The sequence below is a fragment of the Botryllus schlosseri genome, chromosome 1 (genome assembly GCF_051294905.1).
Source record: "Botryllus schlosseri isolate E-star chromosome 1, Bs_hap1, whole genome shotgun sequence".
Classification (NCBI taxonomy): Eukaryota; Metazoa; Chordata; class Ascidiacea; order Stolidobranchia; family Styelidae; genus Botryllus; species Botryllus schlosseri.
The window spans coordinates 20,255,203-20,326,511 of record NC_137236.1 but is presented as its reverse complement, the minus strand read 5'-3'; the positions used below and the strand labels follow the sequence as shown (position 1 = coordinate 20,326,511).

General features: G+C 40.1%; 2 protein-coding genes across 2 annotated transcripts; both read left to right on the top strand.

Moving 5' to 3' along the window:
• The first annotated feature begins 7,453 nt into the window (after positions 1 to 7,453).
• On the top strand, positions 7,454 to 9,425 carry LOC145444741 (uncharacterized). Its single transcript, XM_080322754.1, has 6 exons — positions 7,454 to 7,680; positions 7,739 to 7,936; positions 7,992 to 8,081; positions 8,137 to 8,382; positions 8,449 to 8,551; positions 8,614 to 9,425. The coding sequence occupies exons 1-6, from the start codon at positions 7,489 to 7,491 to the stop codon at positions 8,853 to 8,855; spliced, it is 1,071 nt and encodes a 356-aa protein (XP_080178880.1). The 5' UTR covers positions 7,454 to 7,488; the 3' UTR covers positions 8,856 to 9,425.
• An 8,189-nt stretch (positions 9,426 to 17,614) lies between these two features.
• Positions 17,615 to 28,378, top strand: LOC145444732 (uncharacterized). Its single transcript, XM_080322745.1, has 3 exons — positions 17,615 to 17,849; positions 21,956 to 22,079; positions 24,477 to 28,378. The coding sequence occupies exons 1-3, from the start codon at positions 17,737 to 17,739 to the stop codon at positions 24,555 to 24,557; spliced, it is 318 nt and encodes a 105-aa protein (XP_080178871.1). The 5' UTR covers positions 17,615 to 17,736; the 3' UTR covers positions 24,558 to 28,378.
• The last annotated feature ends 42,931 nt before the right edge of the window (positions 28,379 to 71,309 follow it).

The window sequence follows — 71,309 nt, the reverse complement described above, 5'->3', positions numbered from 1 at the left end:
GCTTACAGGCGAAAATCGTACAAAAAACAATTTCGATTTAAAATATATTAATAATACTGTATTCCAACTGATTATTTCAAATTTACAATACGTGGTTGACGTAAAATTGGTTGAATTAATGCCATGTTATTTGAGTATCTAGGTAAATGCTTATATACATGGCTGGAGTTTATTTATGTACATGATATCCGTGAAAGTCTGTAACTATGACAAATCTATTACCCCTAAATATAGTGCTGTAGCTGCATTTTGATTTAAAATAGTCTTTTGCGTGTAAAAATAACAAGCAGATTGAATTTCTAAACTTTATAGTATGACTTAGCCGATTTTATATCTAGTCATTACCGCGAAAATGGGAGATTTTGGTCAAAATAGCCCCATGGGTTATCTCCACAACAAGAGCCAACTTGAAAAAACTAAGGTCATATTCGGAATCAAAGCCCTTCAGAACCCACAAAACCACTGTTACTTTGTCTGCCTAAAAATATGTGTTGACCAGTGTTATTTTTAAAGCGAAACCAACAATCATAGACAGTAAATGTGTGAATTAACTCCATATTCATCCGTGACACGACTTTCCTAGGATTTCTTGCAGGACGCGCGAGGGTAGCCGTATACTTCAATTGTTCTACTGACAGTGACGCGCTTTTCAATCAGTTTCTCGAGGCCAGAAAAAACTTCAGCGGCGGACACCATTGTTGAACGATATCAATTGGTAACTTTGCACACAATTTTCAAATTATTCGGCGGTAACATAGCGTTGCTCTGCAACCGTACATTTTAACGCCGTTGCGAGCAAGCTACGTAACAATTGGAACTTCGAATGACTATATTGTAGGGTTACCATACGTCCTCTTTTAAGAGGATTTGTCCTCTTTTTTGACTTTTTTGAAAGTGTCCTCGGAGGACGCCCTTTTGTCCTCTTTTTTGAGATTTTGTCCTCTTTTTTGAAAATTCAGGTCAGATTTAGAGCAAATTGCGAGTGATATGCCGTAAATTAGCACATAAGTGACGTTCCGACGGGTATTTCGGAGTGAAAAATGGTGATTTTAGCTCTGGGCGGAAAGATGACCTTTTTTTTTTTTTAGTCAACCGATCACAAAGTGGGAAAAATTCACCGGTTTTTGAGAATTCCTCTCCGGTTTTGCAAGTCTCAAATTTCTGAAAATGTGTCCTCTTTTCAGATTTCCAAAATAAGCCTACTATACTGGCAAGTTAAATTTGTAATTAGGGATCTAATTTTCAAGCGATTCCATTTCCCGCCGATGATCAGAAAGACAATGTGGATTTGAGAACTGCATTGTCATAAAGGTGTCGCCAAATTCGTTTATCTCTCTGATTACTCAACGCATCGTGTCAGTCAAGGCGTGCGATGTTGCGTACAGCGAATTATGACATTGTATGGTTGCGTGCGCCATAGCAACTTTGATTATGCAACTAAACAAATTTTGTATCGAGGCCGACGGATTAAAGTTGTATGATGAATACTTCAATAAGATTTAGTTGTTTTCACCATTATAGAAAAACTGGACTAATGAATAGTATATTCAATAGTACATTGAAGTGCTGTACCTCCGAAAAGCTCTTCATATATTGAACTGGTAAATGAGCAATTATCAACCTGCAATATTCGACGTAAACTTTAAGATTTTGAAATGGGAGGTTCCGAGCCGCTAAACCCCCTGGATAGGCTACTTTTTGACTCTACAAATACTTGTTTCAGCTACCGCAAGCCTTATGCTTTCGATGGCTATGAAAATTCACAAAATAAACTCAGCAAGCTGATAAATAAGATGCGAATTAGGTGACAAATTAGGAATTTACCAAAGAAACACATCATCCAAAGAGCCTTAGATGGCTCGCGAGCCATAGGTTCCCGACCCCTTGTATAGTACGATATTGAAGATGGGTTTGGAGATTTGGGTTCTGGTATTCACACTTCTCAGACCGGGAGGCTGCTGATAGTTTTGTCGAGACTGCAGCAATGGTAATTTTATAACATGTACTAGCCTATGTCTGAAAGGATTTTTGATAGTGCAAATTGTTGATATTGCTCGACTGCCGTATCATGTCTTTTGAAGCTTGCTAGTATTTATAACTAAATGCTGTGAAGACATGGGGTGGAAATAGGTGTATAACGATTACAATATTTTCACCATAGCCCAATGTTTGAGTAAGGTCATCAGCATTTGCTGGTGCCTTATTTGGCTTACAAACATTTTCCACTGGCTTAAAATATCCAACAATGGTGTCCGATTCGCGACCCTGGATGTGAATAATTATGCGGCCGTTAAGACGTAATTTATTAAGCATGTAAAGGAGGCCATGCTCATGCCATCAGGTTCAAATTTACAAGAAAGGTTACGGAAACCTCCGTGGAAATTCTTGATAAATCTCGCTTGTCATTTTAAACGCAGTTTGCTGGTCTTTTCCTGACATCATGACATTCATGACTAATGTGATGATGCCGGTAGGTGACGATTCGATAGTTATTAGGTAGAAACAATTTGTTTCATCGACGATAGGCGTTTATGTTACGTAGAAGTCGCTGTGTTGGACTGCGCCGCGATGGATTGACGCATTTAAAAGAAAAATGTTTGACGCTAAGTCGGTTATGAGACGACAAGAAATGTCTTGCATGCGAAGCCCCCAGTAGTCACCATAACATCGATATTGATGTAGCTTATCACTATTTTGGATGCGTTAAGTTCTCGCCTAATGGCCGGCGGCCTTATCTATCAAAAATAAGCGTTTACCAGATTTACACCCTACTTAAGGACGCTATACACGATTTCCGTTTGTGGTGTACGTTCAGTTTAATTGACTCATGGGTTCAGATCAGTGACGCGTGGTCAGGAGAGGCAAGTGAGGAAGTGCCTCACCTGACGCCAGAATGTGTAAACGAAATGGTTGACACCTTCAATAATTATAACACCATTATCATTTGCATTTTCCAACGATGTTCATGAATGACTAATTTTGAAACATTTTAGGATATAAAATCACTGAATTTACATGGTTAGGGTTGAAAAGTACAGCGCGAAAGGAGAGGTGAGGCACAGGTCGGAAGCAGACTGGCCAAGCCTCATCCGTGATAGCGAAATTCATCATAAACAGCTCATAATTTACAATCACTGGTATTAATCGAATGCTATAATCGCACTGGTTCCGAAAATCCAAATATAACGTCTGAACACCAAACAACCCGAAAATCATTAAGGTACGCGACATTCTTACGTATAATGGCAGTGGAGAGGAACAATGACCAGGGGAACCATAGATGGATTGGTCTCACCTACTGTTAGCTACCAATCCGACAATCCCCACGTAGTAATAAAATACTCTATCGACTTAGCAAACCGACGGTGCAGTATGGATCGTGTAGTGGCAATGTCAGTGCTTCACCAACCTTGAATCTCACCTCACGTCACTGCTTAAAATTATTCGGAAAAAATCTATGACCTTGTGAAGCTTGCGCACGGGTCTTTAGCTGGAACAGTTTTTATGTACCTGGGTTGGATAATGGTTTTATATTACACGTTTACTGTCGCTATATTTAACGCAAAATTACACCACACTATTAACCTATCCTCGGTTGCTTTTTATTGTATTGCCTCTCAAAGTATTCGAGACATTCTGAGGACCGGGCAAATATTTATTTTACCACACTAAGTCGACGACCTGTAACAAAACAAACGCAGCTCATCCCTAGGGTGATATCTTTCGTGGATTTTATCGCCTTGTCCGGTATTTGTTGGAAATGAAGGGAAGTGAAGTGTTCAAAGTTGAACCTAAATAATATTTCGAACCAGATTTGCAACGAAGCGATTTCTGCTTGTCAGATGCGCGCATGTCACATGGTTGGTCTGAATTGCCTATTTGCATCCGCTCTTTCAACTCACGGCGTGATATCATGTGATTTTGAAATGGTGACATATACGCATTACCGCGATTTTACTTGAACTAGCTCTTCAAAATCTCCTGTACACTCTAAATTCGAGACAACGCTAGCGCAGTATTTTCCGTTGGTGGCAACGGCTAATCATGTCAACAACGCCGCGATCGAGAGAAATTTGATGTCTTTTCTTTTTTCGCGTTCACCTTATCCCAATACTGACAACGTCATCTCCCGTCGAACACCGCCACGTGGTTCTTTTGCGATACGACATCATGACAGGAAGAGCGTGCGCCGATTTGAGAGGTTTCTTAGCCATTAACGGCATCGCATCTCACCATATCGACAAATTGGAAGGTAAAAGTTAAGGCATTTGTCGTTTTCGTTTGTATGTTACCTCATGATATGCTACAACATTAGCGCAATAAGGGCTTGGTTAGCCTGATGTAATGACTTTCGGAAGTTTTGATGAAATTTACAAGATGCTGGTCATTTGCCAGGCATTGCATCCTTTGCTTGCTTAATTATGAAGTACTGAAGACTGAAACGATGTGGTCTAGGTGGTTGATGTCATATTTAGACATCGAGAGGTTTTAAGCATGACCTTACCCGATTCGTGTTCCCCCTGAACATGCGGTGTAGACGTAGTGTTGATTGGCAAACAACTGAACCTTAGAAAAGTGTATATATCTGCAAAGCCTGTGTAGTATACGTGATAATTGAGTCGCCAGTGATCATTTTATTCTCATCCTCCGATGACTATCCTTGATAGAAGAGTTTAATTCCACTAGTAAATTCTCTGTTATTACGTTGTCTGGTCCATTGCAAACATCGATACATGATTGCTTGATCAGCAAGAATCAGTGTTCCCCATGGATATGTTTTGTGCAAATTGTTAGTGAGCAGAATATAAATTATTGATCCTCATTATTGTTTCTTCACATTACCGTTGTAGGCTACATCATGATGTATAGTTGGCAGTGATGATGTGTTCGTGTGCTTTGATATTTCTCCTGATTGACGTGTGAAACATCTCTATACACTCATTTCATTTTTATGCATCTGGGGTGGGGTTGAATGTTAATACCAATTGTAATCATTAATATAAATTTTACAGATATATGCTATTAATGCAGAAATAATACTGTACCGATCTCAAGTTCCTCATATAATGTCACGTCTACAATACTGTCGGCTGTGCTCATTTTTTGGTAGTCCAGATGAGCTTGGAAAACACTTGCTGAAGCGCCACAACGATCATCCAAGTTTGATCTTGAATTGCACGGTTTGTCGGAAAAGATTTGAAAATCATAATCGGTTCAAAAATCACTGTAGGACACATCATAACGGACAGGCTGAAATTGATTTGAATGACCTCGTCGATGGAGTAACTGCATTAGATTCTTCATCAGAAGGTATGGAATGTGATCTTCCATTACCGCTGATTGAAAGTCCTGTCGTCACTTTCCCCATGACTCTGGTATTACCTCAAGCTGCACTTTTGCTGAGATTGAACACTATTCATAAACTTTCCGATGCTGGGGTGGCAGATATTTTAACTTCCAATGGATCTATGCTGGATGCTGCATTAGCAAATTACCAAAATTTTTTACCAAGCAATTCGATTGGAGGTGCATCACTTCTGGATCCTATAAATATATTCTCTTGCTTGGAAACCAAAGAATCCCGGCAAACGTTTTACCAAGAGCATTTCAATCTCGTCAATCCGGAAACGGTGGTGCTAGGTTCTCGAACGATAAATAAAAGATATGGCAGGAATTACCGTATTGTGAAAAAACCTGCCACTGGATACTTTGTGCCTTTTCTGAAGCAGTTGTTAGCCGTACTAAGTGGCACAGAAATTGTTCAAATGTCCCCATATGTTGCGCATCACAAGTTTGATGTAATGAAAGATGTGTGGCAAGGTAAATTTATCAAAACTCACGAGGGCATTGTTCGTTATCCAGACTGTCTTTTGTTTGCACTATATTGTGATGAATTTGAAATAGTTAATCCGATTGGAGCGCACAGAAAAAAACACAAAATAACTGCATATTATTGGTCGTTGTTGAATATCCCAAACCATTGCCGTAGCAAACTAGAAAGCATGCAACTACTGTGCCTCGCAAAGTCTGTTGACCTGAAAGCATTTTCTGGCCACAATGCTATTTTGCAAGATTTTGTAAATGCCATAAAATTGTTGTCTGAAGGAGTAATTCTGACTATAAATGGCTCCAAGCAGTTGATTCATGGTTTTTTGTTGTTTTGTATTGCGGATACACCTGCTGCACAGCAGTTGGCTGGATTCAAAGAAGGTGTTGGTGGGGCCGATAAACCTTGTCGGACTTGTGATGTGCACAAGCAAGAAATGGCTGAATACAATGCTCATGAGAACTGTCCTATTCGCTCGAAAGAGCAACATAATGAGCGACTAGAAGCCCTGCGGCGCTGTCCCAGAAATGCTGAACGATCCGAACTCTCTCAACAATTAGGCATAAACAATAGAACTTTCCTGAGTGACATTCCTTATTTTGATGTCACCAAGGGAGTACTGCTGGATCCAATGCATCTACTCCTAGAAGGCATTGTGAAAATGGAGCTCAAGGCATTTTTATTGCATCATATAGACGTTGGGTCATTATCATTATCTCACTTGAATCATCAATTACAGAATTTTGAGTACAGCGATAACTTTATGAAAGATAAGCCACAGATTATTGAACGAAAGCATTTGCAGCCAAGCTCAAATCTGCCCCAGACTGCTGCAAGTATGTTCGTACTATTGCATACCCTACCATTCATTATTGGTCCGTCTATGACTGATGAGAATTTATACTGGATGAATTTAGTTCGACTGCTTAAAATTGTGCAGGTGTCATTTTCTTTTGTCAGTTCACCCAATGTGGCGTATGACCTAACTTGCTTGATAGCTATCCACAATGAAGAATTTAAGCGATTGTATGCAACTTTGTCATTTACTCCCAAAATGCATTTTCTTGTACACATGTCATGGCAATTGTTGGCGTTTGGTCCCCTTGGTTTTCATAATTGTATGAGATATGAGGCTAAGAATGGATTTTTTAAACAAAAAAGGTGGTTTAATTTCAAAAATCTTCCCCTGAGTCTCAGTTTTCATCACCAGAAGTGGATGTGTACGAAAATGATTGATAATAACGGTGTGAGAAAAATCAACTTTTTGAAGGACGAAACTGTTTTTGCTGACAAAACCACTGCACCAGTTGCAGATTATCCGGAAATAACAGAGTTTGAGAATTGTCAATTGGACACGTGTGTTGTTACTGCTACACGAGTTTTGCACAAAAACATCGCATACAACGTAGGTGATATCCTAGTTGACAGCTTTCAAGATGATGGTTTTCCAGATTTTATATGCATTGATGAACTGTTATACATGAATAATCGTCTTTTTTGCAACTACCATAAATTAGTAATTTGTTATTTCGAGTCTGCTATGAATTCATTTGCTGTTGAAGATGGCAGTAGTCACGGATTGTGCTGTATTTCTGATCATGATTTTCCGTGGCCTCAAATCAGTCAAAATATTAACACGCAGCGGTTTGTGATGACTAGGAATGTTGGGCATGTTTGGTGTTTGTAGTTGTTGGGTTTCAGTCTATCGCCATATTCAGTTCTGTTTGCGACTTGACGTCAATTATTTTTCAGATAATGATATAGACTCGGATGTTTTCACCGAAGTCGTCGACAAAGATCTGTGGCAGTTATTCAATATAGGTACTACACGTCGTCTACTGAAATTACAAGAGGTAGAAGCAATTCATTTGCTGCTGAATGTGTGTATGCAAGTTGATTTTGATATTTCAGTTATGGAAAAGGATGTTGACCGGGGCTTCAGAAAATCCGTGTGATGCTTCTGTCTCATCACCCGAGCCGTATACCACCATCCCTCCGAAGGAATCTGTCGACGTTGATGCACAATCACTGGCAGAAGCGTCGGATACCACTTGGCCCATAGCAGAGCCATTCGTTGAGGGTGTAGCATCTGGCGCAGCTGTGAAACGGGTATGAATTTATTTGGTCATATTTTGCAACTACCCATAGCAACTGTATACTTCAGAAGTCCTTATCAACCAGCAAAGACGAGGAAGAAACGATGACCAATCTGTCCGTGCCAGATACACTGCCTGATACAAGTGTGGACGAAGGGGTAATATGTCCAAATAAATGTAGTTGACACAATCCTGTTTATAGTAATATCGCAGGCGTCATCTAGCGGCAATCACTCTGAACAAATTCATGGGATGCCTTTACCCGAATTCAGTGACACAGTGCGACGGGCGCTCGAGGCACGAGCTGCATATGAAGTCATACATCTAGTTGTACAAGAGTGTGCCTATCACATCCTCAGAAGTGGTGACATGACTGGAAAGTCGGCGTATTCGAAATTTGGAAAAGCACTTATCGAAAAGTATCCATGTCTAGGATCAACTTTGCAACATCCACCTTGGGTAAAGTCAAATCTTCGTTGTTATTTCCTATATTTATTTTCAATCATATTTTCATTTGCTTTCTAGCGTAATTTTAACAAGAAGTTGTCCCAGAAACTGAGAACACTTAGACTTCTGAAAAATCGCACTGCTCCTCGGGGCAAAAGCAATACTTCGCTTGTGACTTCAGGTATGGTTTACAAGGTACAAGTTTCAATGTTTTTGGTGAATTCTTCAAATTTGCGATTTTAGGTGGATCCACTCTAAATGCTGAAGAAGCTTCTCTCCAGCTTCGAAGTGAATTTTTGAATGTCAATCGCGATTGGAAAAAAGTTGTCTCTCTTTTCAACCACCTCTATGGACATCGACGTTCCAAGATAATTCAAAAAGACATTACCCTGTCGGAAATACTTGATCTGTTCCCTTCCTTGACTGATATCAAACTGGTGAGTGTGGTTATTATATCATGGAACCATAATATAATCACTTTATAGTTCTTATAACACACACTGTTGCTTGACTCGAGTCATCTCTTGACATGAGTCAACTTTTTGACGTGGCTTGACTTGTAGTAAGTCAATGAGCAAAATGACTTGACTCAGCGCTTCATAAAATGTGTATTGACTCGTGACTTTGAGCAAACTTTCCGAGTCAATTTCAAGTCATCAAGTAAACTCTTGCGTATATTTTATTGGCAATTGCACGTGTGTACGAGCAATACAACGCCTTCTTGCATATATATTAGAAAAATCAGACAACTGGGACTGTTCAGTTCGCAAGTCTGCTATAGAGATAATGCTAACATGCACAAATAAAAGTCTGCTGGTTTTTCTCTGCGATTGCAAACTCATTCATTGATTTTAGTCTTTGATGTGAGCGTAACGCATTTGTTGCGTAATAGATCGTGGCAGCCATAGCCACGGCCTACCATATCTGCTTACATATTTGATAGTAATATGTTAAACTGCAACATCAATCCCACTATAGTTATTCATATCTGCACGACTACTCCTGATTTCGATCCGTCGAGTAAGACGTCATGGCGACAAGGTTTTGTCCATAACTCACTGTAAATATACCATGGAAAGTTCAACGTGGGCATTTGGTGTGAAGATAGTTCATTATAACTATGCACTGAAATGCAGCCGTGGGCTACATAGGAGATCGAAACGCGGTCGTGAATAGCAAAAAAGGCTGGCCGCTCCTCGTCTAATGTTATCAACCATTTCTATCAGTGTTTGTTATGAATTTGCTTTTCTTCTCAGATCAGGGAAGAATTCAAGAAGATAATTGCACCAACCACCATTGAAGACATGAAAAGCAGTTATCAAAATATGATAAATATATTGGATGTAATATTTCAGGTAAATTTGGGCTTGCAAATTTAGTGTGCTCCACAATTAGTAAGAATTATTTCACCATTTCATTTCATCAGTCCACTGAAGGTGACAAGGATGAGCTCACCAAACTGCTGAAACTACAGTCAGAGCTTACCGATGCAAGAATTAACCGTCGACAAAAAAGCGGTTTAACTGCTTTACTAGTCCAACAGGTACATAATAATACATAATTGCCACTTTCATTGATATGTGATGCTAATATTATTAGGCAGGAAAGACTAACCTAACTGATGTATATTATGGATGTCCTTACCTGATGACTTCAGATTTTTATGGAAGCGGTAACAAAAATTCGTATGTAAGGACTTGAATATATGTCTGTTTCAGGCTCACGACATAGAGACCAGGAGTCAGAAGCATGATCCTCCACATCTAGTTGTCGCAAGACATCAGGATGGGTCCATTCAAGGCTGGATCTTAGCTGTTGGGGAATCCGTCCCTTGTGGTAACGATGGCGCAACGGTGTTCGATATTTTAATCGATATGATGGCATGTTATTATGCCTGGGATGTTTCGTACCCAAAGGAATTTCAATTCCTGGCATTTATTCAGAGAGTAGTTGTTGGCGACAAAAACACCCAATATGTGTCTGAAAAACTGAATAATTTCTTCAGAAAATTCGAACACATGCTGTAGAGTCATAATAAGCCCCTTTCTTTGACCTAAGGTTATTTTTGTGCAAGTTGTTAAACAGTAGTTCATCCTTTGCTTCTATTTCGTTGCTATACATAAATCCATTAGCTTTGTCGACAGTGGACATACATGTGAATTGATAGTGCAGTACACATATTGGTTGAATTTAGTGTCTGTGAAAAATTGAATAATGCCTTCAACAATTTTGAGCACATAGGTGAAGGGCCTGATAGGCTAAGTAATTTGACTAGGTTATTGCTGTGCAAGTTGTGGAACAGTAGTTCATACTCTATAGTTTTATCTTACGACACTATCTTGTTTTTATTTGCAATATTTCGTTTATATTCATCACTCCATTGAATCCGTGGGCATGAACATGTGGCTGGATAGTGTGTGACTCTTTCAGTATATGGGTTGGATTTAGTGTTACTGAATAATTCTTGAAAATTTTTGAGCATATACTGTGAAGGCGTGATAGGCCCGCTAATTTGACTTGAATATGACTGTACCAGTTGTTCAACAGTAGTTCATACTCTACCTTAGTATTGGCACACTGACTGTCTTGTTTTCCTTGACAATATTTTGTTATTATACTCCATTCCATTAGATCCTTGGACATGAGCATGCGACTTTGAAGCGTGACACTTCAGCATATGTGTTGAATTTTGCAGTACACTGAGGCTATATTTACGGGTTCATTTCAGAAGTGTTTTTATGTTATAAAGTCTTATGCTCAAGTTATCCAAACTAAGTATGTCGCATGCTCATATTGTTCTTGAAGCACATAATTTAACACTGTGCTGGTGATTCTTTATTTTTACTAGCAGCAGTCTCATTTCATTGTGCAGTGTATTGCTTTTACATTTCAATGATGGTTTCGTTTTATCACTTATGATGTCATATTGACATTGAATATAATAATGATGTCATTGTGAACTAGAATGATTTTATGCGGCTTTACAAGCGACAGGGTGTGGGCCGAGTACGCCAGATTATTTAGTAAGAAAAAGCTGCAGACAGATAGCATTCGTGTCGGCCTGATCATTTAGTAGTCTTTCTTACGTGGGCGATATCGTGGAGAACGCCTATATCAGACAACACAGCGTTTGACAACGGCTATATGAGACAACACAGTATCTGGCAACGCCAAGCAACAACACGAACACCTTTTCAGATGTTATTTTTTTTTACACGCAACGCGTTCTCTTTGATGTTGTCAAGAACGGAAAAAAATTTAGAGTGTATTGATTTACTGATTCTGTGAGTATGCATCTTGAAAAACAGGATTTGTGATATCTTCGATTAAACTGGTATCAATGTCCAAGTGTAATTGATATGTAGCTTGATTGATATCGCCGAGAGTTTTAGTATGCTGTGCTAATAATTTGAGGTTTAATAATATCATAAAATCAAAGAAATCAATGGCATCTCATACAGCGTTTCAGTCACTGTGTGGAAACACGTGATACGTGAAACGTTGATGTTATCATCGTCATGTAGTATACTTTCAGTATAGGCAATACAACTATATATGCACAATATTCAAAGTCCAGTGTTCATACTCAGTACAAGGGCTCTCACTCTCAAAAGCCGTACCGGGCCTTTTCGATTACGACACGCTGTGCGCTGCTGGATACGATACCTATAATTTGAAACATTTTGTGGAAAATAGCCCAACTCGAGCTAGGGGGTCGCCAACTCAAAACGGGTCGCGGGCCAATTTTCAAATTTTGTCGCGACCGCGGGCCGCATAAATTCAATATCGATGTGAACTAGGCATCAACCACGTTTTAAAACTTACGTCAGTACAACGCCGTGCTACCTAACATAGGCGATATGGGCATAATGACCACAGAAGAAGTAGTATTTTATTAAAGGAATATAAATACAACAAAAAATCATTATCTTCAATTTCATTTTATTATTTATACCCTGAGCTGTGCACGATACCTAGAAACGCTTTTCAGCGACTAGGGAATAGATATTAGGGATAGCGAGATATGTTACTTGCTGAAATACCATCTCCTCGTAAAGCTTGATCTTGTGGGGAACCACTAAGACAGTGGTTCTCAAAATTTCTTAGACGCACCCCCCTTTATGATACTAAATAACGCTGCCCCCCTTATCGTTATATCACAAAATGCAGCCAGAATGCTTGCAATCACAGCGGATAGTTTGATGTCGTGGAAGGTTATGACTGTTGATGAGACAATTCTATAATATGAGTTCCGAAACACAAAATTAGAATTCGACGTAAATCGCGCCAAGCGCGAAAAAATTTTCAGTTGGCCGCAGCTCCGCTACCCCTTCAGATGCTATCACGCCCCCACAAGAAGAGGCGCGCCCCTCAGTTTGAGAACCACTACTCTAAGACGTTTTCTAAGCGTCTCGGTTTTGGCAGTGTTTGGGCCATTACACGTCAAGGCAATATGCCCAGCCTATTCATATCAGCTGATTATTCTCCCTCGACGGAATGCTGTTGCCATCACCAGCGCCGTTTTAGCTAATGACCAATAGTGATGTTGGTCACAGGAGAATAGCTTATTTTGAAACAACAGCATCAATATTTCGAAACTGTAGTCAATTTCAGCATTTCAAATTGGTTTTCTTAGCTTTTTTCCGAAATCTCAAATCAAGTGGCGGGCCGCAAATCATGACCACGCGGGCCGCATACGGTCCGTGGGCCGCGTGTTGGTGACCCCTGAGCTAGAGTGACTGGACTGGAGTGTTTTAACGGTGAAATGCCGATATAAAAGTTGACGCAATTCATTTTACATGCAACCACATCATTCATGGAAACATATTGCAAACACGAAGAATTCTATTATCGCTCACATTAAGTTCGGCAGCCTACCACACCCAGTAATTAAATCCAACATGAATGCATTCCGAACAAAGCGATCCATGTTATTTGACGTTCATGTGATGCTGTTGCTCACAACACTAAACAGTATCATTCTTCGTGATACATTGAAAAATATTTTTTACGATATGGTTTTGTAGCTTTCAAGTACACCTATCTTTAGTTTATCATTTTGTCGAAAAAGCTTCAAAACATCTTCCATGTACAAAGGGCTCTCACTCGCAAAAGTACTACTGTGTCTCTTCGATTAGGTTACGACACGCTGTGCCCTGCTGAATACAATACCTAGTTCGAAAAATGTTGTGGAAAATAACCCCCAAAAGCTAGCGTGGCGGGAGTGTTTTTACTGGAAAATGCAAAAGTACGCGCACATCATTTTCCATTAATTATACCAAAACACTGCATTCATGGAAACACGTTGCAAGCATCGCCGGTATTTCGGAATCGCGATGCAGAAATTTTCGAGATTTGACAGATTTTGTCGACTGTTAATTTGCAATGAGGGGGCTCGGAGACTGGTTTCCGGCTCACGGGGCGTTATTTGAGAATCATTGTTTTAGCCTGGCATGGCAATTGTTATTTCTTACTTAGTCGGCCACAAGTAAAAAAGTATGGGGTTTCATGCTTCATACACTGGCTGTGGATGATTACGCTGCTTATAAAGGCGGTCTTCGTACATCATGCCTTCTAAACTTTTTTCTACGGAATGGAAACTGGATAGTCTGGTTCTTCTATTTGACGATGTAGGCTTGAACATGTAGTACCTAGTTTTATGTTCCATAGGTGCTAAAACGTACAGGCTTTGAAACAGTGTAATACTTTCAGACTTCAAAACTTGAACCTTACATATGGAAGAAAACTTATCTTCTTCCATCGAAATTTATTTCAAAAAATGACGTTGGACATGCCTGCGTTCTCGAATGTGAGGCCGGATAACGTCTGAATAAACAAATAGATGCGCTATATGATATAATCAACGTAAATGCGCCGAAATTGATATCAGTTCATTCTCTGCTGGTTGCACTCGGTATAGCGTGGGCAAGGAGGGCTCTGGTAGGGTTACCATATTTTGGAAATCTGAAAAGAGGACATGCACTTTTTCAAAATTTTCAAACTTGTACTACCGGAGGAAAATCCAGTTCCCCCTTCGTGGTCGGTTGACTAGAAAAAGGTAAACTTTCCAGCTCAAACCCCGAATTACAGTTTTTCTTTCACATTATCCGATGGTTGACTAAAACATAGGTTAGCTTTCCGGCTCAGCACCCGAAATAGCTGCTGGAGCGTTTACTTCACCGCTGATTTGCTGTATCTCAGTCGAATTTTGCCCTATATCTAACGAAAATTCTCAAAAAGAGGACAAAATCTCAAGAAAGAGGATATTTGGGCTTCATCCGAGGACTCTTTCAAATAAGTCAGAAATTAGGACAAATCATCTAAGAGAGGACGTATGGTGACCTATAGGCTATAGTTGTCACAATTCACAATGTCCCGGCTGTTATTCCAGAAGTAACGCAGGATACCCAATGACAGTGGGTGTTTAGTAACGAAAAATTTCTAATATGTCAAATAAGTTGAAGTAGCTTCGGCATCACTTCGTTTCCCGTTACGATTGAAAAAACAAAAACAAAAAATAGCCATCAAAGTAATCGTTGAATCAATTTTCAAAGATTGTAACTTATTCGTAGCGTCATCAGTCATTTTCCATTAGTCGTGTAAATAGTGACTACCAACTGACTGCCAAAAACTTGTGAAATTTTGACCAAATATATATCAGAGATCTGTCATGATTGATGAAACGTTGTTGCGATGTGTAGAGTCAACACTGTACACTATAGACCACAGGGCACATCTTCTGCTCTTGAAATATCACGTGCTAGAAAAAAATTGTGCTGAATTCTAGTCCATCCAGCAGTCGGTGTCAGACTATACTTACTACTCTCGTGGCATTAATAGATTCACATCGCTGGTGCATCAATCAGAACTGCAGAGACCAGTAAATCAGGCAAATCTGTCACATTTGAAGCATCTGTAACACGCAATGCCAATAAGCAACTACATCTGTAAGGCCAAAATTTACCTGATTTTGTCGCTCAATTTCAACTGGCCGTCATTGGAATCAACCCAACAGAAACAACATCTCAGTCGCAGAAATCAATGCTGACATCGCCTACTTGATGGAATTCAACCAATACACCCGTTAGCAACTAGGACTAATTCTATATTCTGCAAAGTCACCAACTCATATATCATTGAGAATTGATCAGTTACTACCGAAATTTACCCCGCACCCGCCTCATTCAAGTTGTCATCATCATGCTGCATAGGCACCGTGGGCTCTGGAAATTGACTATATCGTTGTTATTGAATCCTCTGTGACCACTTTATGCATACGATAAACATATTCCGAGTGAATTTTGTACGTAGCAAACTCTTGACTGCAGCAGCCAATAGAGCACGACTGCACATGAAGTATATAGCGATCGGTACAGTGGAAACCATTGCAATAAGATAATACCTTCCGTCTACAAAAGACATGATACATTGCAGACCTTAGCAAGATTATCAAAGTGAAGTTATCAAACAAAATTCAATCACACATAATCAAGGGTACTTACTAAACGTGATATGTGGCAATCATGACAGCGGAAGTATCGCCTTATTACAAAAACAACAGCGTAACCCGACTTGGACACTGCCATATGATAGTACAATGCTGGAACTAAAGCCGCAAGAATTTTCTTAGACGTCGGTCGGCTCAATCATCTCCAAACTTACGTTTAGGATTTGGCGAAAATGTAGACCTACCTGAATAAACTACGCGTACAGCACTCCGATTTAGGATGCCGGTATTTCTATCCTAGACAAGTGCTCCATTTTGAAACACATTCATGAGCCGAAGCCAGCCTCGAAGCATATTCGAACTACTTTCAGTGAATTCCATCGTCACGTTCCGGTGGAAATTAGTCTACTTTCAAGAGAAATCATGCGATTATTACCTGATCAATGTCTTTCGAAAAATTGCGGGTAAAGCTCTCCGATTAAAGACGCCGATATTTCTATCCTATTCATGTGCTCCACTTTAGAAACGTTCAAGAGTCGAAGCTAGCCCCGAAAAAAATTCGAACTAAATTTCATCGAATTCTGTTGTCCTGGCCAGGTCGAAATTATGGTCTACTTTCAGAAGAAATCATGCGGGAAGTCATGAGTCGATCCGGACTGCTGCGTCTTTCATTCTCCTCACACAACATATGAACAATTTACAAGCACCAACCTATATGACAATCTGTTATGTGATTGCATTTGGCATTACGAGCTCCACAATATTGTATCAAGCCAAAACAAGCTCGTAAATAATAATGATTTATTTTACAGTGTATGGATACCTAATATTTGTATAGTCTTCAAATATCAGAAGGCTTGGATCTTTTATAAGTTGTAGAACTAGGGTCCAAATTCATTTCGATTATCTGAAGTACCCTTTGAACAAAGAGTAGGTTGTGTTGATCATGATCAAAGACAGAACTTTGTGGTGAAAAAAGTTATATCGTAGGATGAGAAACGTGGAAAACTGTTGAAGGGAATCATTTGCAATGAGATCCCCTGCCGGCGTATCACACATATAAAGCAATCTTGTTTCGTCAGCACCCATCCAATTATACAAAGAGAATATTAAATGGAGACCGAGGGGATTCGAGCTAATTCATCATCTCATTTTTTGAGATTTCATCAAAATGGTCTGATGCTACTGGAGGTAATCATAGGTACTGCAGAAAAGAGTATATAGTATGCAGAATTTTAGCGAAAAATGTACATATTTTGTGTGTGTGATACTTTGAAATCAGGAAATCATGGAAGTCATCCCGCAGTCGCATTAGCTGATACTTCTCAACTAGTAGTTCATAATTTTACGTTTCATTTTTACTACATCAGAGCAAAGCAGTCAGTTATTAGTCATTACTAGGACAAGTTTTTGCAGCCTTTGCAACTATGTTTTTTGCAGCTTCCGGCAGCTTCCTAAATGCCCGTAAGATATGTGGAATGCTGTTTTAGGCTGTTTGAAGAAATCTTATAGTGCAATTTTTCGCAACTTTTGTCCATTTTTTGTCATGCAACATTTTGCAGCTTTTTCGATTTTTATTGAAAGTATTTTTGATTTTGGTGAAATACACGGCCAAATTCGACTGAAATACCGTAAATCAGCACTGAAATAACGCTCTTACGGGTATTTCGGGAGGTGAACCGGAAAGTTGACCGTTTTTTTTTAGTGGAACTGGGAAGTTGACCTTTTTTTAAGTCAACCGAAAAAAATGTGGTCTTTTAGTGCAACTTCGGAGTAAAAATAAATGCAAGTTTTTACTGCAACTTTTGTCAAAAATAAATGCAACTTTTCACGGATTTAACTGCAGCAAAAACTTGCCCTAGTCATTACTAAATTATTTCCATGGTGATATTCACTGTAATCGCTATTCAGATTTAAATATGAGCAAAGTCACTATATTCATAATTCTAATCGGCGTGTTGTTGTGGAGCAACATCTGGGACGCCAGTGCGTCTAAAAAGAAAGACGTCGCACGTAGGAAGAAATCATATCGGTATGTATAACATAGGCCTATGCTGAGGAGTATGCATGAGAATATTCGATTCCGATTCAAAATAACTATACAGAGCATCGAAATAGCTCTTCTTAGCACGTTTTCATTTCGACTATTTATGTAAACGGGCGGCCAAAAGTTTGTTCTCGGAGCAGTTTACAGTGCAGAAGTGAACTTCAAATTTTTCTGTGCTCTCATAGTTTGCTTTTTTATCACTATTCACGCTGGCTATTTATTAGTTACTTACAGTATCTCTTTAGCGTTATTTGCGGGATTCTTAACGCCATCCAACTTCCTAGCTCTAATTGCTTTGAAATCCTTTAGTTCATCTACTATGGAGGATATCAAAAAATAATTTCAAGGGGTATTCGAGCAACTTCATCCTTCTGGCACTGAGAAAACTTTTTGCAACAGCGATTTTAACGTTAATGTCAAAAGCGTGCATCGTGTGTTACGGCTGAAACAACCATGATTTTACATTGCCGTGTAATGTTCAGCGCGGCGAGATAGCGTGGTGGTATGATCCACAGCTGCAACACCCAATGGGTTGTGGGCCCGAGTCCGACCGAGGTCGACTCCAGAATTCCTATCGAAGCGTTGGAGGCTTATCTAGGCTCCGCCCCGCTCCGTGATCCGCGTAAGCGCTGTCTTATAAAAGCTTAGAAGTGGCATTGCTACAAGTCGATAAATACGGAATCAAAGATAAAGAATATCGGGCTGGTGTAAAATTACCAATGTAGTCGAAACATCATCAACATCAAACAAAACAAACATAAAAAAAGTGTAACATTATACTCGCCCCATTTACATTCAAAGTATACCTATCCACTATAGTGAATTTTTGTTTCTCATCTGCTGCAGCGTTAAAAGTTAACCGACTGTATATCTTGGATTGGTTCCAGCGAAAGCATTGTCCTCTTCATAATATGACATATAATAATTTATTAGCGCTATGGCGATCTTCAGTATTTTTCTTATGTATGAGACCCACAATAAGCAGGCGATAGTTTATAGGACTGGCTTAGTATGGTGTCGTATCCAGCAGTGTCAAAAATGTGTGGATATTTTTTGGTCTTTCCCTCCAATACAGTTGCGATATGTGCGCAAGGTTAGTCAAGTATGTTCATGATGTGGACCAGATTTCGCGACGTACGATTCGTTGAACATAATTTATGCGTACGTCGTTCCATAACATATTCCAGAATGGATTTCTTCGTGCAGCCGCTTTAAACACAACCATCGCAATGAAATGGTGTTCTTTTAAGGGATATACGCCATACATATGCATACATCTCGAAAGGTTGCGTAGGAATAAAATGTTTAAGAGTCCCTCCTTAACTTGACTTAGTTTCTGACGACGCTTGAAAGTGTTAATTATACATCTTTGCTTAGGTAACATTTTGTAGCTTTCCGTTTTTGCAAATAATAGAAATATCGCTAACTACTTTCACTAGAGAAGCCGCTCTTGGTACAACATGTGATTACAGCATGTGTTTTCTTTTTCGTCAGATAGCAAGAACAAACATGTAACCGTCATACACATGCACCTTTACTATATGTGTATGCGGGGCTGCAGACATCGAAAATAAAGCCCAATGAAATATTACGTTGAAGCATTGTAAATTGTAAGGAACAGTTTCAATTTTCTCACTTGGCTTTCCTCACCTGTCAGTACAGAAAATCAGCCTCGCAGTGGGACAATATCGGACTTGGAAAAATACGTAATTATCATTTGATCGATACGCGTTATTCAGTTCCTACACCGATCGCCTAGGCCAGGGGTGTGCAATTATTGTCCTCCGCGGGTTAAATGAGAAAATATGCACGTTGGCGGGCCGATTGGAAAAAATTAGCTATATTCTTCAGCGTATTTTAATTTGAATTCTAAATTACATCGTTTATAAATGCTACTCAGTGAATGTGTTGATATTAGGTAATGAGAAAGTGACGGTTGATGAAAAGAATATCTATTAGCTCTCAAGATTCGAAACAGTGTTAAACATGATACATTTTAGATCTCTTCAAACCCCTGTTGACGTTCTTCTATTAAGACTCTAAAACAGGGCTTCTCAAACGTTTTTAGGTACGCCTCCCTTTATGATAGTGAACAATTTCGGTTTCACTTATCATGATATCACAAAATATAAAAAATGCAACCAGAATGCTAGCAATCCCAACGGATAGTTGACGGCATGGAAGATTATGGCTGTTGATAAGAGAATTGTGAAACATCAACTTCGGACAATGCACAGAGCAACAACCATAAGCTGGGGGTATCGCGCGGAGCGCGAAAACATTTCCAATAAACTTCGGCTTCGCGCCACCCTTCTGATGCTTTCACGTCTCCCTGTGCGAGAGCCACTGCACCAAAATGTATATGCACCAGTACAAATCTTATTTTCTTGGTAGCTGCCTCCCGAGCAGCGTGCAGGTTAAATACCCTTTATGTTGAGCGAAGCTTGCAGTTTTTCTGATTTTCGCCTTCCCTTGACCACGTGTTTTGTGCTTTTGTCATAAGACCGACTTTAATTAAAATCCTTGATCTCGGCGATGTGATCGGCAAAACTGAAAGGATGGGTTCATCCCTGATTCCAGTATGCGAATACTTAGTGCTCTAAATTCCTTATCCTTTATGGGGGATAGACATCATGAGTCATATTGTAATCGCGAGCACTGATTGACTTGTTTTACGAATTAGAGATTTGGAAACATATCTCATCACAAATTGAAACACATACCGTATAATGCGTAATATGACAATGTCAACAAGGCAGGTTTCAACTAAATAACTATATGGAAAGAGTGATTTCTTGTGACTTCAATTGCTACTCAACTTTGCCACATTGCCTTTATTTTGAATCTGGATTCCGCATGCCAGGCAGCGTAATCGTGGCATATTAATGAACAGGCTTCAAAGTAAACGAATGTCCTGTTCATTTGATACGGCCTATGGTTTTAGTCATTCAAAAATGAAGTTTATGTGTTGAATTCCCAGCAACCTTTCGCGGGTCGTACAGAATAGTTTCACGGGACGCATTTGGCCCGCCGGTCGCACTTTGCCCAGGTAAGGCCTAGGCTATACCAGTGGTTCTCAAACTTGAGGTACGTCATTTGGGGGCGTGACGGCATTTGGTGGAATGGGGGCGAAGTCTCCTGAGATAAATAATGTTTCTTGAAGTCGGTATGAGTTTAATTTGCGCTGAAACTTTCAAGTTTGAAAAACGGCAATAATCCTAGATATATAGACATATTAATATTCTACATGTCAAAATTTAGTCGTACCATTCATAAATACACCGATGCTAGATTTTTACTGACACCCGACCTTGCACCGGTCAAAAGATGTCTCCGAATGATGAGTAATGAATGTGTGTGGCTATTAACCGACGCTTTATTGGTGTCGGTCATGATGCTGTCTGTCAAGCATATATAAGGGTGAAGAAAGTCGCAAAGTCAAAGTCGCAGTCATATGTGATATGCCATCTATAACATGGCTTTTGAATGTGAGAACCAGGGATTTAAATCGAAGTGGTTTACAACGTCGAGGTAGAATAAGAATGTCAGTTTCAAGAAGCGTATTTTATGCGAGCGCGACAGTACCCAATTGAAGTATTCTATTGCCAAACACCTGCGATCCGTAGAAAATAATTGTTGGTCCCGTGAAGAAGCGCCAAGTTTGAATGGCATGTGGCCCTCGCCATTGCTTTTTGATATAGCGGAAGATGGGTTACGTTCGAGCTTAGGTCAACAGGGTTTAAAGAAGAGATTATAAACCAAAATCAACGAAATACCTACACGTGCCACCACTCCACATGATTTTTTGACGAAATATTTAACTGCATGTTTTTTCACGCTCAGCGTGATATACTCCCTGCTCTTAATTATTGCTCAGTATATTGTCGGACTTTATATTTGAGAAGTCTCTCAACAGTCATAACCTCCCATGTCATCAAACTATTTCTTGAGATTGCTAACATTCTGGTTGCTCCTTTTCATATTTTTCGGGATATGACGATAAGGGCGCTACCTTCATTACCTTCAAGGGGGGCGCGTCTAAAAATGCTTGGGTACCCCTAGTCCGTACTGACGCTATTCTTTTTGCAAAGATTTCTCAAGCGATGTTGCAATTTTGAGAGAAGGCTGGCGACCTGTGGAGCACTAAGCAGGAATACGACCAAGAAAAGCCGCAAGAAATGTAAAAGAATCGGGAAACTTGTTACCAAATGCCAGGTGCTCCACAATTGTGATCAACCCGCTTTGAGATAAATCCCATACTATACGTTTAGTCCGGCCTAAAATAACACATTAGCACGGGTATTTCATACGGGTTTACGTGATTACAGTACCAAGCAGGACATAATCATAGGATCCATAATGTTAAATACCCAACCAAATCACGATCAGACGTGTTACAAAAACACACCTTATGCAGTATGCATGTGAAATTCTTATCAGTGATCCATCCAGTGATGGTGTCGAGGTGGCATAGTAGTATGTTCCACAGTTGAATAACAATGTGTTGCGGCTCAAGGTCCACTGCAGGAATCCTACCTATACGCGTGCTACTATAACAACAACAACTGCAACAACAGCTGTTGACATCCAAGCAACAGCATGACGAATGCCCCAAACTTTTCCCTTACAATCAATTGCTGGTTATCACTTCCAAATGGACGAGCTGCATCGCTCCTGACTGATTTTGACTGTTCTGTGTAAACGCGAACGTGAATATTGTGACGTTACGTGACGTCATATTGCTAATTCCAACCCTGCATTTCAGTGAAGTGATGTACAAGATACCTATAGCGACGTTTCAAGCTACATTATGCCACAATGCTGACTTTTTAAACACCACCAAATGTATCAACTGAAGCATTCAAATATTATATTGATTCCATAAAATCATTATCTCCGCCGGTTTGCCAACAATTTCGACGAGGTCTTGCAGGGGAATATAAGCTTACGCCTTAACGGTCGAGGCGAGACCGGACAATGTATTCGGCATCTGACTATTTCTACATTGATAGTGAGCAGATCGTAAAATGGGTTTCTAAACTTGCTACTGAGATTAACCCCATAAACAAGTTATACAGTAGCCTAGCCGATACCTCAATCGCACGGGTTTGGTTTTTATGACACAATAAACATGTCAACTCAAGATTGATCCCATACGCAGGCTTGATTTGTTACATTGGACAACGACGTATTCTTTATAACAATTTCAATGATTGGTTGAATAGGCATCATTCGCTGACTACTTACATGTAGTGTAACTCGTTCTTGATGTTGTGTGATTGCCGGTCTAGCTCACAGAAGAGAGTGATTAAATATTAACAAACGGAAAACTTAGTATTTCGAGCAAACCAAATCAAATAAAAATTTTGGCAAGGTGCATGCTGGTTTAGTGTTGTTGTTTTGTGTGCTGTCAGTGCCTTGCATAGAGTGGTCCAAAGTTGAAATGCAAAGACTTTGAACCAAAGATAATATAATGACATGGAAATTGTAATAAATGAAAAACATTCACAGTGCAGAACCTAGCAAGGTTGGTTTGTGAACCTGAACCTCTAAATTTCTGAAGTTCACACACAGTACGAGCACGCGAACCTCACGTTCACACAATCCCTAATAACGACCACCAACCTCACTTGAATAAGAAATACATGTAAACTACACCGAACATAGTACATAAACCTACTATATTCACAATTTTCTAAAAGTTCGCCAAATTTGTGCGAACAGAAGGAGTTCGTGTATAATATATTAGATTCACCTTGACCTTAGGCTATCAGTTGGAGTTCATTAATCGAATCTTCTCTTATTTGGTGATACGATGGCCAAGTCTCGACTAACGGTAGTCATTTTCACTACAAGCCTAATTAAAATATAGTGTCTACCAATCAGGTTTTGGAGGCCCAGTAATAGTATATAATATAGGAGCTGTTACTCTCTCCGTTCACCTCATTTCTTGTGCGTGAGCGAAGACTGAAGAGTGATCGTTGCACTAAAATGCTTCAGAAACTAATGATTGAATGAGGCTCAACTGCTAGTTGTCAGTTGGGACACGTTTTTTTTTATAGTGCAGTGTTGATTGGCTGTAGATATTTTTTAACTTGTGCATATGCATGAATGCAAATTTTCACTGCAACTTTCGGTAAAACTATAAGTGCAAGTTTCTTACGATTTCAGTACAACAAAAAACTTTCCCTAGTCATATCACTCATGACAAATCAAATGTATGAGTTGAATGTGTGTCGTAATATCCAGGGAACCCCTTGGATTGGATCAGAGAACCTCTGGGGTCTCATGAAACATCACGAAATATCAAATTTCCGATGTTGTATGATCATATGCAGCGGAGTATGAGAATAGTAAGTGCAACAACGATTTTTCACCAGAAAGGGCATTTTACACGATTAGAACCCTTCGTCGTAGTAAAAAGCAATGGAATTCACAACCCCCGTTATCCGTATAGATAGGTTGCTGTGTCCCTCGGTACAAGAATGTCAGGCCTACGATAGGTGAATCATGTGCTGCAGTATGTGTGACGACATCTCACGGACGCGATCAACCTCATTAATATATTTTTATATGTAACATTAACTACCACTAACGAGTTTAATTTTTCAGAAAAAGAATTGGAAGCCTGCCGAGTGTCGCCGTTTTACCGGTTGGACGCAACCGGTGGGTCACCACAAATTAATTGGCTGACATTTCTGCTGACGTAAAAAATAATTGCTGTTTCACATTGTACCGGCGCTATCCACTCAATACGAGAAAATTCGTTGTCATACATTAGTGCGCAGTATACTAATAGAGTAGCCGCAACTAACAGATCGCGTCACAATGCATCACTCGGGTTTCTTACTTAAATATATTTATAGCTATATATACCTAGATACCGCTGTGATGTACCAATGACACCGAGTCCACTTCCTTGCTTGGCGGGAGGGGTGGGGTTGATTGACCCATAGCGACACCTTAGGGCCGTAGTAAGGCGGCGACAAGTAGTATTGTCTGTGTTGTTATGAATAAAGCATTCCATATCGTTGAATATCCACGAATGTAGCAGCTCAACATAGGAAATGTACAATTTTCCTATACTTTTTACGCGAAAGCTGAGTACATTATTCGAGTAACAATACAGCCATCAGCAATACTACGGCTTTGGCAAAGGCCTATTTATGCCTAGTTTGTCGCTCAATTCTTCTCCACAAGTACGACTATCAATAAAAATCATAAAAATTTTGAAGGGAAATCATTGGTAAATGCTGCTGTACCCATAGATTAATTGATCCTGTCTTGGGTTGGTGTCTTATCGAGTTAGGCACGCTCCTAGTGTAATGGTTATGCGTCCGGCTTCTCGAGCGGTAGGTCGTGGGTTCGATCCCCGGCCGGGTCATACCAAAGACTCGAAAAATGGTATCCGCAGCTATCCTGCTAGGCGCTCATCAATCACGGATAGCATGGAGGAGAAAAAAAAACGGGGGCGCAGACTAGATGACCTCATGGGGCCGTATCGCAACTCCGTCGCCAAAGCATCTCGATGGTGCAGGCGAGAAAGAATATCATATCTCTCTCTCTCTACTAGATCCCAGTGACAGGATAGCGTATCGCTATCATCCCCAGGTGCACGTGCAACACTAATCACTAATATGTTGAGGGCGCCGAGCGAGATAGTGTAATGGTTGTGCGTCCCGCGGCTTCTCGATCGGTAGGCCGTGGGTTCGATCCCTGGCCGGGTCAGACCAAAGACTCGAAAAACTCGTATCCGCGGCTATCCTGCTAGGCGCCCAGCAATCACGGATAGCATGGAGGAGAAAAAAACCGGGGGTGCAGACTAGATGACCTTACTACAAAGGCCGTATCGCATCTCCGTCGTCGAAGCATCTTGGTGGTGCAGGCGAAAAATAATACCATCTCTCTCTCTCTCTCTCTCTCTCTCTTCAGTCTGACAGAGGTCGACCGCAGAATTCCGGCTCAAGTGCTGGCGGTTTATCTAGGCCAGGGCTGGCCAACCCGTGGCCCACGAGGTAATTTCCGAAATTAGTAATATCATAAAAAATGGATTTCACAGATAGTGAACTTGCAGGGTTAACCAAAAATTTGATTAGTCTGGACACAACACTTGAGATGTGATGACTAAAATATCAGTTCCGACGCATTGGTAGATCCATGAGCCAGTCACATTTCGGTAGATCTTTGTAAACTATACAATAAAACAGAATAATTTACGATAGATTTATCAAAAGTAAAAGTTTTCTACACGTTTCACGCAACATGTTGTCACTTGATTTCTTGCTTCTAATATTATTACCCCTTCGTGAAAATGTAAGAACTCCTAATGTATCAGATTGAGTCTAACTATATTCGCGATTACGAGACAAAGTGTCGTCCAGCATAAGCGACCTTGCGTTTGCGCGGCAGAAAGACCGTCGATTATACTGGTCTACAAGTTTCAACTTGTTTTTTCAGGTTTGGGTTTTGACAACTGATTTTGGATAATTTTGGGGCTCTGATTCCGAAAATGGGCTCGGATTTTCTCCATCACATCACGTTTTTGAGTTATGAAATATTCCTAATTTGAAGAAAAAATCAATTTTTGACCCCCTCTGTTTTCAAAACAAGGAAATCTGATGCAATAATCCAGCTATAGTTAGCAAACAAGCATTCTGTATTATATTCAAACAAATTTGCGTTGTATTTAATAAAATTTCATGCCTTGGAATAAAAAATAAGTAGGCAAAAGAGCAACTAACAAAGCTGGTGCAAGCGTGACATTTTATCGCAATGAACAATGAAAGAAGATTATCAGAACATCAAAACCGTTCTCGAAAAGTTGTAGTAGCATGACCATTAGGGCTGTTCAAAAATAACTTTTTTTCCTGAATCTTGCTGGTTACTTGATTAAATCGTTAGGTTGCCTTAAAAAACGACGCACACCAAATTTGAATTCATTCCAACCAATTTTCGCGGTTTTCGTAAGAGTTTGAAAATTTTGAATTTGCCTGAAAATGCAAAAAACAAAATTTTTCAAATTTTTCTGCTAACGCCATGAAATTGTTGGGCTGTCTTCAAAAACTATGCAAAACAAATTTGACTCAATTCCAAGCCGTAGAAGCGGAGTTATGTCAGTTTTTCTTTGATAATTCTAGGATTATCCTTGATCGGTGAATAATCCAAGAATTATCAAAGAAAAACTGAAATAACTCCGCTTCTACGGCTTGGAATTGAGTCAAATTTGTTTTGCATAGTTTTTGAAGACAGCCCAACAATTTCATGGCGTTAGCAGAAAAAATTTGAAAAATTTTGTTTTTTGCATTTTCAGGCAAATTCAAAATTTTCAAACTCTTACGAAAACCGCGAAAATTGGTTGGAATGAATTCAAATTTGGTGTGCGTCGTTTTTTAGGGCAACCTAATAATTTAATCAAGTAACCAGCAAGATTCAGGAAAAAAAGTTATTTTTGAACAGCCCTAAATTGACCATGGCTGGCTCATCTGTCTAGATTTGAAAATGGTGAACTTTTTGCTGGGGCTACACCGAATACCCATGTTTCCTATTCTGCCGGGACAGCAGGGTCAAGGATCACCACTGGAACAAAGATGAGTGGCCTCCAAGCAGAGATGAGCATGGATTAGGATTAGGTTTTGACAAAACAGGATTTGTGAAATTTTGTCGGATTTGGATTGGATTTGGATTAGACATTTTTTCCAGAACGGATTAGGATTTGGATTGGATTTACCTATTTTCTGGGAGATTGAAATGTCAGGTGACGAATGGCGACAAACTTTATTCAGATCAGTTATTAATGTACTTATGGCGCCTTGACGCCTGGAGACAACAATATCATACGTGATCAGTTTGTTGATATAAAAAAGATCCTCTTGCCTCCTCTTCACATCAAACTTGGTCTCATGAAACAATATGTAAAAGCTTTAGATTGTGAAGGGGGTGTTTAGAGGATATATGTTATGCTTTTTCTGGTCTCAGTGAAGAGACAAAAGAGCTGGGATTTTCAATGGACCTCAAATTAGGCGATTGTTAAAGGATTAAACCTTGTATATAATCAATGTTGCCATTCGAGGCTAGGGCTTGGAATGCTTTCAGTGCTGTTTTTAGGGGAAACAAAAAAGCAGAAAATTATAAAGATCTCCCAAGGGAGCTACTGCTTTGTTATGAAGATTTGGAATGCAGGATGAGCATCAAAGTTGACGATTTGAAGAGCCATGCGGATGAGTTTAGATAAAACCTTGGGAAAGTTAGTGAAGAACAGGGTGAACGTTTCAGCCAATATATTAAAATTATGGAGGCACGTTATCAAGGTCGGTGGGATTTATAGATTCACTTATTTCCCACACCAGTAAAAATCCGGTACAAGCAAGGACAAGGATGCAGTTGCCACCTGTACCTGGATTTTCGTATGATAGCCGACTATTGATGGAGTTGGAAAAGAGAAATTCTAGATGCTGTTCGTAAAAGAAAGTCCCTCAAAAGAGAATTAAGCTTATAAGTGAAGACCTCATATTTTATGAATGCTATTTTTTTACTGTTTCTAAACTCGCCCTGCCCAAGTCCTTGTCTTCAGAATTTCTGCACTTCGTTGGAATGTCTATGTGCATATTGTGTGAACTCTAGGCTGTAATTCAGATAATACCTTGCTAGTTGCTACTGTCCTATCCACATGGTCGTCGGCATAATGTAGCATGTAATTTCATTGTGGTTGCTCTTTTGCACGCCTATCTTTAATTCCGGGGCATAAAACTTTAATAAAGACAACTCAAATTTGTATGAATCTAACCTAGAATGTTTTTTTGCTAATTAAAGCTAGATTATTGCAGGTAAAACAGTGTTTATTGCATCAGAATTCCTTGTTTTGACAACATAGGGGGGGTCAAAAATTGATTTTTTTTTTTTAAAATAGGGATATTTCATATCTCAAAAACGTGATGTGATGGAGAAAATCTGAGGCCATTTTTGAATTCAGCGCCCCAAAATTATCCAAAATCAATTGTCAAAACCCAAACCTGAAATTTTGTGTAGACCAGTGTTATGAAACCTAGGCACAAAAGTAATGACGCATGTTGGTCGAAGCTTTCGATATCGATATGTTCAGGCGCCGAATAGTCCAGTCCGTGCAAACTGAACCCAGTGATATACAGCAGGCCAGCAATATAGTCGAGTGACAATATTATTGACCTATGAACTTCGAAAAATTGTCGCGCTTGGCGCGGCTAGTGGCCCGCGCAATAGTACGTCAATCGAATGTGGCCCTTTAGCTGGAAAGGTTGGCTACCCCTGATCCATGCTCTGGTCATGTGATATGCTTGAGGCCTGGTAGAATGCCGTACTACAAGTCGGCAGACACGAAATCCTATCGAAGATTATCGGTCATGTGTAAATGACTTTTGCCGTCGAATAAATCCATGAATACCACAAAACAACTATTAGAATCTCAGGTTCACGGAGTATATCGTGGATTTATCGGTTGCCGCTCCATACTGGCTTTGCCGAATCGCATTCTTCATTTTCCCATCCTGGTTATTGATTCTGGCTAAATGCAGCAGTATTTCTTAACCTCTTCTTATGGGCAAGCCGCTAAGTTTATTCGGGTGGTTGGCTTGACCGCCTATCATAGTTGGGAACAAGTCACTGCCTTCATTTCACAAGTTATCTCGAGTCTTTACACATTGTTATTCGAGTCACGTCAAGTCAAGTCACGAGTCAGGTCAGCTTAATTTTTCTAGTACGAGGCAAGAATCTGCTTGGAACACAGATTGAGTCGTCATGTATTCTGAATCGAGGAAAAAATATAGTGTTAATATTATTGCAAAATACGATATATCGCTCACGCATGCGCAGAGCTGCTAAACTACGAAAAAAATTACATAAACTCAGTTAATGTTCATCACCATGAATATATGATAGAATACGAAACCTCAGAAAGTTTAAACTAATTTATAGGATGCAGTACACTTGACACCTTCCCTAATCTATCAAAAATAATAAGTCCGATCTAAATTCTGGCGAGTAAATTAAACTGTGTTCTTTTAATTACGATGATACAGGACGATTGTTTAAGGCTGGGGTTTCTAACCAGAAGGACATGAGCCGTTTTCAGTACACGATGACAAAATTTATGATATCTTTAACAAACCACTTACACTTCAATAAAAAAAAAAACGAATTTCGCAATAGCTACTATCATTTTTGCTGTGTGTTGTATTTATCACATTTTATAATTTACCTGCCTGTTCCTCTACAACGTAACAAGGTAAAACAACTTGAGTTTTTCAATAGGCTGGAAAAATAGGGGGCGGCTGATTTTTCAAAATTTCACAACGAGGTCACACGGTGAAAAAGGTGGGGAAACCTTGTTTTAAGATGAGCACTGTACATTGTGATCAGTCGATACAGAAGAGATAGCCTACTTTGCTCTTGTTCCATCTTACTATAGTAGTTTGCAGCAACGTAAGCATCGTTTGGGTCACTTTTTATTTCATATTACAATGAGGGATGCATGTTTTTGAAATTCTCCATTTGCTAACGATTGCCCGTGAAAAGTGTCAGCTCGAAAATCTTCGGGTTTTAATATATTTTAATATGAATATATTATTAAAATGTATATTAAAGTTATGTACTCCAAAGAGTCTCTTCAAATGAGGGATCAGTAAAACGCACAACCACTGAATGATTGGTTGTTCTCACATATGCCATACCAGAGTAGAGATCACAATCGGAACGTATGTGATTTCAAGATACAGAGATATGGTCAATACCGAGTACTGGATGACGTGAGATTGACTCGTTTTGCTCCAAGTCACGACTCAATCCACATTTCCGAAACATCAAGTCAAGTCGAGTCACGCGAAAAGATGATTCGAGTCTGATTCGAGTAATCCACACACCTCCCCTACTAAATATTATTCAAACTTTGAAGCCCGTGTGTACTATATACCCTCCGCCAAAGTACAGTCAGAACGGTCTCACCCTGTCATCTAGTTAATGCGTATAGAGCTGATTACCGACTAAGAAAAAAACAATGTTTAGTGCTGAAAATAGTACATGTACAAATGAAAGACAGATGCTATAACGGATAATGTAGTTTCGAAATTGGTCTGTCATATCAGGACCTATATGAGAAGTAGGGATGGTGTGTCGTGTTGCTAATTCCAGCCCTACATTTCAGTGAATTGATAAATTAATGCCCACGATTCGTGGCGAGATAGCGCAGTGGTATAATCCGCGGCTGCGATACGAGTGGGTGCGGGTTACAGTCCGACCGATGTCGACTTCCTAATTCCGATACCTAAGTGATGGAGGTTTACCTAGGTTCCTCCTCACCACCTCATCCGCGTCAGCGGTGGCTTACAAAAACCTAGAGGTTGGCCGTCCTATAAGTCGGCAGTTACGGAAAATAAGAAGAATGTCGGCCTGGTGTAAATGACAATAGTAGTCGGCAAACACCATACCCCAAAACAAACAAACAATGCACACGATACTTAGCGACAACTCGAGTCACATCATGCCACAAAGCTCGAGTAGGCTACATACTGACTTTTTAACCGTCGCCAAATGTATTATCTGGAGCTATCAAAAGTTATAATAATCCCATAAAATGTATATCTTCCGTCGCTTTGCCAACAATTTCGACGAGGACTTGCGAGGAAATATCATCTTATGCCTCAACGGTCCATGCCAGGCCGGACAATGTATTCGGCGTCTGAGTATTGCTACATTGATTTTGATCTGGTTTTTATACTTGCTACCGATAATATCCCATTAACAAGTTATGCAGGAGTAGCCTATGCCCCAATCACACAGATTTAGTTTTTATGGTACAGTAAGCATATCAAATCAAGATGGACCTCAGACGCCTGCTACATTTCTACATTAGGCAACGATGTATTCTTTGTATGATTTTCATTGATTAGTTGAATAAGCATCATTCGTTGACTGTTTATATGACGCTTTTGATGTAGTGTGATTGCCGGTCAAGCTTACAACAGAGTCCGTAAACATTCAGAACCAAAAAACTGGATACTTCGAGCAAACTTTTCTACCAAAGCAAATGAGTTTTTTTGAGATTGTCAAGGTACATGCTGGTTTAGTATTTAGTTTTTATGCTGCCAGCGTCATGCATAGAGTGACCCGCAGTTGAAATGCAAAACAAATTCAACCAAAGATAATATAATAGGGTAGGATTATCATATTGTTGTGAAGCAAATTCCGGACACTCTTTAGCGCCCAATAGCGGTTTTGAAAATGAGGTATAATATGATGTCTGTCAATAACGTCACAGTAGCAAAGCATTGCCCATCGACTGTATAGTATACACTAGGAATGGAGTGGAACATAGGTCATTGATTATGACATCTGTAATGTGATCTCTGGTGATTGCTATACTTGCTAGGGCCTGTAATAGATTTCTTCACGGGCCGGATAATATCGTCTGACGGGCCGTGTCAGGCCTGTCGGGATTGTGTTTGACAGCCTTGCTATAGACTACTGTTAGTTCGGTGCTGCTACCTGGTTGTGTGTTTTAATCAGGTCCGAAACAACATTTTTTCAGCCCCCTTCCGCCCAAAAAAGCACTGATCTTGGCCCCACAATAGGGTAATCGATGTAACTTTCTAGGCACTTACTATATGCATTCGGTTGGTAAATTTTATGAACGAATGTCGTCAATAATATTGATTCTTCCATATATTAGGCTACTATAAATTCACCAGCAGGGGGCACATCCGATAATTTCCAACCTTTTATGGTCGCGACCACATTTCCAACTTGAAAATGTTCCTTGGTCCAGCTCAAAACTTACAAAGCTGATTACTAAAAAAATCGGCTTGCCCAAACTTATTTACGTCCTAGGAAGCTGATTACGTCCAACACCATCTCGATCCTCAGATAAAGGCAAACGAGCCCAAGATTTGGAAGCACTGTCTGTGACTGAAGCATTTAATCGGCCGAACTAACTCAAGGAATATACCGTTAGCTTATATATAATTGCGATTACAATTAGACTTATTTCAGTAAATGATGGTCATATATATATTTATTTTGCATTGCATTTTTGCGATGGCGCCTATACTAATATCAATATACGTAGCGATAACTCGCGCCCAGCGCGAAGAAAAATTTCGAATAGCATAAAACTACTTGATAATATTATTGTTCATGTTGATTTACGAAAGACTTTCAAACCTACTTCAAGCCTTCAAAATTCCGGACATTCAGGCATATTTTAAAATTACCTCCCGGACGCATTTTTTCAATGAAATTCCGAACATGTCCGGGAAATTCCGGACGTATGGCAACCGTATAATAGGGTTACCATATTTTAGAAATCTGAAAAGAGGATACTTTTTCAAAATTTTCAGACCCGTAATACCGGAGGAAAATCCTGAGAAAAATAGTCATTTTCTTGCACTTCGTGGTCGGTTGACTAAAAAAAAAATTAAAAATTAAAATAAAAAAGGGTAACTTTCCGGCTCAGCTTTCGAAATAGCCGCCGGAGCGTTACTTCAGTGCTGATTTACTGTATCTCAGTCGGGTTTTGCCCTAAATTTCACCAATATTCTTAAAAAAGAGGACAAAATCTAAAAAAGAGGACATTTGGGTGTCCTACGAGGACAGTTTCAAAAAACTCAAATAAGAGGACAAATCATCTTAAAAGAGGATGCATGGTAACTATATATAATGACGTTGAAAATTGTAATATATGAGAAAGGTTGACAGTGCAGAACCTACCAAGGTTCGCTTATGAACGTAAACCTCTAAATTTGGGAGGTTCACACGCTAGACGCGAACGTGAACCTCATGTTCACACCGTCCCCAATGAGAAGTGCCTGCAAAATAGAGTGAAAGGTGGTTTTAGTGTGTCAGTAACGGATAAAACAGCCAGCGCATCGGATTAGTTTACCTGTAAATGACCGATGACCATGGATGCCGAATACCGTGATATGAAAACAAAAAGTTTGCTGCACTCGACTGATGATTGACTGGTTGATGACGCATTTCCCCGATACCAACTCTACGCCGGAATCGCCTATAAGTGGTTCAGTACGGGTATAGGTTTGATCTAAGGGTTTGAATGTATTTTATCAAATTTGTAACTAAGCATACCACTTAATCAAGGCCTAGGGTGTTGGTGTTCGAAACAGGTTCATCACGTCAATAATGATATGCAGTTATTAGGCTACATGATGCGCAGAGGAGGCAACTGACACAGTGTGCTGAGCAACACCACCGGTTCGTGGTTCGAGTCTCGGCTCTGCCAAGTTTTTATGTGCTGGCGGTATTTTATTTTTTATTCTATTTTTTATTTATTAGTTATCGACTGTGAAAATTGCTCCTGTCCCGGTGGCTCGGCTCTGAAGACTATGCCATATCGACCCTCCCGATTACCTTGCATGTCGCATTTCACTGTTACATTCTTGTAGTGTTATGTTGATATGTAATGTATACAAATAAAGATTCTCTCTCTCTCTCTCTTATCTGGGCTCCTCATCGCTCATCCCGCTGTGACCACAGACAGCGTCTTCAAATGTCCAGAGGAAGAGTGAGCCGATCTCAAATAGTCGGTGGAGACCCGTGAAAGGACGGAAGAAAGCGACAGTGTGTGAATGCGCAAGAATGTCAAGTGGTCCATGAAAGCAAAGGCACTAAACGTTATTAAATCTATTGTCGTTGCTGTAACAGTGATGAGCATCAGACGGAATCGAATAGCATTCGCACGCTATATTGGACAATTTTGGGGCGGTTGGATAGGATTCGGCTATTATCGCAGATTTTTTTGATATTGTCGGATAGTTGTAACTTGTGATACGGATATTCGCGGATAGTTGTTATCAGAAGTGAGTTTTAATTACAAGCCCACAGAAAGAAGTCATCAATTCGATAACCACACACAGATAGTTGACATCTTTTGATATGACTGGTATAACTCAGAAACTATTGTCAAGGATCCCAGCAAATACAAATCAAGTAGCCCCGCAATAGCATCGGTGAGTCGACAAATGGTGTAAGGCCAATCAGATTATCACATTTATTTGGTAAAACACATTACCAAGTGTAACATATTTGAAACATATTGAAATATAGCACCTAAACTGATTTTAAAAGGGTATGATTGAGATTGGACATGAGATCTCTCGACCTGGTTATCAGCACCAAGGCATTCTCGCCGAGCAGTTTGTCAGTGCCGTTCACAAAATTGAAGGCACCCTCGGCAACAGGTATTCTTTTAATATCAGTCGCATATGGTATCTCAATATCAGTCGCATGAGAACATTTGCTTCCTCCTCTGATATGCAGTTTTTGAACCCATAGCCGAATGCCACCATATACGGCAGGTCCGGGTAACATACGGCTTGTGGGCCGGATCCAGCCCGCGAAGGGTTTTTGACCAGCCCGCAGAGAGTTTCTACCCTGAAAGCCTTGACAAATTTATGCGTCACCGAATGAATCCAAGTTTGCCAACCTGGGAAAGATGGACATGAAACTAATTGCTCTGTTTGGGTGCACAGTACATATATTTTCTACCATGAACATTAACGAGACAAGGCTGCGTTCCAACATAACTGATGTTCACGTGCAGTCTTTACTATTGGTTTCTACATACAACATGCAGTATGAGTTCAAAGAAATAGTTGACAACTCTAACCAGCCACAGATGTCTGATTGACTACAACAGCTACTGCAAATAAACTCATTAAATACTGTTTTGGTCTCTGTGCTTTCAACTTGAAGTTTTCATCAAATTCGATTAATTCCTTATTTATTAGGGATGGTGTGAACCTCTAAAAGGTTCACGTTCGTGTGAACGCGAACCTTTTGGAAAGGTTCTGCGTGAACACGAACGTGAACCTCGTGACATCATATTGCTAATTTCAACCCTATATTTCAATGAAGTGATAGCATATATTAATGTACACAATACCTAGCCACGACTCGTACCACATAATGCCACAATGCTGAAGTACATTGACGTTTTGAACGTCGCTAAATGTATCAACTGAGGCAATCAAATGATATAATAATCCCATAAAATCAACAACTTCCGTCGCTTTGACAACAATTTCGATTAGGACTTGCCAGGGAATATAAGATTATGCCGTAACGGTCTAGGCCACACCGGACAATGTCTTTGGCGTCCGAGTATTGCTAGACATGGGTATTAAGCAGAGACTGCAAAACAGGTCACTATACTTGCTACCGATATTACCCCATTAATAGGTTATACAGCAGTAGCCAACACCCTAGTTGCACGTATTTGCTTATTATGATACAGTAAACATATAAAGTGAAGATTGACATGTACGCCTGTTCGATTTTTTCATCAGAAAACTATATCAACCTCACTAATTGGTTGAATGACTATCATTCGCTGACTACATGTACTGTATTCACACACGGAAAGCTGGATATTTCGAGCAAACTTTTGTAACAAGGCAAGTAAAATTTTGGAGATTGTCAAGGTGCATGCTCGTTTAGTGTTGATTGTTTATGCTGCCAGCGCCATGCATAGAGTGGTTCGCAGTTGAAATGCAATAAATGTGAACCAATGATGTTATAATGAAGTGAAAATTGCAATATGTGAAAAAGGTTCACAGTGCAGAACCTAACAAGGTTCTGTTGTGAACGCGAACTTCAAAATTTCCGAGGTTCACACACAGAATGCGAACGTGAACCTCACGTTCACACCATCCTTATTATTTATAAATACGCGAAGTGCGACAAGTGCTTCACTTCCCCTACCCGACCCGCCGGCCGGAAAGCTTCCGCCCCTGGGGCATAACATCTCCACACTCATCCAAATTTTTGTTGTTGTTTCAGTCTTCTATAGATCAATATGAGTCACATTGATCCTCGCCTCCTTGTTTCGTGACTGATTTTCGTGCAACCACAATAATTGCATGCTGCCCTTCCATTCAACTTTGTACAGCAGTGTTGGCGTTATAGAACAACCTTCATCCACCGTCATAATTCCAGCAAGTTCATCATCATAACGGACTAAATCCCGACGACGTTCATCGATGTGATAAACTTCATTTTGTTACGATGTATTCCAAGTGTGGATTTGAGACTTTGCCTCAACCCTCGTGGCACGTCGAGTTACCAGTTTTACACATACTTGCAGCCTGGCTAATCAAGAAAGAATGCACAGAGTAACATAAATAAGTAACTTTCTGGAGTCAAATAATAACATAAGAACAAATAATAAACCTATAAATAATTCAGAAATATTGTATATTCCAATTCTAATTCTAATCCTAATCCGATACAAACTAAGAATTCCACTTAGAAAGTCAACATATGAGATAAAACCTGTAAAAATAAAACACTTTCAGTGCCAACTTTTCATGATAACAATTAGCTTATTATATTACTTTTTGATATTTATTGGGTAATATTGTTCAATGACTAGTTTTTCTATGTTCAATACCGAATAATCTGTCCTTTTTCATTTGCCTTCGATCCGAGATGCAACTCTCATTCGCACTTCGCACTTAGGCCTAGCGTTAGTTGCGTTAACCGTCCAATAATAAAAAGTCCAAATACGGTGTTTTTGTTCATTCTATTCCTATTATCAGGGATCTTCTAGTGCAGAAAAGTATCTCAGTTCAGTTGTACAACTGATATTCTGCGACAACGGTATTCGATACGGATTATTTGGATTCTTGGACGACATTTTCGGATATGGTTGGATGAGATTCTTCGGAGTTTTACAGAGGCAACCTGTCGGACGGATTCGTATTCCCAAAAATCAACATCCGCTCACCACTGATCCCTACGGTACGCCCCACCACGGTAACACCAATGGTCTGTAGCGGTGATTAGACATTTGTATCACTATTTCATAATAAATAATACATTCGTGTTGTGATTTGACTGTTAGATTTTTCGAAGATTAATCGAACCCTGTTCCAGTTGACCTGGACAACGGCATGATCAATAATCTACTTATCAGGGAAATGCACGAGACATGGAAACACTTCTCAAATGCTGTGATATCAGATCAACCTTCGCTAAATTTCAATACATTTTACCTTTACTGGTTGCTCGACAAATGTCCGCTATAGCTGCAAATTATACCGCGACAGTTTTATGATACCACGATGTATTTGTCTCCTCGCATGTCGTCTATGTCAGAATTTTCACAAATTATGCGTACTCTCTACCACAAAAAACAAATATTTGCTACAATAGCTAATCACATTGTCGCAATGTGTGTGGAATGTCAGTCTGCAAGGTTTCATCGTATGAGGTAGGGTCAGTATTAGGGATGGTGTGAACCTCTGAAAGGTTCAGGTTCGTGTGAACGCGAACCTTTTTGAAAGGTTCTGTGTGAACGCGAACGTGAACCTCATGACGTCACGTGACGTCACATTGCTAATTCCAACCCTACATTTAAGTGAAGTGATAGCCTATATTAATGTACACGATACCTGGCGACGACTCGGACCACATAATGCCACAGTGCTGAAGTACATATTGACGTTTTAAACGTCGCCAAATGTATCTACTGGGACAATGAAATGATATAATAATACAATAAAATCAATATCGTCCGTCGCTTACCTCACAATTTCGGCGAGGACTTGCAAGGAAATATATAGGCTTGCGCCTTAACGGTCTATGCCAGACCGGATAATGTATTCGGCGTCTGAGTATTGCTACGTTGATATTAAGCAGAGTATAAAACGGGTTTCCGTACTTGCTACCGTTATTATCCCTTTAACACAACACGTTATACAGCAGTAGCCAACACCCCAATCCCACGGATTTGGTTTTTATGATACAATGAACATATGAAATCAAGATTGACCCCGTACTCCAGATAGATTTTTTAAATCAGACAACGATATCAATTTCATTGGTTGGATGAATAAGCATCATTAGCTGACTGCCTACATCAGTGGTTCTTAACCTTGCCCCCAGCGCCCCCCAGGGGGCGCTGGCGATTTTGAAGGGGGGCGGAAACGCTCAGGGGGCGATATGGGGGGCGCTGGGCTCAGGGGGGCGGTATGGGGGGCGCTGGAGAAAAATGGCTTCGCAGTAGATGATGTGGTGATAGGACGTATCCTTAATGAGTATTCAGAGCAAATTAACACCGAAAACTTCGTTACATATAGCCTTCAAAATACATATAGGTTTAATTGTCCATGGGCGCCTAAATGCCTGACACCGAATGTTCCTGTCTTGGCAATCTGAACCCCAGAAGACGAATTCCATCTGGCAGGGAAAAATTATATGTCAGTGAAGAAATACCAATCTGACTAGGCGAGAATAGCTGCATCAGTAAATGGACACCCAATGTAGATGCCTAACAGGCTTTCAGCAAATAGAGGACAGCCTAATGGGGGTCCGGGAGTGAAGTCCCCCGGAAGCTTGGTTTATCACCCGATGGAGGCTCAGGACCAACGTTTTTTGTTTGGGGGGGGGGGGGGCTGACGAAGTGCTGTTACGGCTCTGGTAACGAATAATTGTACCTGCGGGGACGCCCGAATATGTTTAATTATTAATTACGTGCCCTTTATCTTCCTATACAACAGCTCACTCAGTTTATCGCGACTTATATATGTAATTACCACCTATTCATTCATGCATTATAGAAAATTTTGGTACCTAGGGCGACCAGGCTACACAAACTTTGCTGACCATCGAAATCACGATAGGGGGTTCGTGGGGGCGAAGCCCTCAGAAGTTCGGTTCATCACGCTATGGGTGCGCAAGGCAATCGTTTTTAGGGGGTTGACGAAGTGCTGTTACGGCCCTCCCTCTTACTCATTGTCTTTATTACATTCCTTACATTATGAAGTTGGGGGGGGGGGGGGGGCGCTGGAGCACGATAATTTTTGAAAGGGGGCGCTGGAGGAAAAAAGGTTAAGAACCACTGGCCTACATGTAGGTTATTTCGCTATTGATGTTGTATGATTGCGGGACAAGCTCACAGCAGAGAGTCGCTAAATAATCACAAACGGAAAGCTGGATATTTCGAGCAAACTTTTGTAACAAAGCAAGTAACTTTTTTGAGATTGTCAACGTGCATGCTCGTTCAGTGTTGATTTTTCATGCAGCATAGAGTGGCCCGTAGTTGAAACGCAACAAATTTCAACCAAAATGTTATAATGAATTGTGATATATGAAAAAGGTTCACAGTGCAGAACTTACCAAGGTTCGTTTGTGAACGTGAACATCTAAATTTCCGAGGTTCACACACAGAACGCGAACGCGAACCTCACGTTCACACCATCCCTAGTCAGTATATTTTGGAAATCTGAAGTGAGGACACTTTTTCAGAATTTTCAGACTTGCAAAACCTGTAGAAAATTCTGAAATAGGAAAATTTTTCCCACTCTTGGTCAATTGACTAAAAAAATGTTAACTTTCTCGCTCAGCGCCCGAAATACAGTTTTTACCTCCACATTGTCGGGTGGTTGACTGAGAAAAAAGGTCAACGTTCTGCCTCAGCTCCAGAAATGCTCACCGGAGCGTACTTCGGTGCTGAATTACGACATTTCAGTCCACTTTGGTCGCGAATTTGACCAAAAAAGAGTACGAAAGGGCGCTTTCAAAAAAGTTTTTAAAAAAAGACAAATCCTCTTAAAAGAGGACGAACGGTAACCTTAATATAAGGTCGACTCGAAAAAATAACGTTTAATAGCCTTATCATTAGGACAAGTTTTTCTTGCAGTTAAATCCGTGGAAAGTTGCATTTCTTTTTGAAAAAAGTTGCAGAAGTTGCATTTCGACCACATTTTGCTCGGTTGACTAAAAAAAAAAGTCAACTTCCCAGATTGACTAAAAAAAAGAAAAGGTCAATTTTCCGGCTCAGCTCCCGAAATACCCGTAAAAGCCTTACTTCGGTGCTGATTTGCCGTGTTTCAGTCGAATTTGGCCGTGTATTTCACCAGAATCGAAATTACTTTCATGAAAAATCGAGAAAGTTGCAAAATGTTGCAAAAAGTTGCATGAACAAAATGGACAAAAGTTGAAAGTGTCATGAAAAAAATGGAAAAGAGTTGCAATAAGTTGCACTATAAGATTCCTTCAAACAGCTTGAAACAGCATTCTACATATCTTACGAGTATTTAGGAAGCTGCCGGAATCTGTAAAATGATGTTGTAAAAGTTGCAAAAACTTGCCCTACTTATCATTTATTCTACGGCCCGCAGTGTCATCAAAAACTTAAAAATTGACCTGTGAGCACAATTGAATTTGGGTCTCCTGGACTAAGACGGTATTAAAGAGGGATTTTGAGATTTGTATGTTAGTATTTCTAGTTCTCAGATAGGGTGGCTGCTGATTGTGGTTGTACCGAGACTGTAATTTTATAACGTGTACTAGCTCACGTCTGAAATGTTGTTAGATATTTAGATATCGCCAATTATTAACATCACTCGACTGCCGTGTCCTTCGAAGCTTGCTGGTATTCATGACTATACGCTGTGACGACATGGGTACAATATGTGTAATACGGTTTCAAGATTCCCACATGTGAGTAAGGCCATCATCATTTGCTGGTGCTAGATTTTGCTTATACACAAATCTTCCACTGGATTGAAACAGACAACAACGGTGTCCGATTCGCGGCCCAGGATGTGAATAAATATGCGATCGTTAACACGTAATTTATTAGGCGCGTATTAGGCGCGTGCCCATGCCATCGGGTTTAAATTTACACGAAAAGTTAACGAAATATCGGTTGAAATTCTTCATTCTCGTAACATCCCGCTCGTCATTTTACCCGCTGTCTGCTGGTCTTTGTATGACATCATGAGTAATGAGATGATGTCCGCAATTGACGACTTGAAAGTTATTAGGTAGGAACAATTTGTTTCAGCCACTAGTGGCGTTAATGTTACGTAGAAGTCGCTGTGGTGATTGCATTGCTTCTTGCTATGGACTGACGGATTTAAAGGAAAGCTGTTGACCCTAAGTCTGTTATGAAACGACAGGATTTTCTGGCATGCGAAGGTCCAAATGGTCAATATAACATTGATTGATATCAATCGTAACAAATCTCGAATCCTTTACTTGTGACGTTTTCGCACGGGTTCTTGGCTGGAGACCTTTTTATGTCCCTCGATTAGATAATGTTTTTTCAATGCACGTTCACTCTTGCTATATTTAGCGCAAACGTGCACAACACTAGTGACCTATCCTAGGTTCCTTTCGATTGTAATTGCTTCTCGAAGGATTCGAGACAGTGTGGGGACCGAGGCAAATATTGATTTTACTACTCGAAGTCGACGGCCCGTAACAAAACTAACCGAGCTCTCTGCTATAGGTTGACGTGTTAATTGGATTTAATGTCTAGAGCTAAATTTCACAACACTTGTAACCTATCCTCGCTTCCTGTCGATTATAATTGCCTCTCAACGGATTCGAGACATATTGTGGACCTAGGCCAATATTTACTTTACCGCACCAAGTCAACGACTCGTAACAAAACAAACGCAGATTCTCGCTAGGCTGACGTGTTTCGTGGATTTCATCGCCTTGTCAGATCATTTCTGGAAATGAAGGGAATTAAAGTCTTCAAGTTGGACCTAATTAATTTTTCGAACCCGATTCGCGACGAATCGACTTCTGGTGTCAGACGCGTGCATGTCACTTGCTGGTCTGAAATGCCTATTTGATTTCGCCCTCTCGTTTCACGGCCTGATGATATCACGTGATTTAGACAAGGTAGGCCTAATATAAACGCATGTCCTCGATTTTACTTGAAATAGCTCTTCAAAATCACATTTATTGATTTACTAATTCGGTATGTATGCATCTAGAACAGTGGTTCTCAACCCTTTTCTAGACACGCTCCCATTTATGATACAGAAGAATTTCGCGCCCCCTTATCGTCATATCATAAAATCCAACCGGGATGATAGCAATCCCAACAGAGTGTTCGATGGCATGGAAGGTTATGACCGTTGATGATAGAATTCAAAAAATTGAAATTAGGTCTATTAGTAGCAGCGGCAAATATAGGAAAATTAGGTACTTGACGGGCCGGATTGCTGAATCGATAGATTATTCGCCCATTTATCCTCATATACAAGTAATAAATCGTATTTAAATAATGTATTTTAACGGCAGAAATGTTACTTCAAAGCCATTTGTCGCTGATAAATGACTAAGACAATGTGGATTTGAGAACAGTATTGTCATACAGGGACCGCCATGTCTGCTACTCTCTGATCAATTAACACACGGTGCAATCCCTAATTAAGATTTCAAGGCGGTCGTTATGCCCGGTACCCCAAATTAACCAAGAAATATTTCATTGGGAACTCCTACCGAAGTGTTGGACGTTTATCTAGGTTCCTCCTGTCGCCATCTCATCCGTGCTAGTGGTTTCTTATAAAAAGCCTAGAAGTGGGCCGTGCTACAAGTCGGCAGTTACGGAATATAAATGAAAAATATCGACCTGGTGTAAATGACCATTGTAGTCGACAAACACCATCAATACCACAAACAAACAAATTCATTGGGTGTGAGTACATCGTAAATGCCGACATTGCAAGTCTTGCTTCGATTAAGTTACGCGTAAGCTCTACTCTCGCACGCAGCGCACACACGTATATAATGACGTACAGTCACTAATACCTGACGTTAAGCAAGTAGTGGTAAATCTCGGTAGACTTGGGCCGCGAGCCACATTATCATACAAAACGGGAAACTCTCTGCGGGCCGGATCCGGCCCGCGAGCCGTATGTTGCCTGGCCCTGATATATAGAGAAACACGCGTGAATTGGAGGTAAATCGCGCAAAGCGTGAAAACAAATTTCAGTTGACCGCTTCTTCGCGACGGCCTTCAGATGCTTTCACGCCCCCGCCCCCCCCCCCAAAGGGGAGCGCGCCCCCAGGTTCAGAACCACTGATCTATGAAGAACAAGATTTGAGATATAGTCGATTACATTTGTATCGATGTCCAAGTTTATAGGGTTGATTATAGGGTTGAAACGTTGAAGGGTCAACTTTTTAGCTCAACTCGCGAAATACCCCCCGGAACATTACTTGAGAACTGATTTCCTATATCTCAGTTGAATTTTAACATATATTAAACCAAAATGTGCAAGAAAGAGGACAAATTCTCAAAAAATCGGACCGTTGGGCGTCCTCCCAGGAAAGTCGAAAAGGAGGAAAATCCTTTCAAAACAGGACATATGGTAACCTTACGCTTGATTGGTCTTACTGAGAGTTTAATATGCTGTCCAAATAATTTGATGTTTCAAAAATTTCAAGAAATCGACGAAGTGAAAGGTATCACCTTGTGAAAATACGTGATTAATACGTGATTATGGCCTTTCTGGCACCATCGTATCTCTCTACATGTAATCTATTTCAATTATAGGCAATACAACTGCATATGCACAATATTCAGAGTATAGCGTTCAAACTCATATTATCTTTTTGTATGTTTGGGCATACTGCTGCACAGAATGAACTTTGCATCAACATAGCGTTAATATGTATGACTTGACTTGACTTTACTCGGCGTATCAGAAATGTGGATTGTTGCGTGACTCGCAAGCCAAAATTCATGAGTCAATTTCGAGTCATCAAGTAATCGGCGTCGATAAAAATCACTGTATCTTGCATATGGTCGAATTGTTCACGAAACACTGGTGTGAAACGTCAAGCATGCAATGACCGTGCGTTTTACTGAGCCTCTCTTGTTCCCTCACAAATAAATTTTCCGCAAACGTAGTGATCGAAGCTTACAGCTTACGTTGTCGCAAACTAGTAGTAAGTTATTTGATAGCAAGGTGTCTATTTCTGTTCTTATCTTGAAATTCAATTCGAATATAGTTTATATAGTCCTCGACCATTGTCGCAGGCTCGAGCTGTATCATATCATTTTGTAAATGGGTAATGTATTGTATCTTGTCGATTCGTTTCTCTATTAGCGATTCTCTATTTTGGCTATTAACTATAGGGGAGATGTGGTACCGATAGATCACTGGGACCGAAAATACTTGAAAAATTATCCATGATAATTCCATGATTACACTCCGTGAATTTGTCTACAGTTACATGCTGACAGAATCTTTCCTCACATGCCAAAAAATTCGACCTGCGTCAGTTATGGGGTCTGTGACGAATGATTTACGTTTTAGGGGGTGTAAAGTAAATTTGGATCGACATTTGCATTTTTCTATATCACCTTTCAGACTAACAAAGCCGCCATAATTTTTGATGTCAAGTATGTAGGGCTTGTATCAGGGTATATAATGGCACATATTTTTTTAAATCAATACCATCCTCGGGTAGACTATTTTCAAGTCAATTACAATATTTATGGGGTGGAACACCTATGATACCATAGCAAAATAGATAGGCCAACTAATCACTTAACAACAGAAACTCGCCTAAATATATATATAGGCGGTAAATCATAGGTACCTGTGGTGTTTTATCGCTATTACGAGTTATTTGAAAGTCAGAATGTCGATTTGCGGGTAATATGTATGTGGCATTAATTTTGTAAGTTTAGGCGTAAACCAACATTTCAGTTGATATAATCGATTTTATTGTTGAAGGTCGCGACGAAACATTCTTCATTGGCGTGCTGTAGCTTAGCTTATAGTACACAACAAAACAAGTTAACAAATTTGAGTTTTTGAGCGTATGTCTTATAGGTCGCATCGTCGTGTGTCTTTGGACCCACCGGGTGGGGACCGATTAACACGTTCGAGCAACAAATTTTGAACGTTTAGAAATATTTTTTGAAAAGGCAAATAGATATTCATGTAAATGTCCGCGATAGGTAGAGCTTGTATCGAAGTGTTGAGACAGCAAAAGATCAGCCATTCTCGGCTGAAGATTTGAGGGCCAGAGATTATTTTGCAATTTTTGATCCATCGGTACCACAATTCCCCTACACTGTGGCTATTCAGTTACTTACGTAATTTAACAATTATACGTATATGTGAGCGATACAGCGCCTTGCGTGTATATTGAACTCTATATCCGTTCATCGGTTCAGAATCAATGACCATTCAATCTGTATATCTCACACACTAGCAAAATGCAATAACGTAATCATGCCTCATACTGCGAAAAGGCAACTTGACTTGAATTGTGGCTTGACTCGAGACTTGACTTGACTCGACTTGACTCGACTCGAGTCAACTTCGAAAAATTATTGACTTGACTTGACTCAAGTCAAAATTTGCAATGACTCGAGATAACTCGTGACTCGAAGGTAGTGACTTGATTCAAACACTGCCATAAAGTGACTTTGATAGAACAAAAACACTGTCGCCATGCGCCACAGGACATCAATCTCCCCGAAAATCGGTCACTCTAATCCTAATCCCAATTCTTTTGAAAAACAATCTCAAATCATAATCCGCCAAAATTTCACAAATCCGGTTTTTGTAAATCCTAATCCTATATCCATGGCCTGGCATTTTACGGTATTGTATTGAACGGAATTTTGTTTAGGAATGTGGAGGGACGTAGCCTAAGTATGGTATGGAATATTTTTCCATACAATTAATACTTTAGCAACTATGCCAGAACCATGACAATGATACAACATTCGAATTGTCAAATCGATTGCAAACCCCGGGAAATCGTTCACTGCCAAATCCATGTTCTCATCTTGAAGTGCTACTCATACTTACCCACCCCAGTTGACTTCTATTTGAAGAAAACCGAGTTGTGCAAATCTCATATGAAATAATATAATATTATTGATATCAATTCCATTCTTAATATAATACAAGCGACTGATATTTAACCACTATTGCGTTATTGTTTACATTGCGCTTATAGCGAGTTCCATGTTGTAGACTACCAAAACGGATTTTCAAATCGTAGACTCTCTAAGTGTGACAGTTAATGAATCCTAATATCAGTTTGCTAAACTTAGAAGTCATTTTCTGCGCTTTGCTCGGATTTATTATTATTATTTATTAATAAAAGCATGTTATGGTGCTTATAACAACGTGGTCTTTTGCACCACATGACAACAAATTTCATCACTAACACAAGCTAACTTGCAAATTCAGTACATGATACTCTCAGTCGAAAGTCAAATGTCAATAATTATATGCGGCGTCTCGATGATGCCACAAAGTCGATTACGTGTTGTAATATATTGGTGTCTGTCAATAAGTTTTCCAAGTCGAACGGTATTCTCTTTCGATGTGCACTGTTTCTTAGTATTTGTCTGTGTTGTTCTAGTGTCGGACAATCCATCAAAAAATGGCGCACGTCTTCGATGACTCCACAATGGGCACACAAAGGTGTCGCAGACACCCCTATTCTGTGGAGATGTCCATTCAATCCGCAGTGTCCCGTTCGTAACCGAAATAGCGTGGATTCACTTCTTCTCGATGCTTGTCTTGGAATTGTCTTGTCGATGTTAGGCTGGTATTTTCGATACGTTGCTCCCTGGTCAGTACTTTGGTATTGTCCATTCCAGATCGACTTGCAATGGCGGAACATTAACGTTGACGCGTCCTTTGCTCGGATGATCACCACGCAATACATGTATTTGACAAACGGATGGTTGTAATACAAAATATGTAGCTTGTCTCGCAGTGACGACAGGCGATGCCTGCCTCCAAGGTTAATTGTAACTTCATTAAATCTGATTATCTTCGACAAAAGATGAACAGTGTCAATTGGACACCCTGATGGTGGCCGATGAGGCTAATGAGTATGACCCACACGTTGGCGGAGGAATCGGACGTTAGACCCGCTGCCGAAAAAGCCCTTGATCGTCGCAATGTAAAATTGTATTTCTATGTATATATTCTGATGGGACAATGAATTTTGTAGATGATATCTCCATATTACTGCTAGCAGTACGTTGTAACGCTAGTGGGACATGCCATGAGCATTTGCTGTGATTCTCAAATAACCTTGCATATAGATTACGTGGCGTCTTCGATGATTAGGCAACCTACCTCGCTGACTTATATATCACAAAGAAATTTGGGATGGAATTGGTGCATCCGGTCTGATTAAATCAGGGCCGGCCAACCCGTGGCACGCGGGCCACATGTGGCCTGCAAGAAGGTTCTGGGTGGCCCGCGAGGTAATTTTTAAAATTGGTAATATTATCAAAAATGGATTGCACGAATTGTGAGCTTGCAAGGCCAACAAAAAAATTGATAAGTCCGGCCGGAACACTTGAGATGTGATGACTAAAATATCAGTTCGACGCATTGGAAGATCCATGAGCCAGTCACATTTTTGTAGATCTTCGTACACTACAATAAAGCAGAATAATTTACGATAGATATATCAAAAGTAAAAATTTTCTACACGCTTCGCGCAACATGGTATCACTCGATTTCTTGCTTTTAATATGGTTACCCCCTTGTGAAAATGAATGAACGCCTAGCGATTACGAGACAAAGTGTCGTTCAGCATATGCGACCTTGCTTTTGCGCTATGAAACCTAGGCACAAAATTATTGACGCATGTTGCATGGTCAAAGCTTTCGATGTCGATGTGTCCATTGTGCAGGCGCCGAATAGTCCACTCCTTGCAGACTGAGCCCAGTGATATACAGCAGGCCCGCAATAGAGTCAAGGGACAATATCATTGACCTATGAATTCAGGAGATTTTCGCGCTTCGCGCTTCGCGTGGCTAGTGGCCCGCGCAATAGTTCGGCAATCGAATGTGCCCCTTTGGCTGAAAAGGTTGGCCACGCCTGGTTTAAATGAATAATTCCATCCAAATTATTACAACAACGTCTAAAGTAAAAAATCATCTGAGAGGTTGGCAACTGCGAAAGCATAGAAAAAGTATCAAATATGGTATGTGAAATGATTAGTATAGCATGGATCGATTCAAGCTGATATGTACGGAAATTTCACATTCCCTGCCATACCATACCCTGTATTAAAGGATCTATGACAAAAACCGTGCATAGGAACATTTGTGTTTGGCCTGACACCATAGTATTACTTTTGACATCTGGTCTTATCATCATCGTAGGATAAAATATCGGTCATTTGCTCTTCACCTTTTTCATGCGAGCGCCACTTAGCAATCATGAGCTGGCACTTTAAAATGATTGAAACGAATGTTTCCATTCCGTCACATGTGAATATCGACACATCTGTGTATGTTTGGTATTAATTATGACAGCGGATAACGAAAGAGGAAAACAGTTCTTTTTTAGCATAGCGACGCGCAGACGGAAACATTTGACGGCCTATTTATTGTAGCAAAACGCGAGAGTAATGGTTCGATATGAGCACAAAGCGAGTGAATTGTTGATATTATTTCCGATCAATAGGGTTGTCGAATGTTTTGTTATGGTGCTGGATGTCTTTCCTATGGGCGGTTTTGCGTCCGGAGTCGATTTCTGGATGTGTTTTGACGCGAAGCAGCAGGGTTGTAATGACTCGAGTCATGACTCGACTCGAGTCCGACTCGAGTCACGATTTTCTGATGACTCGACTTGACTCGAGTCATTTTTTCAAAATATGGAAATGACTCGACTCGACTCGAGTCAATCTGTGTATTGACTCGACTTGGACTCGAGTCTTTGCGCATGACTCGAACCAAGTCATTGACTCGAGACTCAGACGGCCAAGACCGACATTTCATTGTAATTTCGAAGCCAACACACTATTGAGATTTCGTCTGTTTGAACTGGTACTTGAAAATGCGACCAGAAACTGCTAAAAGTGAGGAAAATTAGTATATTATAAATGCGAAACATTCGATATCACCAAACAGAGTTATAAAAGTAGGTTTCAAAAGACTTTAACTGGAAACTGAGCAGTCAACACAATGACTTGGACTCGGACTCGAGTCATAATTCCATGACTCGGATTCGACCCTCTGCTCGCTGACTTGAACTCGGACTTGACTCGGTGGTGAATTGAAATGACTCGACTTGACTCGAGTCAAAACTATAAAAGTGACATTGACTTGTGACTCGGAGCCTTGTGACTTGGTTACAACCCTGCGAAGCAGACTGGAACATCCTGCTACTAAACATTTTCACGGAAGATAGCGTCACTGCATGAAGCATTCGTCAATAAAAGTTCGGATTAACGTCGTGTTGCGTCATACATTTCCGAATATAGACATACGAACGGGAGAAACGAAAAAAGTCAAGCGTAACCTCATAATGGCCCAACCTTGAAATCTTTATTGATGCCTTTCTACGGAGTATTTATACCGTGTGGTTCCAATGCTTTCAAACCAATAAGACTACGAGAATACTCGGCATTTTCCTGCAATATTTAGGCCTATGACAACACTAGTCAATAAAATGAAAATTTAATTTTCAAGCAAAACATCTGAGAGTCGCTTATCACATTAGTTTTGTCAGATTGACTCTTTGTCAGAAGATATTTATACTCCTAAGAAAGCTTAAAATTACTCTATTTGCCCCTAAATATTTCACTTGTTAGTACGAAAATCGTAGTTTTTTCCAATTTTATACCACGCATAAATAACTAATTGGCTATGAAGAACCCTCATGTCATTCTCAGTCGTACTATCAATATTAACATGACATGATGCGAAATATTTGTTTGTCAAAAAAAGTTTTTCAAGCCTACAAATTGTACTTTTGCACAACGGAAATACATATTCTCCTGTATCAATTGGTCATTCTACCAAGATTAATGGTGAGTATAAGACTATAACATTTTTCCTTGAAATGCTTAACTAGAAACACTCATGCTCATCTTGTTCTTTTGACTGATGAATGGATATTTTTTCGCTAAGTCAACAGAGTGGGTATACCTAGTAACCCTATCAAACGAGAAGCATCTGGTATCTGGTATATCCGAATACCGATGAAAGATTCCAATTTCACATTAGGAAGGAGTTCATTGCATGTAATTTCTCCTAAGATGTAATAAATAAAACTTTTTATATGATCTTAAAGCACCTAACCACAAACAGTTGGTCCGAAAATTCGTATCTGCATATCGAACACTCGAGCACAAACATTAGCATAAAAGTTCACTTCCTGTTAAGAAATCGTGGTATATTTCCTGGTCATCTTGTTGATTAGCAAGAGGAGAGGTTCTACCAAGACATCCGAACAACAAAAGAAAGATATCATGGCAGATGCAATAAACAATTGAACAAATTATGTCAGACCATTGCCGGAAACTTTTAAGAAACTCCACTAAATAACTTACAGGCGGGAATCTTAAAAAAACAATTGTGATTTAAAATATATCGATAATATTATATTCCAATTGATTATTTCAACTTTACAATAACTGGTTGACGTAAAACTGATAGAATTATTGCCCCGTTATTTGAGTATCGAGGTAAATACTAATGTACATTACTGGAGTTTATTTATGTACATGATATCCGTGAATATCTGTAACTATGATAAATCTATTACCCCTAAACATAGTCAAGTTGCTTTATTTTGATTTAAAAGAGTCGTTTGTGTGTAAAAATATTAAGTAGATTGATTTTCTAAGCTTCATAGTACGACTGAGTTAATACCGCGAAAATGAAAGATTTTGGTCATAATAGCACCATGGGTTATCTCCACAAGAGCCAATTTGAAAAATTTAAATTTCAAAGCCACTCTTACTTTGTCTGCCTAAAAAATGTGTTGGCCAGTGTAATATTTTTATGTGTTTTATTCACTTGTAAAAAAACTTACCTCCGCTGAATATTAAATCTCAATCATGAATATCCAAGTCAGTGCTTCGTAAAATGCTGGTAAATCGAGAGTCGAGTCAAAGTGATGACGTTTTTTTAGTCAACACCAAATTTTATCATAAAAAGTGAGTAATTCGTATGTCGAGCCGAAGTGGATATACCTTTTTTCAGTCAACAACCTACAGTACCGAGAAAATGCGGGTAAATCGGGAGTCCAGCCGTGGTAACGCTATGTTACACACTCTTGTCCATGAGATCGCTCAGTGAGTTGGTGAGTTTGCACAGACCTTTTTTTTAGTCAACCACCTGATGAAGTGACGGAAAAACAGTATTTTGGGCGCCGAGCGAGAGACGTCAACATGGAAACTAACTTGCACACTGCAGAAAAGACCATCGCCAACCCCAAAGCAATAGCAAAAGCAGCACGAGTTCAATACAACAATGCTGCACTCAAAATGAGAGAAGCGATATGGGAGTCGATGCCTCTTCATCAACTGCACAAGAAGTTAAGTTCACATCCCCATGTAGACGAGCTCTCGTGCACGTGGCTATCCAGCTGCGGCCTGAAACCGACAAGCGAAGGATTGATTGTCGCAGCACAGACAAATCGCTTCCTACAAAGTACTATCGCAAACGAATTCTGAAGAAGAACACAATGGCAAATGCAGAATGTGCCACAACTAAAATGAAACTGTAGCACATCTCATGTCGTGATGTGGCACACTTGCAGCTAACGAATACACATGGATTTACAACAAGATAGATCAGTTCATTCATCTTGAATTATGCAAACACATTAACATCAACACTTCGACTAAAAATTGGTACGGCGACATTCCGGCAGCAGTGACAGAAAACGACCAAGTCAATTCTTCATCTACTGCAATTCTGTAATCTGATCTTTTCATTTTTGTATAGAAAAAACAATGTTTGCATTTACCAATTTTACTGTTGATAAAGAATATGATAATAATGTCACGTAGCGTTTCTTGTTGCAACTGAAGTCTTTTGTACCATGACACTAAGACCAAACCAAATCTAGAGAGGTCAACATCGACACCCTTCCACGACTAAGAAACAGTTGGAGTTTAATATGAACTTTTCGACCACTTTTCATCTACATTATTTTTATTAGCGCCAAGGCGCATATAATTAATTTATCTTTAGATTATCATCACGGATCAGGAGTGTAGAATGGCGACCTTAGCAGGAATGGTTTGAACGTTATTTCACCAGGTAAAACCTACTAAGGATTGATTCTGAAAGCGAACTTCAAAATGTCCACACCAGTGGTGTCAAACCCAACTTGTGTCGCGGGCCGGATTGAAACCTTCAGAGCGCTCGCGGGCCGGACCAGTCAAATGGCTCCAAAATGTTACCCAAAAATCAATGCCCTTGTATTTCACGTAAATACTCAATTATCAAGCCTATGTACATAAAAATATATTACGGTATATCACTAACAACATGGTTCTATTCCATCAACACCTTTATGAGCTAACAATTGAATTGCCAGATTTTCGATGATTGGCTTGTTGTATAGCTATCTAAACTTCTAAAACAGCAGCGTTACGACGATGTACTCTGGCATATTGTTATAATATCTTTGATTGATTTAGTCATGATCTGGCAATATGGTCCTGTATATGCATTGTGAGGAATCACAAATGATTTAACCGTAAACAAATTATTATTATATCGCGATATGGGTTCCTCTGGAGGCCGAAGAACCGGTGAGTCATAAGCGAAACAGGATTGCGACCACGCATATTTAAATTATAGTTTTGCTTTATAATTATATTCTTCATGCAACCTGCATATACCGGTCTCTAAATGACGTTTTCACTTCGGCAAATACCTATGTATTGGTCCATTTTTCCACAAACTGTGAACTTACTACACGCTTTTTACCTTCTCGGAATTGGGTGTCAATGGCAACGACTTATTGCTGATGGTGACGACAGTGTAACCACATCGCCACTGTCGGATGATTATAATGTGACCTATGAGCATACTCGACATTTGCTGTCTTGAGGGATTATTTATTGACAGTCTCAAATCTCAACATTTGATAGCAATGTGCTGAAAATGTGCCATTTTCCAAAATCGCGTCGTGGTCGGACAAAACCGTCTGACGGGCCGTATGTTTGTCACCCCTGGTCCACACCATCCCAAATATTTATGTTTCTTAAAATTTATCGATCGCGGTACCGAATTACTACTTCATAATTAACTATTATGTAGCTAACTTCGACTGAATGGTTTACCACAAGGGCGGCCGACTCATGGCCCGCCGGCCGCATTTGGCCCGCGAGAAGGTTTTGAGTGGCCCATAAGGTAATTTCCGAATTTAATTATATATTATTGTATTATTATATATATATTGTCCAGATTGTGAACTTGCAGGGCCAACCAAAAATATGATTAGTCTGGCCGCACCCCTTAGGATGTTGATGACTAAAATATCAGTTCTGGCGCATTGGCAGATCCATGGGCCAGTCACATTTCAGGTAGGTCTTTGTACAATGAAGTATAATATTTTGCGGTAGATTCATCTAAATTTTCATCACGCTTCGCGCAATATGTTTTCACTCAATTTCTTGCTTTTAATATTGCTATACCCCCTCCCGAAAATGAAGAAAACGCCTAATGTACCAGATTGAGTCAGTCTAACCATATTCGCAATTACAAGAGAAAGTGTCGTCCAACATGCGACCTTGCGTTTGCAAAAAGACCGTCGACGACGAAACTAGTTAAGCACAAAATGATTGACGCATGTTGGCCGAAGCTTTCCATATCGATATGTCCAGGCGCCGAATAGTCCTTGCAAACTGAGCCCAGCGATATGCAACAGACCAACAATATACTCAAGTTACAAGTTTATTTATCTATAAATTTTGATAATTTTCGCGTCTCTTGCGGCTAATGGCCCGCGCAGTAGTTCGTCAGTTTCATGTGGCCCTTTGGCCGGAAAGGTTGGCCACCTCTGGTTTAACATGAGTAGTAATCGAGTCCGAACACCCTTCTTCATTCTGCAACGTTCCCAAGTAATCAGTCGTTTTGCATCCCAAAGTGGACGTCGCTGATCCGGGTATGTCTATTGTGTATACGCCTAATGTTCCACACCTCTGAAATAAGTCGATGATGGGCATTGCTATCTTGATGCTATTGATGAACGCCCGTTCAATTCACAGTCACTCGCGCGTGCATGACCTGGTGCTGTACATGGTTTTCTTTTCTATTATTCCGGGATATAGTTCTGATGTTGTTATTGTATCTTGAAAGGTCGCTTTGATACTTATAATATAGTTAGTCATATTTCATCCTACACACTACATATCAGCTTAGCACGCCCAACGGTCGGTCGATTATACCGTTTTTGTGAGATAGATATGGTGACTGGTAAGTTGGAAGTTCAAGCGTTATAATATCTGTTTGGAGGAGGGCACATCGCCACCATCAAATAATATGAGCTCGAGCTTTTATTACGATAAAGAGCAGTGATCTTTATCGAAACATTTCGTGAACAATACCAAGCGTCGGGAATTAGATTAATGGAGTTGAGTTAGATTTAAGCCCGATCATAATAATAATTTATTGCAATTTTCAAGAGTTCAAAACACCACCAGATTGTAATACAATGGTAGTATAAAAAGGAGACGAGACGACTTTGAATGGTTTTTCAATCAACCACCCATCTAAGGTTGCAATTAAAACAAATAGGGTTTTAAAACACTTTGTTTAAAATATGTTTTATATAGTGGCGTGGACAAATGCCATTTTATAAAATACCAAAATAGAGTTTTTTTCAAAAGTTGTATAATTATGCCATAATTGGGTATTTACTTTCTAAAAATCCTTTAGTGTGGATATAGGGACGATTTGCAACTGATAAGTCGTCGTATCAGATATTCGATGAATGAAACCGTCGAAATCGTCGTCGATTGAACAGTTGTAACACTTAGCTGTAGATCAGGGGTTCTCAACTTCCCTTGTATAATGGGCCGCATTTAACAGCAAAAAACGCTGCGGGCCGCAGAACATTATTACCATGTATTTGTGGGCTATTATTAAATTTAGGCAACTGCACCTATTTATGAGTCGTATACGGGCATTTAGTACATTGTTATGCATTGTAAGGCAATAATGGACAGTGTTCGCATATTTGCGGCTGCTGTTTTTCGGGGGTAAATATAATTATCCCAGCGGCACACGTAATGGAGCGTGCAATGCATTCGTTGCCAATTCGGTATATGCACCTTTAAACTAACCCGTCCACAATATAACCTAACTCTATGTCTTAATGCGTGAGCGAGAAAGTTTAAAATTACGGTGACTTTTTCGTGACAGATGCCATTATCACTCTGAGCTCTCATTGGTATGAGAAGGGGTCATTTCTTAGCAAACCAATCAACTCTTCTCCTTTCCTTCCCTGGATGTAGCCGTGCACCTATAGTTACAGAAGTCAGCTGGGCCAAATTGATGATTTACGCTGGTCCCCTCCCCACGTTTGCCCTGAGAATATTTCCTCTGCAAATATATCAACTGTGATAAAATGCACCCAGATAATTAGGTATGCAATGTCTGTGGATTCGGTGGATTTGTCCAATGCTAGGTGGCTAAAGTGAGTCTATACGCGGCAAAGTATTTCAGAACATGCGGTAAAAGAGCGACTGACATTGCTGTTACTCTTCTGGTCACGGTTGAATCAGATAACCGTGACTTCGTAATTTGTCAGGTGATGTAGTCCTTGCTGTTAATATTTGGAAATACTGAATGGTCGCACAGCATGTTCAAGTTTCATTGAAATGACCCCTTCTCTTGCATATTTCTTGGGTTTCGCGATACACCAAGCCATTTCGAACGGTGCATCTGTAACATCGTCGGCAGTTTTACCAACGCCGCTGAATATGGATTTCCGGCTTGACACCTAGATGGTAACGTTTTCCAAGATCAGGTGATATAAATAACTACACTCTTAGAAATATTCGTAGATTTACCCAAATTATACCGGTAAATTTGTCCCGTCAGTTATATTAACGGTAAATGCCCGTTAAATTAATATACGGGCACGCCGAAAGTAAATTTACTTGTTTTCAGAGGGTAAAAAAATTACCGATTAAATTCGTAGAAGCAATTTACGGGATAACCAGTATTTCATAGTTACTTTTGGATTTGTAAAAGCAATTTACTGGATAATCAGTATTCTGGATTTACTTTTGCATTCGTAAAAGCGATTTACTGTATAATCATTAGTTGCAACATTGCTATTGCACTTACAATTCGATCATTTTACACGCGCTTACGGTCTTATGGACAATTGGACAATGGACATATATATGTGATTTTCGTCATTACATCAAGTTTAAATCATCAAGCAAATTACGACATCGATGGCCGTGCTGAATGCTAATCGGTGAATGGTATCCGAACATTTGGGCATTGCAGATACCATCGTTTATATCGCTTTATAAATAGTATGCTTTGAGATATCAAGGTCTAGCAATAGTAGCATGCCAAGCGAATTTGGTATGTTATGTAGTTTTGCTGCAGGTATGATCTTTTGTGTAATTATCTGTTGGACCAGTTCTGCCACCATTGTAGACTCCTTGAGGCATGTATGATGCAAACTATATTTCGAAACACAGGAGCTGGTGTATACTGTATAGTCGCCATGCTCCTTTGCCATTGCGACGAGAGTAGTAAACGCCCTTTACCTTTTTCCTGCGAATGGCCTTATGAATTGTTTGATCATGAATTCGTAGCTGCTCGAGCGAACAGTACCTTGTGACGTCATACATATTCGAGACATAGCGGCGTCAGACGTCAGACATATCTGAGCGACTGAGCCTGAGCACGCGCGGCTGAATGTTCCGAGATACATATTACATCGACGCGATGTTTTCGTATTGGATAATAACAAGATGCGTTGCTGTAAGATATTTAGGGTTTCGAAGCCACAGCTTAACTTTAGCTTTAGAATATTGCAGTTGTTGATTGCAGATATTGTAGTTATAGCAGTATCCGAGCTGTTTCTGAAGACCTGTGTATTTTTGTTACAGTTTAATGGTGAACAGAAGCTATGGCTTATAAGAATGTATTACATTTTCTGACATTGAACTAAACGAAAATGGAAGCGTTATGGTATTATGAATCATGAGTCATGACGTCGAATGCTTATGTGATCGAAAGGGATCATTTCGCCTCTCGCTTCTAGCACGGTGCCGTGCGAAATGCATTGGACGTGCGATGCAAAGGAATATTGCCAGAAAAGTTAGCAATCACGCTGGAAAAGATGATTCAGGTACGAAGTCCTAGGCCAGGGGTATCAAAGTCAACTTGCGTCGCTGGCCGGAGTCAAACTTTCAAACCGCTCGCAGGCCGGATCAGTCAAATCATTTCAAAATGTTACGGTACATCAAAACGCCCGCCCTTACTTTTCGCTTGAATAGTTTATTATCAATCCTGTATACATTTTGGTATATTACATAACATTCAACATCATATCATATGGATATATTCTAGCAGCACCTTTACTCGCAAACAACTGAATTTTGGCAAAAATTCAAAGATTGATCGTTTGAATTCAAGCGCTAAAACACTGACTCTAACGACGGAATAAGCTGACATATTTGTATGCTCCCTTTGTTTTATTCGTAATCTGCCGTTAACTCATCGTATGCGCTTTGAGGAACACAAGTGATTTAATTGTAAACGCAGACGTTAGAATTTGGCTCATTATTATTCGTCATTCGGGTTTCTCTGTCTGTTTGGGCCTTTGAGTAGATGTGATACAGCAGTGCGACCTGCGTATAACAGTTTCTTTTTCACTTCACAAATAACTACTTTTTGGCTCATTTTTTCATAAAAATATGAACTCAGTGTGCACTTTTGGGAGTTTTGGGAATTGGATTTCAGTATCACCAACTTGTTCCTGATGATGACTAGAGTAAAACCATAACACCACTGTTGGATAATTATATTATGGCCTATGATCTTGACATTTGTGGCCGTGCGGGAAGTATTTCTTACAATAATATCTCAACATTTGTTAGAAAATGTGCTGGGTAATACAGGGTTTTTTCAAACTACTCAGAATTGCTTCGCAGGCCGGCCAGCGGGCCTTATGATGTTCGACACCGCTATCCTAGGCCATCATTATTCGAGAAATTGACAAGAATATGGAAAGTCGCAGTATGTCATACTATAGCGTCTCACAGTTTCCAAATTCTAACTGTGATGATGACTGCATAATCTTTGTTCAGATTATAGAACAGTGGTTCCCAACCTTTTTCGACCCATCGCCCCCTTTTCAAGGTCAACACCAATCATCGCCCCCCAAAATTTTGTGCACCGATAATTGGGCATACAGACTGTAATCACCGGCGAGTTGACTAAAAAAAAAAAAAAAAAAAAAAAAAAAAAAAAAAGGTCAGCCGTTTTGACGCGTCATCGCCCCCCTATCGCCCCCTTCGCTATTTTCGCCCCCCGTCGCCCCCTTTGTCCATTTTCGCCCCCCTATCGCCCCCTTCGTCATTTTCGCCCCCCTAGATCGCCAAATCGCCCCCTGGGGGGCGATATCGCCCACGTTGGGAACCACTGCACTAAAGCAATGTACTCCTAACATGATGAAATTATTAAAAAATTATTTTGGCAATGCGTCATCCGGGTATCTATAAGTTTAGAAATTCAAATTGTAGCTTATATGTTCTCCATCAGTTGTATATTATATATGTTATTTGTGTCGTCACTAGTATGTTGATGTGGAATCGTGAATGAACTAGAGGGCGCAACATTAATTGGTAAACTTTGTATTGAGCCACACGGTGACACAGATTTGATATCATAAGTAGGCCTACGTCTAGCAATGCGAGTTTGATCAATTATAACCAATTTCCGAAGAAGCCAGCTCGTATATAGGTCTACATAACACGGTAATATCCAAGCTATTACGGCCAGGGATAATATATTAAAGATGAGAAAGCTAGGTTAGGCATTCCATTGCGACAATGACTTATCAATGCAGTTCGAAAATAACAGCTTATCAACAATAGGCCATGTAAGCTACCGAAATGAAGGCTGTCAACAAGCAATACCGTACAGCGACGAAGAAGATTACGAAATACAGATATGCTACTTAATAATAATAATAATATCGTTGGGTTATATTTTTCATCCGAACAAGTCACACACAATGTACAATGCGATTAGACACAATGCGATGTCGAACGACACCCATCAGTAGCGATCCTTTACTCTAACATCAATCTCGGCCTATAGAGTGCCCGATGTCACAGTTCTTTTTGATGTTGATCTTCTTTGAAGCCGTGGCCCTTTCTACTAGTTCTTTCCATTGCTTGTGAGTGCTTTCTTTCGTCGGGTCTTTTTCTGGGCTTTTTCGCGCCGTAACAACGGCAACGGCGGGGAAAGAGGAACCCAGATAAACCTCCGACGGAAATCGAACCGGATCCGTCAGATTGGTGGACGATTATCGTTGCCACTACGCTACCTCCCCCGTAAATAATAGAAATGAATATTGGAATAAGTGGCCCTCATTGCCCAATTCTGATAAATAAGCTACAGTTCATCCCTGGCATCCAGCATAAAGCAAGTATCTAACCTAATTCGATGGATCAACAACATTTTGTGGCAGTGCTATATTGAATGAATACCATCGGTGTAATCATATTTACCGAATGTATGTCGATAGTATATACTAGGCGTACTGTTGTAGGAACGCAACTATCTCTCGGTAATTTATGTTCACGAAATGTACGAAATAATGGTACAACTTTCGCCGTACCATATCAATACGGGTGGCGCGAATTACGTACAGTAACCTACCAATTCCCTGCCTACAGAAATCAATCGCCCAGGTAATGAACGGAACTATTTCCGCTGCGGTTTTAACCAGCGGTTCATCGAACCCTGAGAAATACGAAGTAGGCCTACCAAAATACGGCGTAAGAGATGTAGTGTAAAATTATAGCCTATATGCAGCAGAATTATTTTGCAAATCAACAGAAAGTAGAATATTATTGGCCAGGTTTCTTCAGTTCAGAAATCATCCTCGCGTGATTTCACTTGAAAGGGTTCATTGCTCTCAATTTGGGTACCATCCCATCCGACGGAAGGATAACAGGATAATGATAAAAAATACAACATATGTTACAGAAAGCCCACTAGTCTTTTTCGCTATCATTCGTTGAAGCCGTAGGGGTGCTTTAGTATTTAGTCAGGCTGGTGCGGGGCTCTCAGACACTTGCATTTCGGCGCCGGTCATAAATTTGGCCACTGAACATACCACAATCTTATAACCTTTCGGTATACCTGCAATCCAGAAATTTGCAGCAGCAAAGAGATTGGCAGTGATAAAAAATTTTCCCGTAAGAACAATGGAAGTTATCCGTAATCGTCGATAGTGGTATCACTATACTGTCGAGTAACCGAAACGTATCTGGTCTGTGAAATATGAGCCTTAGAGGTTGTTCAGATTTGGAAAATTGTCAGTAAACTACGATGCTTGTGACCCAAATGATGGTTTAGTACAAAAAAACACTTTTATGAGCAATTTTGGTCATCTTCCTCGTGATCTTCTATCCCCGAAAGGCCCCCAAAGATACACGGGGCAATTCTCCTTACTGCTTGATCTGTAGTGTTGACCAGGTCACCGGTTTATAGCTTTTGTGTCGTTATCATTCGTAAACGGCCATGCAGAGACGAGATATTGCAATAAAATAGATATGTTTTTAAAATTTCATTGAAATGCAGTCCTGTAAAGGCCACATACATCTCCGTTTTGCTCAGCAAAACCCGTCTGTCATGCTGATGCGAATCATGTATTGGTTGTACCATTGACATCGGCTTTGTTTCGGATCGTACATTGAAGAAGCGCCGTTGGGTTGCAATTCGTGACCAAATACTGGTATTCCCAGCTAGTTTTTAGCCATAAGGTATTATTCAAAGGAATGTAATGTTAGAAATACTTTTCTAAACTTCAAATCATCTGTAAAATACCGAGTTATCTTATTTTATGATAGACTGCAATTTAGTTGAAGAAGAATGCCTGAAACAATGCATCAAGAAAATGTTCAGCGCTTGCCCTATATAGATATTCTTGTCATATTCCATACGTTGGCAGCCTCGTTAACAGTTAGGACATAGTCCTGCGTTGTGGTAGTTTCGGGGCAATTTTCTTTCAGATATGCCGCATGTAGTAGAACCGCATCTAGAGTCCGTAGCTTGGAGTGACTAATACACTCAGATAAATATCCGACCGAATAGTGACCACAATATCAGACCAAATAGTGCGCAGGCCTGAATCTTGTCCATGGTTGGTCCGCAAAACCCATATCCGCTTTGTTTCAGACATTCTTCTGCAACTAAATTGCAGTCTACCATAAAATAAGACAACTCGGTATTTTATAGATGATTGAAGTTGAGAAAAGTATTACTGACATTGCATACCTTTGAATAATACCTTATAGCTGAAAACTAGCTGGTAATATCAGTATTTGTTCACGAATTGCAACCCAGCGGCGCTTCTTCAATGTACGATCCAAATCAAGCCGATGTCAATGGTGCAACTATAGAGTATGACTGGAGTGACGACTCGATTGTTCTCCCATTGTTAGCCGGCAGAATGGTCACGGTCAGATGGATGCACCCAAAACAGGATAGCTCAGTGCTTGTTTCAATGGCGTTCAAGGCAATTCTTCGTGTATTTCTTGAAGTTGCGTCGGAATTAGTTGGACAGTTCAACATTTAGGCAGCGGTGGCGAGTCGTTATGACTAGTGAATAATACCTTGTATAGCCTCTGTTATGTTTTTCGCCAGATTTAGATCACATTTCGACATGGATAGAAATCGGTATCATGACTGATTCAGCTGCATCACTTTGGGATGACTGGGAGGGACTAACTGAAATGGAAATTGAAGAATGTTTTGAAGGACTCGATAACTGGAAAGGTGTGACTTGTGAGGAATGCGAAGCATCCTTTCCGACTGTGAAAGCTCTGAAAAAACATTACAAAAATCATAAAGTTCCCACCAGTACTTGGGATATATCTGAGGATGCTGTAATTGCTGTTTTGAAGAGGGCTTGTGTAAATAGCAAAACATACTTTGAATGCGCCCCATCATTCGAGGAACTAGACGTGACCAAAGCTGTTCCATTGGTGAAACAACTCCATTCTGAATATTGCAAACTTGGTGTTGACGGATTTTATCAACATTATTCAAATATCTTTCCCCAAGCTAACAAGTTGCTGGGTTTGCCGCAATTGCCAGCTTCAGCATTACTTTTGAAGATGTTTGATTCTCTCGTGCGCGGTAAAGAACAGGATCCAATCACAGAGATTGGAGGAGTCAACAGCATGGAATCTGTTAAGTAAATAGCCTTTGATATTTTGCCTTTCCATGGAAAAACTTTGACATGTTTTTAGACATACTTGAATATATTGGTGGAGTGCTTTTAGGAGCCATTTCTAAGCAAGCTAACGAAGCAATTGCCACATGCCTAACATCTGCAGCGCCATCGGGAAACCTCATTAAAGTGATGCAGAAGAAAGTCGGTGGATTGAAGAGCCCGTCTGAACAGTTTCATGGCATGGTTCTCCGCTTTTATGTTATCCACAGTAAAGAAATGGGAAAACCCCTGAAAAAGATCAATTTTTTTAGGGTACTTGACGCAATTCACTGTGATCCATTTTATAACAAATTAATTCATACTGTGTCACTTCAATCTGGCTCAGACCTAAATGAGGTTGAGGATGTCATGGACAAGGCAATGAGACACTTAAACAACATCTTGTCTCACAATTTTGCAAAGTTTGCATTGCATGAGAAGCAAAGAAAGTCCTCCAAATTTTCCAAAAGTTTGCGAGATGGCTTGAAAAAAGAAATGAACAATATGCTCTTTTAGTATGGTAGTTTTTTCTCTCTGTGGCAAATGCTGCCTATCCACATTGAGGTTCCCTACCTAAAAAAGGAAACCAATGCGTTGGTCGAAACCTTGACGTGGTGCATTGGCTTACTACTAATGTCGACCGGCAGACGTCTTCCTGTGTTCTTGGCAATGACAACGAGTTCCCTTCAAGTGCGATTTTGCACACTTTCAAGGAGTAAGCTCTGGCTATTGTGAGTCGAGCTCAAGCAGAACATTAACATTACACAAGGCTCTTGTTCTAGTCATCAGGGCCGTAACAGCACTTCGTCAGCCCGCCAAAAAAACGTTGGTCATGGGCCCCCAATAGGGTGATAAACCGAAGTTCTGGGGGGCTTGGCCCCCCAGACTCCTCATTGGCTATACGATGTTTACCGCTACTCATCATCTGAGTTCACCGTCCGTTTAGTGGGGCAGATTTGGTCGTCCACACGCGGCAAGCGCGAAAAATTTCATAATTCATGATTTAATCGGTCAATATGATCGGGAATTGGATATATATTGTTATCAATTTTTATCCTCTCTCTGCCCACGTAATCAGATTTAATGGTAGACCTGAGTGAGGTGTGTTTGAAATGGTAGGACCCCTCAATAATAATTGAACATCTTCGGGCGTATACCCGTTCGCAGGAACGAAACAGCACTTGGCCAGGCCCCCCAATAAAACTTGGGTCTTGGGCTCCCATAGGGTGATAAACCGCCCCCCTCCATCACGTTGTTCGCTTTTGTCACGAAATAAGGGCAACAGTTTAGTGAGCCAGCGCGAGGCGCGAAAATATTCGATAATTCATGATAAAATCGGTCAATAATATTGGGAATTGCATATACATTACTATCAATTTCTTGTTCTCTCTGTTCACGTTGTCAGATTTACCGGTAGAGCTGAATGAGGTGGCTTGGAAACTGTAGGGCCCGTAAATAATAATTAAAGATATTCAGGCGGGCGGCCCCGTTGGTATGACTTCGTTTCATGATGTCATTTTGTGATCTCCTGTCTGTTATATCAAAAAATATAGAATCGCCCAAATGTACTAGATTAACGACGCACACGATTTCAAATTGGTATTTCTTTACGGGCATACAATTTTACCCTGCGGAATGGTATTTGTCTTCTGAGGTTCAGATTGCCAAGACAGGAACATTCGGCGCCAGTCATTTAGGCGCCTATGGACAATTAAACCTATATGCATTTTGCATATATAACGAAGTTTTCGGTCAGCGTAAGCGGGCAGTCCATTTTGGCCCAGGTTTTCTCGCTGCTGATCGTTCTGGCACACTTCTTGGAGTCGCATGTTACATGTTCTAAAACTTTAAATGTCTCGCCGATATGTCCATTTCGATAGATCTTGAGTATTTTGTCTTGGGGAAGAGTAGGCTACCAAATAACTAAGAAAGTGGGCAACTCGAAATCGCACGCAGAGCGAAAAATTTTTGAAAAATACTCAATAATTTATGCTAATTCGCGAAATAATTTTGAGCCCTCTTCGAGCTCTGTCCCCCCCCCAATTGGGGGGTTTGAGGTGTGGCAGTTACGGTCCTGCTACTCATACTCAAGTTTCTGCGGTTATCGGACAGGCATTATATAAGACTACAAGACAGTTGCAATATTATTTGTTATATTCATACTCGAGTTTCTGCAGTTAATATAGGACATATTTTCAATCAACGATATTGTGAATTGCATATCGGTATAGTTCAAGATCTTCCCACTTGTTCACTTTGTAGTATTCTTCAGTCTTTCTTTCCATGAATTCATCTCACAATAGCCAATGCACACGAACCAGATATCCCATACCTTCTGTCATTATATTCATATACGTAGCAAACTCTGCAAACGATCAAAGCCACAATATCACATCAATCTCGTGAGAAATGTATCATAGGCTACACAGTATTATTCACCAGTCATAACGACTCGCCACCGCTACCTAAATGTTGAACTGTCTAACTAATTCCGACGCAACTTCAAGAAATACACGACGAATCGCCTTGAACGCCATTGAAACAAGCACTGAGCTATCCTGTTTTGGGTGCATCCATCTGACCGTGACCATTCTGCCGGCTAACAATGGGAGAACAATCGAGTCGTCACTCCAGTCATACTCTATAGTGCAACCAATACATGATTCCCATGGGCATGATGGACAGGTTGTGCAGAGTAAAATCGATGTGCGTGTGGCCTTTATAGGACTGCATTCAAGTACAATTTTGAAAAAATGGCTATTTTATTGCAATATATTATCTCTACACGGTCGTTTTCAACTGATAACGTCACAAAAGCTATAGACCGATGACGCGGTCAACATTACATATCCAGTAGTAAGGAGAATTGTCCCGTGAATCTTTGGGGGGTTTTCGGGGATAGAAGATCACGATGAAGATGACCAAAATTGATCATAAAAGTGTTTTTATGTACTAAACCAGCGCCGGCCAACCCGTGGCCCGCGGGCCACATGTGGCCCGCAAAAAGGTTTTGAGTGGCCCGCGAGCTAATTTCCGAAATTAGTAATATTATCAAAAATGGATTGCACAGATTGTGAACTTGCAAGGCCAACCAAAAATTTGATTAGTCTGGCCGCCACACTAGAGATGTGATGACTAAAATATCAGTTCCGACGCATTGGCAGGTCATTGAGCCAGTCACATTTTGGTAGATCTTCGTAGACCACAATATAGCAGAATAATTTGCGATAGATTTATCGAAAGTAAAAAACTTCTACACGCTTCGCGTAACATGTTATCACTCGATTTCTTGCTTTTAAATTGTTACCCCTTTGTGAAAATGAAAGAACGCCTAATGTATCAGATTGAGTCTAACTATATTCGCGATTACGAGACAAAGTGTCGTTCAACATATGCGACCTTGCGTTTGCGCTCGCAGAAAGACCGTCGACTATGAAACCTAGGCACAAAATAATTGACGCATGTTTGGTCGAAGCTTTCGATATCGATATGTCCGAGCGCCGAATAGCCCATTCCTTTCAAACTGATCCCAGCGATATAGCCTACAGCAGGCCTGCAATATAGTCAAATGACAATAATATTGAACTATGAACTTCGAAAAATTTTCGCGCCTGGCACGGCCAGTGGCCCGCGCAATAGTTCGTCAATCAAATGTGGCCCTTTGGCTGAAAAGGTTGGTCAGCCCTGGAGAACCATCAGTTCCGACAATGCAAGTCTTCTCGCTTCTACTTACTTACGCGTAAGCTCCTCTCTCGCACGCTGCGCACACACGCAAATACAGCCACTAAAATTTGACGTAGTAAGCAAGTAGTGGGGAATCTCGGCAGACTGGGGCCGCGGGGCCGCGATCGATTTGTAATGTTCAATATTTCAAATAAATCATATCGCAGAAGAGATGGGATATTAATTGCACTCTAGGCTAGCACTGTAATTAAAAAAGTTTTTGGGATCATAGAGATGCTTCTATGCCGTTTGATGTTAATCAGGTTCTATAAAAGATAGTGATAGTATTTATCAGATCCGATCCTGAAATATTTGACCAAACTACCAAAGTTTTGTTTAACGGTAGGTGGAGCAACAAAGGACAGAATTACGTTAAAAATCGTCTATAAATTGTCTGATTTTGAGGGTAACGTCAATACCAGCGTCACTGTACATTTATATATGAAAATGTTCCGAGGAGCACTGCGCTGAAAAAGTGACGTGGTCTCGAATGCGGTAAACTTGACTGTAAGCTGCGTTGTATTTCAATTTTGTCCCCGGTACATACCGTGCACAATGAACAGAGAATTCTCTGTTCTTGATGCACGGTAACAAAAATGATCAACATTTAACCGACTGCATCAAGAGGCGTTAAGGAACGTAGTATTTCTAAGGGCGGAGATGATAAAGTTAGCTGATCCCGTGGAATGCTATTCGTGTGATTAAAAACCGCTAATCGTGACCCATTTTCGACGGAGATAATAAAGTTTGCTGATCCGGAAGAATGCTGATCGTGTGACAAAAAGCTGCTAATCCACAAGCATAAAGTTTGATAAGCTTACGCGCGATGAGAATCCCGGGGCTTTAATCAAGTTGTGCATGCGATGATAGGCTATCTATCGCATCAGTACGGTATAGTACAGCGACGCAATGGATTACAGAATGCAGATAAATCGCTAAGAGTGAAGCATTGTGTGTCTTGTATATCACATTGTACATTGTGTGTGTGTCTTGGACTGATAAAAATATAATCTGTCTGTTGATTGATTGATTGATTGTGAGCAATCAGTCATTCAACTATTGTGCATCCTGATTTTACTGAGCCTGCGACAGTATGTCCCAAATAAATAGATCGCAAACGAAGTGATTAATATCGCTTACGTTGTCGTAGACCAGTGGTAAGGGAACCTTTTTCGCCCGAAGAGCCATATTGACCGCTAATTTTTGATTTTACCTCTTAAAGAGCCATACATAACAATCAATTACTACGTCACAAATGGAAATCGTGACGTCATGGTAGTGCGAATTCGACATCACTACATGGGATTCGTCGTGCTGGTTGCCTTATTTGAATAATGAGTATGCAAAACTTGAGCTACATAGATATTTTGCAAGTAATATATCTTTAATTATATTGCACTGAGAGGCATATGATATTTTTCGAAGCTCAAGTCGAATAACATTTTGATTTCCAACAGACGTAGACAACAATAAAAGTATCTATCTACTTTTAACACGCCTTTTACAGTAAATGCGTCTTTTGGTGGTGCATGGTATGCCTGATGGCTTTTTAGTATGGTTGATAACTGTTAGGGTTAAACCTCATACAAAATTTGAGACTTCCGTCAGTTATACGAGATCGTAAGTTCGTCTTGATGTCATTATTAAATGCGAGAACCCATGATGGCATACGTAGGTGGAGCCAAACATGGTAATTATTAGTTATACATTAGTATACTTAGCCAAACCCATTTGTGATGCGTTGGTGGCGTGGGGTCAGGGGAGGCAAGTGAGGCAGTGTCTCACCTGTCTACGAGATTTTGAACATTTCTACTACCAAAATCAAGCAACTTGCCTATTTATTGTTAGAAAATAAAGTTCAAAACAGACGTTAAGGCATTGTGATATCATTCTCAAAGTATTCAGCGGTAACATTTGCGCAACATGCCTGCATTTTAACAGCGACTACAAAGCTACGTTCAATCAATCAATAACATGGATACTAGCTATGGCGTTGTTTGTAATTTAAATTTGTAATTGTGAATGTCACTTCCACGGCAGTATATTTCTCGCCGGAGATCAGAAAGACAATATATATTTGAAAACTGCATTGTGATACAGGCGCCGCCATGTCTCCTATAGTCTCTTTGATCAATGAATGCATCGTGCAATTCTAGATTTCGTACCGGCTACATCGAATTTGCGAGTGATCTTGGTCGCCGGCGCGACAGCAACTTAAATTTGAGCATTATGAAAAGGGTGTCCGAGCCCATAACTTTCAATACGTCACTGTATTAACCTCTCAAATACATGCTTATACTGCCAAAAGGATAATTATACTGCTCGTGCTGAAGATTTAATAACAAGTTGCTGCAATATTGAAACATTAGGCACAAAAATAAAAATTTCGCAGAGAGCCATATCTTATGCCAAAAAGAGCCATATCTGGCTCGCGAGCCATAGGTTCCCGACCACTGTCGTAGACCGTAAGTAATCTGACTATAGCAGTGTATTGCTGTATATAGCTGTTCCAGATAATGCTCCGTGTAGCCATGTATATGGATGATAGCGTTATCTGTTGCATCTTAATGTGAAAACACGTTATTGGCTGTCAATTGTCAATTTGTTGAATAAAACGGCAGCCTGCTGATAACGATACTGCCACTGTAATAGGAAGAATTATCATCATCGCGAAATGAAAGTCGTGTCCAATTAGTACGGTACAGCTAAGAAACGGATTATAGAATATTGATATCGAGCTGCAATGGGGGGTACAGAGCAGGGATGTGGAGTCGGAGTCGGTGGAGTCGGAGTTTGTGAAAATGACCCTGATTTCGAATCCGACTCCGACCCCAACTTCTTTATCATGAAAACAATTGCTTTCAAAGGTATCTTTGAATTACTATAGTAATAACAACTGTAATAGGATTTTTATGTACCATCAATCACTGTCCGTCTGCAATCTTTGGTTTCCAGATCAGTACTACGAACCATCTACTTCTCTCTTTTCAACTCTCACCTGAGGTCGACTTCAGAATTCCGATACCTAAATGTTGTAGGTTTACCTAGGCTCCTCCTGGCCACCTCATCCGCGTAAGCGGTGTCTTACAAAAAGCCTAGAGGTGGGCTGTTCTATAAGTCGGCAGTTACGGAAAATAATGAACAATATCGGCCTGGTGTAAATGACCATAGAAGTCGACAAACACCATGAATACCACATACAAACAAACTGTGCCGGTGCCGACCATTTTAACAACCGGACGTATCAGCATCCAAGGTTTCACCAACCGGTGACGGTCATTTTGGCTTCATGTCCGCACATCTTCCTGACGGTTGCCCGACATATGAGCATGCGACACAATGGAAAACGACAGTTCAGCATGGAACACATCAGCATGCGTCACTTCAGCATGTGACTGTATAACCCAAAAACTTACCCTAACCCGAAACATAGCCTAACCTAACCTAACCTAGCCTAACCTAACCTAAAGCCTAACCCTAACCCAACCATAAATCCAACCCTAACATACCCCTGACCCGTAATTTAACCCACATGCTCATTTGTCGCATGCCAAATTGTCGCATGCCGAAGTCTCGCATGCTGTAATGTCGCATGCTCATATGTCCACGGACCCTTCCTGACACCGCATTTTGCTCAGTAATGTGATGGCCTAATCTTCATGTTTTCATGTGTTCCGGTGCGGAAAGGGTTTGCCTCAAAATACCTCTGCCATACAGTCCCGTACCCGATTGTTTCACACCTCTACATTGAAGCCTCCAAGCGATATCCTACAGTGTTTTACAGACAAACCAATATCTGACAAATCTTATCATGAATTCGAGCCGATCTGTGTAATACAAATGTCGATAAATTTTCATGATATAGCCATATTGTAGTAACAACATTTTTGCGTGTCTCGCTCACTGGATATAGTACCCGACACAGTGAACTCGGACGCAGACAAATCAACCACAGGTAATCGCGCGAAGAATTTTTTTATTGCACTTAATCTATTTGCCATATATATATTAAAAGATTGATCTGGTGCCGCCGCCACACAAAATTATACCCTTCGCGACCCATGTTTTGGTCGCAACCAGAGATGGATCAATTTCAATATTTCAGAACAATTACAATTACAATTAGAATTACTTCCTTGCATGTTTCAATTACATTACAATTACAATTACTCAATGCTAAAAATATCAAATTACAATTACAATTACTGTTAAACATGTGATTGACTCGGTAGAGAGGTGTTCTTTGACAACCGCAGTGACGTAATTAGCGACAATCTGAATCTATTCATGTTTCATTCATGATACGTAGAATATCCTTTAATTAAAAAAAAACTCGAACGTATTCGAACTATTCCTAATCATGAGTACTGAAAACTACAAACACAGAAAAATGCTTCAAGTGACTGCTAACAACCATAAGTTTGAGCGACTAACAGCGAATAGGCTACAGGACAGGTAATGAAATGCAATCAAACGATTAGGCTACTCAGAGCTGAGTGAGGATAATGAAATGTAATTGGTAAGCGATAAGGCATATAAAATTAAAATAAATGCAACAGGAAAGAACCTTCCGATAACTACGAATTGCAACATTCAGGTTCGCATTTACATTTTCACTTCCTCCGAAACTGTTAGATTGCATTTGATGAACTTTGGAGTGCGAAAAGTTTCTGGCCCCAGTAAATTTGGCCGAGATTGGAAGTAAAAT

Bases quoted from the DNA above. Each gene is read 5' to 3' on its own strand.
- LOC145444741 (XM_080322754.1), top strand. From the start codon at position 7,489: ATGTTGGGCATGTTTGGTGTTTGTAGTTGTTGGGTTTCAGTCTATCGC. The intron at 8,383-8,448 runs GTAAAGTCAAAT...TTTGCTTTCTAG, and splicing joins CTTTGCAACATCCACCTTGG to CGTAATTTTAACAAGAAGTT. The intron at 8,552-8,613 runs GTATGGTTTACA...TTGCGATTTTAG, and splicing joins TACTTCGCTTGTGACTTCAG to GTGGATCCACTCTAAATGCT.
- LOC145444732 (XM_080322745.1), top strand. From the start codon at position 17,737: ATGAGCAAAGTCACTATATTCATAATTCTAATCGGCGTGTTGTTGTGG. The intron at 17,850-21,955 runs GTATGTATAACA...CTTTTTGCAAAG, and splicing joins CGTAGGAAGAAATCATATCG to ATTTCTCAAGCGATGTTGCA. The intron at 22,080-24,476 runs GTGCTCCACAAT...TTAATTTTTCAG, and splicing joins AACTTGTTACCAAATGCCAG to AAAAAGAATTGGAAGCCTGC.